This window comes from Dioscorea cayenensis, chromosome 18, assembly GCF_009730915.1.
Source record: "Dioscorea cayenensis subsp. rotundata cultivar TDr96_F1 chromosome 18, TDr96_F1_v2_PseudoChromosome.rev07_lg8_w22 25.fasta, whole genome shotgun sequence".
NCBI classification, from domain to species: domain Eukaryota; kingdom Viridiplantae; phylum Streptophyta; class Magnoliopsida; order Dioscoreales; family Dioscoreaceae; genus Dioscorea; species Dioscorea cayenensis.
This window is the reverse complement of record NC_052488.1, coordinates 12,450,300-12,522,388: the sequence shown is the minus strand read 5'-3', so window position 1 is coordinate 12,522,388 and position 72,089 is coordinate 12,450,300. Positions and strand designations below refer to the sequence as shown.

The 72,089-nt window shown below is 39.9% G+C and overlaps 1 protein-coding gene and 2 non-coding genes across 3 annotated transcripts; 1 reads left to right on the top strand and 2 right to left on the bottom strand.

The window, feature by feature from the left end:
* Window positions 1–42,780: 42,780 nt before the first annotated feature.
* LOC120283154 lies at window positions 42,781–42,887 on the bottom strand. Its single transcript, XR_005543154.1, has one exon. It is a non-coding gene; the product is annotated as a small nucleolar RNA R71 (small nucleolar RNA).
* Window positions 42,888–43,348: 461 nt separating this feature from the next.
* Window positions 43,349–44,371, top strand: LOC120282792. Its single transcript, XM_039289638.1, has 2 exons — window positions 43,349–43,876; window positions 43,961–44,371. The coding sequence occupies exons 1-2, from the start codon at window positions 43,349–43,351 to the stop codon at window positions 44,369–44,371; spliced, it is 939 nt and encodes a 312-aa protein (XP_039145572.1).
* Window positions 44,372–69,551: 25,180 nt separating this feature from the next.
* LOC120283240 lies at window positions 69,552–69,658 on the bottom strand. Its single transcript, XR_005543234.1, has one exon. It is a non-coding gene; the product is annotated as a small nucleolar RNA R71 (small nucleolar RNA).
* Window positions 69,659–72,089: the final 2,431 nt, after the last annotated feature.

The following is a 72,089-nucleotide window of genomic DNA, read 5'->3' as shown; positions in this document are numbered from 1 at the left end:
AAAAGACTAGCAAGAAAGCTCACACACCAAAGATAAACACAAAGAATGAGTCAAAAACAAAGCAAGGAAGTAGGAAAAAGTCGAACTACCACATCCTAAGCCCCTTAAAGAAAATTTAGACCCCGAAATTTCATCCCAAGAACAAGCGAAAGATGCAGCAAGACCATTAAGCAAAACCTAAGAAGGTAACAAAACCTCAATTCTCTAAAGAAAATAACTCTTCCTCTAACACCACTCCTCTTCTAGAATAAGATAACTCAGAACACTGAGCTGTCGAACAAGGTAAGCAACACAAGAGCAACAAGCAAGGGAAATGAAATTATACCTGTAAACACGTCTGGTCCGGCTCTTCATAAGTCAGGGAAAAAATCCTCATATGAGATCACGTCTGTGGACATACTCCTCCTTGCTATGGAATGTTGCTAGCAGCTACAAATTTGGCAGTAGTGGCCTGTGCCTGAGCTATAGCATGGCTATCCTTGATCTAATCCAAATGGCCTGGAACAAGCACTAGAGTAGGATCACCATGGTCTAACCTTGGGCACACTGACTTGATGTGACTTGTCTAACCACACTTGTAGCATCTTTGCGGCTTTATACAATGCCCATTGTGGAATCTATGGTAATTCTAACACTGTCTCTTAGATCCTACTGATCCTATACCTAGCACACTACCTGAAGAAATAGAACTCTACTGTCCACTAAACTAGTTCGGTGGGACCTTGAAGAAACCAACTGAAGATGCACCCGTAGATAAACTCTTGACTCTGCTCTTCTTCAAAGGTTGACTCATCTCTGCAATTTTTCTCTTACTCATACTCTCTCGGATTCGTCTGCCTTCCAGAACCAACTTTTCGGCTCTAAAGGCTAACTGCACTACCTGCTTATAGCTTTGGTTTCCTGAGACTACCATCCTCTCCTTGACATTGAGGTTCAACCCTGCCTCAAACTTTGAACAAAAAACCCCATCATAACCCACTAGCTCAGGTACGAAGTTTGCTAAGTCCTTTAGCTCTGTCTCATAATCAGTCGCAGATTTGCCACCATGGCTTAGCTGCATGAACTCCTATCTCTTTTGGTCTATGTGGAAACAGGTGTAGTACTCCTCGTTAAACTCCCTCTGAAAATCTAACCAACTCAAAGCAGCACCGGAACGACCTTTCACACTCTCCTACTAAACTCTGGCTGTACCCTCAAGCAACCTCGTAGCGACCTTAAGCCTCAGCTCATATTCTGGAACCATGTTGTCAAAAGTGACTATCACTCTCTTCAACCACTCTTTGGCCAACATGGCATCGCTCGCGCCATCAAATGACCTATGACTCAACTGTCTTGCTTCCTTCAGGAGCTTGAATAGGAACAAGCTTTGATTAGCCTGCTGTCCTCTGTAGAGACTCGGGGAACTGACTACATCTGAGCCAGTACTGAAGTAGGAGGCTGGGCAGTTAGTACATATCCTCCATACCAAAAGCTCATAAAGCAGTCTCTGAACTCCTGATAGGTTGATTGCTTATCTTGACTATTCCAATAGGCTCTGAAGGCTTGCATCCCCTTTAGGGATGGAGCTAACTCTGGTGCTAGGTCTGGGGCACTAGCTCAGGTGCACTTAGAGTGTGCATTAATGCTAAAACTGTAGGTGCATGCCTCGACGGTGGTGCACCTAGAGTGTGTACTAACTCTGGAGACATAGGCAGTGAGAGTAAGGACCAAGATCTATCGGTGAACAATAGCATTTGATACCTGAATGGCCATCTGGGGTGGTTTTCCTATTCAGAAGGATGAAAGGAGGTCTTCAGCATCGAGGTTGCACCATCATCCAACTATCAGGACCACTATCACGGGAGTTTGAATGTTGGGGCGGAGAGTGAGCAGCCATGGCAAAGGATGTACCCGGTCGAACTGCACCTCTGTTCTATACTAGGAAAGGTTGCTTCCGGGTCCTAAGAACAGGAAAAGATCCTCCAATGGGATTGACCGGGGACGGGAGAGGGGGAGGAGGGGTTGTTCAGTCTTCGAAGTCACCAGCATCCGCAGCGCCGAGCACTTGTTGGTAACCACCTAGTGAACGGGACTCTCAACCATGAGGACCAATCGCGCCGCTCAGGAGTGATTCGTTATCCATTTTGGAAACAAATATTTCATTAAAATTGAATAGTATCAAAAAACTATTATTTTATCCTAGTTCTATACTTTTCTTGCAAGCTTTTCAATAACGAAGGTGTTGTACGACGTGGCTTGGCACAATATGTACTAAGCCCACACACATGAACACTGTCTCACATGTCCAGTATTGGTCCTGGAGGGGCTGGCTTACTTGGATAATGTATGATATACTAGGAGGCTTGGCCTACTGATGAGTGTAATTCATATAATGTTTTCTTACCCTCAATTCATGCTTTTCCTTGTCTTTTAGTACATCTTTGTGTATATTCGGTGCTATTTTGGGTATGTTTGTGAATGATGCAGGAATTGAGGAGCTCGATTTAACTTGGAGTAAATGAGGTCATCGAATGAGAGGAAATGGAAGAAATGCTAAGTGTTCAAGCTCAACACGGGCAGAGTACAATTGTGCTCTGTCCCCCTGAATCTCCCTGCTTGGTGCAACCAAGTGAAGAAGCTTGTAGGGGAGTGACACCAGGGCGAACATGGTCGAAGCACGACTGTGTCCCTCTCCCTGAAACTCTCAGGTTGGAATTATTGTTCTTCTCAATGGGAGAAGCACATGTCGGGGCTCCTAACATGATCATGCTTCCGGAAACACGTGCCAAGCATGGCCGTGCTTCCTCTCACTAAAAATCATAGACGAACACTTAGCCAATTCACTCAGAAGCTACCCATGGAAACACGGGTTAAGCATGATCGTGCTTAGACCATGTTGAGCTCGAAGACATCCCTTTTTAACTGCAGTTTTTAGAGTTTTGCCATGATCTTTGTTCGGGGATTCATTTCTCCACCTGGAGGACACTGAAGAGGGTGAAGATTAGGCTTCATCGCACATCCTAAGGAGATCAAGGAGGAGTTAGAGGCACAAGATAAGGATTGGTTGAACATATGGAGCTCAGCGAGGAAGGTCGGCTTGAGTAGAAGGGAGTCATGTCTTCTTTCTCTTTTTCTTCATCTATATCTTTTTCATTGTACCCATCCATGAGGGGCTAACCACCCACGGTTCATCGGGATGTTGAACTATGTGGTCTTGTATGCTTTGACTGCTTGATCTGTAATGATTACAGAGTTCTTAGGATTTCTTCTGTTTAATCTTGTGATTGCATTACTTGATGGTTTGATTTGCACAGCTACTTGATGGTTTGATTTGAACCCTAGAATGTACCAAGTAATCATCAAAAGCAAGTCAGCATGCTATGACCCATAGGAATCATCCCGGGTCATTACTCTCTTGTAGTTGAAAACATACTTCTAATTTGCCGATTACTACCACCATTCACATTACACTCTTAGTTCCTAATTAAATCTTATCTCAATCTTTGCTTACCTAAACATCAGAAGATAGATAAATACTTTAAGTCCAATACCTGAGGTTCGACAACCGTACCTGTCTCGGGGTACGACTATATTACTTGTGTGCGACCCGTTCACTTGCGGAGAACACATCAAGTTTTTGGTGCAATTGCCGAGGACTGGAAACATTTAGGAAAATTTGGATTTTGGTGATTTAGTTTGTTTATATTGTCTTTTTTGTGAATATTTGCTTTCTTGTTTGTTTTCCTTTTATTATTTTAGTCTTCTTTTCTCTTTCATTCTTTTTCTTTTCTTTGAGGTCATTGTGATTTATCTTATAGGACATTGGGAAAAGTGTATGACCCGTGGGAGTACCTATTCTCCATTGGTGAATCCTAATCCATAGATTGAGAGAAATCTTCAAAGAAAGATCAGGCCGATCAACTTGAGTGAAACAGGGTCAGTGGAGATAAGCGTGGAGCATCTAAGATTATGCCCAACTGAACTTGGAGGGAATAAGGTATAGTATTGTTCGGCCTCTAGTTGCCGCAAACAATTTCTAACTGAAGTCAAATTATATTATTGTATAAACTTATAATTATATATGATAGAATGAATATTTTTAAAAGGCTAAAACTAATTTTATTTGCCTTTAAATAAAATTTGTGAGAATATTTGTCATACATATATATATACGTGAAAGTAGCTCTTAAAAGAAATACAACCAGTATACATATCTACAAACTCTCTATTCGAATATGCGTAATAGAATCCATGTCACACCCTAAACTAGGCTTGCCAGACCCGCTGCGCCGACAAAAGACCACACACCCATGGTGCATAATAGCACAATAGACATGTAAGCCTCAGAACCTACTACAAAATAAAACATATAATCTAACAGAACTGTAAATTCCAAAAGTCAAAATCAGAAATTTACAAAAAATTACTAAATACAAACTCATAGTTTACAATACAAACAAAATTATAGCTTAACCTACACGACGGATAAGCTTGTTACTTGTTCACTCTTGGTGAGCTATTATACTCCTGATCTGAAAAAAAAATTTAACAACCATATTATGAGCTTGATAGCCTAGTAAACAACCACTACAAATGTTGGAATCATAAAAGGTCTGAAAAATTCTGTATAAAAATCAGTAATATTATATAGCAGAACATTTGCAAAAATACAATTTAGAGACAAAACAAAAACATCCAACATAGCTTAATTTTTAGATAAATATTGTATATGTCTCCCAATAACTATCGTCAAAACAAAAAAATATCAGAGTTCACTTGTTTACTCTCGGAGTTATGATAGCCGGACTTGGTGCATTGACAATCCAAAACATATTTTTTAAAATAATAGTTTCACCAAACACAAAATCTTTCAAATAACATATATTAGACAATAAATTAAAAGTCTAGTAACTCATAAAGATCTCAGGTCTTGATAGGGATGCAAGTGTACGCGCCGATCGCCAATAATAGTGTGCATAAAATAGTGTGTCGATCCACAGGGAAAAAAGTGAATACTAGTAATAGCCCTAATTCCGAAAAATATCTTAAGTGATAAAGTGATATATGTGTAAACAAAAGAAAGTAAGAACAAGAAATATTGTAAATAGCAGGAGTGAAATCAAAGGAAGAAACGATATACGGGCATAGCATCCCTCTAGGGTTATGAAGTATAGGACATAGGTTATCTATGTTTACAATCCTAATTGAACTGAGAGGTTTCCAGAATTATACAAAACCCTGATTTCTCAGGTGAAGAGTAACTGAATAGGTGTAGAGATAATAAAAACATCAACACAATCGCATGAACACTCTATGAAACCTCATTGCGAGCCAATGATAATCTCTTAAGTAGATAATCTCCATCAAAAAGAGATATTACCCCTAAACCAAATACAGAGTAGAGATGCAATCTCTCCTAAAATCTACTCCACATGATTGCAAAGAGCATAAAGATTATCATTAACTCACTCGAGAGAATTGAAGAAGACGAAGTCTCCAAAATACCCTATACCCAGGCTTACTCACAATTCCCTCTAATCATGGCATGGCTATACTAGGTGGGTATTTCTACTCTTCACAAAGCACATCAAGTATGATAGCTAGGGCATTTACCTTGTTAGAAACCAAGCATTCAAGCATGCAATTAGATTCACATAGAAATGATTGCAATTAAGAAAACAATTAAAGCATAAAAAATCTAATAACAATTCTCAATGAAATAAACACTAGATTTTAACTACATCCAAGCATCTAGCAAATTAGCCATCCATTAATGGAGGCCAGCATTCACGAGAGAAGATGTGGGACCAAACATGGGAAACATGAAAACCCTTTCTCAATCGTATAGTAGGAGAATCACCGGAGAAGCCCTAGGAAAGCTTCCACATACGCCCCAAGGTGAGCTTGCAGTCTACGATCTCCAATCCCCTTGAATGTCGATCCAAATTTCCCTTGGAATAGCCCCTTGACTGCTGGAGATTTGTCCTATTTCTTTCCTCACTTTGCATCCAAGAATCACCAAAAAGAAAAGCCAAGAATGCCCTAAAAATCCTCATAAGTTCTATTTTATACCCTTCTACTTACAAGCTGCTTACGGGCTTAAGGACGTGGCCGCAAGGGAGCTAGAGAAGATGGTCGCGAGCCTTACGGGAATACTTACGGCCGTAAATCACATCCGTAAGGTTTTTTGTTTCTGTTATGGTCCAGCTTATGGCCGTAAGTGCTGAACCGTAAGTTCCACTATTTTGCTTTCTATGACAACCCTTATGGGCATAAGCTGTAGTCATAAGCTCCTCTAGATGGTCCTTGCAGCCATCTTTATGGGTGTAAGCCTTGCCTGTAAGGTCCTTTGATTTGACTCTGAATCCTCCTTACGGGAATAAGTATGCATGCAAAGTTTTCTGGAAAGTACTTAGTCCGTAAGATAGACTGTAAGCTATCTGTAAGCCACCCAGTTTGTCTTGTCCTTAATTAAATGATGCAGAGAGAGAGAGAGAGAGAGAGAGAGAGAGAGAGAGAGAGAGCTCCAACTTCTTTGTTTAGTGTCTGGAATGCTTCTTTTCGCTCTCTCGCGTCTTGAAGGGCTGCCCTAAGCCTGATAATGTGAAACACACTAAATTTAGCATCGAATTCCACAATATAATTCTAATACAAGCCAAATGAGTGTACAAAATGATATAAAATACGTGAATGTTGTACACTCATCAAGTTTATAAATTGGTATGAAGATAAAAAATAATCTACATCTATAAACCAAAATAATAAAGGGTGAGAGGACTTTTGTCTTGAATATATTTGAAGAAGACGCATAAAATAGGAATTGTTATTCAATTCTCACATTCTCACTAATCTAGTGCTAAATTGAGAAAATAATGTGATATAAGTAAGAACATATAAATTTTGCTAAAATAATCTCAAATTTTAGATCATTATAGAAAACATGAAATAATTTATAAATTTTATATATTTGATAACATGCATCTTATTAGTTATGTTAAATTTTGGATTAGTTATTACAAATAGAATTAATTAAATAAAAATTAAGAATTAATATATAAATATATTTTAAAAGTAATTGAGAGAAATATATCTAAAAATTCATAATTAATAATTTATCATTAAAATGAACAATTGTCTAGTTTTCATATTCATGGTTTTCCAAAGGTGAGTATATAAAAACATAAGAAACAAGAAACTAGAGATCATAGTTCAGAGTTTTCAAATGGTAAGTACAAAAAAACATCAGGTGAGAAACCCATCTATTAACAATAATTAGTTTTTTTTATTAATCATGGTTTATCTATTATATTAAAAAAATAATAGTTAGTTTGCCTAGTTAACTATGAATAAGTTGAGAGTCAATCTAAGAGGATATTAATGTTTTTTTTATTCTAAAATTATTTTTATATCAGTTAATATCTTGTCTAAACATAGAGTCTTTAAAAAAAAAGGAAAAAAAAACACACACACACCACGACACGATGGTGGCGTCTCTGGTGATGCCCCTCTTGGATTGGGCGATTTTTTTTGGTTTTACGCCGTGGCCTACTCGTCTCTATTGCTTTCTTTTTCACTAGTCTCTATTTTAACCATCATATGTATTCCGATATTATTATTATTATTATTTTATTTATTTTATTTTGTAAGAGGATGATGATGTTATTAAACCTTTGAACCACACGTGATGGTATAATTTTCAAGAGCAACTGAACGCATATCATGATATACATAATAGTAGGAAAATAAAGGCAAAAGAAGTACGTAGAATTAAGACGCATGCAATATGACTGCTGCGCTTATTATTATAATTATTAAAAGTAAGAAGACGGATATGATCTTCGCTTCTCGTTAGTGACCATGTCGATGCGTTTGTTGGAGGTGGGCTTTTTGTTAACAAAGAGAGAAAAAGGACTAGTACCAATGTTCAATTTCTTCTCACCATATATCACCACATTATGATCTGGTTGTAAGACCAGGATGTATTCACCCGGAAGGAATTTTCCATCATTGCTCTTCTAGACAGTGATGGGCAAAAGGATGTCTTCATTGTAGATGGATAGGTACCCATTTCTCTTAAGTTTGGTGTAGCAATTGGAGCCCTTGCCGGACATTCCCAATAGCCACACCGAGGAGCCATCTTCGTACAGGATTAAGTTGCACACGGCCGTGTGGAGCCCTTGCCGGACATTCCCAATAGCACACTGTAGCAGCACTGTTCACAGCCGGCCGAGAAATCAGAGAAACAGAGAATCCACACGGCCGTGTGGAAATTATCCACGCCCGTGTGGAAATTCCGCACGGGCACGTGTAGTGTCCACGCCCGTGGAGTTGCCCGATTCCAGCCTTATTTAAAGCCGATTCAGCCCCAATTTTGGTATTCTTTTCTCCATCTTTTCCCCAAATTGAGAGAGGGCTTCGGCTATGGTTTTGAGGGGTATTAGCCAAGATTTTAGAGAGGTTATATGGCTCCGACATCGTCATTCCTGAGGAAGAAGGTTGGTAGGGGAGCTTTCGTCGAGGCGTATCCTATACTGGACGAGGGAATCCTTGGACGACGAGTAGAGGACTCTCCGCAAGACCATCGACACGACCATCGAGGGGGTTTCTTTATGGATTCATTGCTTTTACATTCAATTTTTTTGATTGTACTTAGCTCCATGGAGAGCTAAACCCCTAGTGGGTACTTGGGTGATTGTGAACCTTAGGATGTATTCTTTTCATTGAACTTCTTTATTATGCTTTCAATAAATTGATGTTTATTGTGAGTTCCAACCTTAAATGCTTGATTGTATGAACATTTCCCCTAGAGTGACACTAGGGTTGAGAGTTCTTGTTGGTAACCTTGTGAGTGAGTGACACACCACGAGCGTTAGACAAAGCTAGGTTGGAGAGGGTTGAGAGGGTGAGTCGAGAGGTACAGGAGTGTCCCCTTTCCCCTCCGGCGTGATAGATTCTACATCCATTCCTCGAGTTCTTTGCGGTCATAATAGAGTGAATGATCTAAGGGATGAACTTCTGCTTGGGCTTAGTTGCGCGTGCAACGGAGTGAAGCGTTGAGGGGATCTTAGTATCTAGGGCTTAATTGTGGCTAGGGACCTTCCGCCTAGACCAAAGGGTTAGGTCTATAATTAGGAAGCGATTTATCACTTGGAATCCCTAGAGCTCATTGCAACTTTATTCGAGTGTGAGGTTGAGAGGTTATTTAATCTCTCCTTCGGGACATGAATAGAGTTAGGCATAGTTGACCTTAGATTTGGGACTATGTATGTAAGGATTTCCACGACTCACCATTGCATTGATTAGGAAGCATAATAGAGAGTTCTTGCACTTGAAGCGATTATCCTAGGTGAAGCATCATCCGAGTACCCCATCTTTATCGATTGCCTTACCTCCTCCTTACTTTTGCTCTCTTACTTGTTGCTTTTAATTGTTGAGAATTGAATCATTATCACACCTATCATTGTTGATACTCCACATAGCTAAGAATCGAATTAAGTGTCTTTACTCCCTACTCCCTGTGGAATCAACCCCGCTCACCAGGGATTATTACTTCGACAAACCCGTGCACTTGCGGGATATACGCAAGGGGAGCTCGTCAAACCCCTTAATAGGCCTGTAACGGCTGTGATCTTGCCGTTGTCAAGGCCGTTATGAGGGTGATATATATAGGGCCGCCGACGGGCGACCATTGGTTTTTTTCACTCAAAACTTCATCTTCTCTCTTTCACCTCACCGGAGAACACTCCCTTGCACTTAGCGTCTTGGCCTGAGGATACTCCCGATCTTCCTAGAGAGCTCCAAACCTTGATTCTCCTTTCCCCCACCATGGATTTTCATTCCTCTCTCATCCAATTTTCTAAGAAACATCTTAAACCTTCTAAATCATGATTTTATGATGAATAAATGGTATGAAATAGTCGAGAGATGCTTGGTGAATGCTTTTACATGAATTTCAATAAAAACAAATTAATGCAGTAAAAATTTTCACCATAGTTGGGCTTTACAACAGCCGTTTCATGATGTACAACGACCGTTGTGATGACCATTGTGTTCAAATATTAAACTAGGGGTAGATGAGCCACAACGGGTGTTGTGCACCTGTTGTGAGGCTGTTATGAACATCTTCCCGTTCATTTTGTACTAGCAACATCTAGCAATAGGGACAGCGTATTGTGAGCAGGTTATTACCCTAATCTAATACACAACAGACTTACCACGGGTATTGTGCACCCGTGGTGGCCATAGAACATTATACACTAAAGCAGCTGAGTCATCACGGCCATGGTCACAGGCTTATTGAGACCGTTATGATCATATAACAGTTGTGGTGTACCTATTATGCACTCGTTGTCCATTCTTGCATTGTATTTTTTATATTCTATTTATTAATTTTTCGTATTCTTTTTGTATTGTAGGTTATGGGTTAGAAGAGAACTACCAGTGGTCTATAGGAAGAGACCGAGAAAAAAAAGAAGCCTAAAGAGTTTTATCTGCTAGCAATTCCACAGTTAGGCGATCCAGAGCACTAGGTCCGTTATAGGAGGCTCGTGGATCAGAGGTTCGTTGAGGGTCGGGTCAATGACTGGCCGACGCTGGAGAGGATAAGTCTGGCCGATGAGGTATGAGACCTGATTTTTGTATAGGGATGGCAGTAGTTCTTTAGCATCCGAGAGCTGATATATTGGGAGCTAACATTAGAGGTGATGAGCTCGTTCGAGCTAGACAGGACGGTCATCAGCCTTAGCCATCACGAGACCATCAGCTTCAAGATGTCCGAGGTGGAATACCTGATGTTGTACACAAATTTCTCTATAGGGATGGTGCTCGTTAATGTGGAGTACACTTGTACCAAGTCATAATCCTAGCTATACGTTGACTTGCCGGTCCACCTGAGTGCCGATCAGGTTTGGACCCAGTCCCTTCGAGGCTGCGAGACTTATGTATGTGGTACCTCAAATTCATTTACCCTTAGACGCACCGTGTTCAAGTACCTCAGTGGTTGTGAACCTCCGTAACTTGTACTTCCTCTAGAGCATGGTAGCTCGCGAGCTGATTCACATCAGACATAGGACCCTTGCCTGGTGACCATATTTCTTGGTCCTTACATTACCAAGCTTGCAAGGGCCTGGGTCTTATTGAATGCTATTCAAGCATGTTGCGAGTTGGAGGTATGCAACTACTCAAAGTTACAACGCTTAGGGCCATATGCATGATAGGGTGGCGGGACACACCCTATGGGGTGTAGTTCCGTGTGGTCCATAGGTCTACATCTGAGTCTTCGAATGATGAGGGGTCTCTCTCTTGGAGACCACTGCTAATGTCGATCCTCTCCAGACTACCGCTCTAATTACTACTAGTGCTCCTCATCCTCCACAGACTGCGACACCGACCCATCTATTCCACCAGCTCTTCAAAAGTGCATGGCCAGCCTTGAGGAAGGTCAGGTGAGGATTGAGGGTCTACTTCAACAGATCCTAGCGCATTTGCACCGCCAGGACTCCTCAACCACTTTGATGCCTACTTCACCAACACCATCAGCTCTAGTGGCGCCGGAGTCTCCTCCTACTTCATCTACACTACCAATCCTCTACCGATCCTACATAGAGCAAGACTTCCCATGCCAACTTTCACCATTTTGATCTTTTCATTTACCATTTTTGTACTTTCATTTTCAGTCATACATTGTACATTTTATTACAGTAAGGGACATTTACCCTGCTAATTTTGTACACATTTTGATTATTATGGAGTTTGTTTTATACTATTTTACTTTATTCTTATATTTAATTACTTCATTTATATCTCTACTAGGGTTTAAGGTGATCTGGTGTTGTTTTGGCCAGCATAATTCAGAGACTGGACAAGGGTAACTTTATCACCCTCGTCAGCCCAACTAAGAAATGAGGGTAGTAATAGTGACCATACACTCTTTTATTCTCTTTTACTATTATATTTCACTACACTTGTGCATGCATGTGTACATTAGGGACAATGTACATCTTTAAGTGTCAGGAGGGAGTGTATGATTGCTTTGCTTTGAGCTATATTATGCTATATTGTGAAAAGTTTTTCAAAAATAGTGCTTGTACATTATATATACATGCTAGTGCTAATCTTTGAAGGCATTGCACTTACTTGTTGGAGTTTCTTTGGTCTAGGGACATGATATATGTTAGACTAGCATTTTTTTTTTGCTTCTCAAGAGTTTGGGTGCTTATCTTATGTCCCTCTTAAGTACGTCTTGCACCTTATGTCTTTCTCAAAAGTGATGTTTAATAGTAAGGGTAGTGTTAGTGTTAGTTATTTTCTTGTTTTAGTTAAAATGTGTTAACAACAGAAAGAGTTATCTTCATTGTAGTGCATTGTTGCTTCCAACAAGTCAGATATAAAAAGTATGCCCTAGTGGGAGAGAGAGCTGCCTCCTGGGAAGTGTAAAATCTACTGACTATAGGAAAAAAGAAAAATAGAGAGAAAAAGAAAAAGAGAGAAAAAGAAAAAGAAGAAGGAAAGGTATTCGTGCATAAAGAGTTGTGTAAAGTATATAGTTAGATTGAACAAAACCCAAAAAGATTTTTCGACATGATCTAGACTATAAGTTAGTGGAAAAGGAGACCAACACTTGGGAAAGTATTTTTCGCCATAGAGTAGACTCTTTCTAGAAGCATGTTCATGCTACCTAGCATTTGCTTGTTCCCTTGTATTACTGAAACTCCATATTTAGTTAGCTAATGTCAAGCACTTATTATGTCTTCTATTTTTATCTTTTCTATTTGCTTAAGGACAAGCAAACGCTTAACTGATATTCTTTTTAATGTGGATGAGGAGGATATACCCCTACATTGAGAACACACATATCACGTTAGATCTATGCATGCGCTAAGAGTTAGGCATAGCTAGGTTTCTAGATTAGTGATTGATTGCCTGTTAGGCTTAGTATTTGATTTGTCCCTTCTAAAGGAGTTCTTGTACTTAAGGTAAATAAAGGACGTTGGGATAGAAAGAGATTCCACCTTAAGTTCCTAGTGATTTAGACCTAGTTGGCAAGAGATTGGGACTAGTAGGCCTTTGAATTCTCCCGGTCTAATTCTAGAATATGATTGTCACACTCAACGCCAATCATAAGTAATAATCAAGATAACTAGCATACAACCTCCCCAACTCCTTCTAATTGTGCTTAATGATTCTCTAATTGTATTGTGTAATAGTTGTAGAAGTAGGTTAAAGAAAGAACTTAAATGTTAGGCTATTGATTAACTAAAAAGGAAGTAATGGGAGCCTTTCGCTGTTCCTAAGGAAATACGACCCTCGTGCTCACCCACGTGGTATTACTTGATGACCCATACACTTGTGGTATTTACAGACTAATTTTGATATTATTTGCATACTTTCATATTTATATATTCATAATTCATACCCACCTCATTAAAGGTCTATCAGTGACCCAAGCATTTTTCATATTTTTTTCTTAGTTTGTATGTTAGTTGTAGTTGTTTGCTTTTGTTTGAGTTAGCAATAAAATGCTTGGTGTGTCTTGTGTTTTTTATGGTTTGGATAATTGTTTGATGTCTTAGACACTCATTTTATGCTTTGCAAATCATATTTGTATTTGAGCTTAACTGTAAGAATAGGGGAAACTTTGCTCAAATTTTCAGTATTGCTTACGGGCTACTTACGGCCGTAAGCCCAGCCGTAATGCCTTAGCAGAGAGTTTTATGGGCATCTTTACACCCATAACCCATCCCATAAGTGGTTTCTCGAGAGTCTTATGAGTGCACTTATGGCATATAAGTCCTGAAGAGTACAGTACAAAGGTTCCTTATAGCTACTTACGCTCGTAAGTGAGCTTGTAAGGGTTGTCCAGAGCACTTAATGGGCATGACCTAGGTTTCTTGTGGGGCCACTTACGGTCTTAAGTCCTACCATAAGAGCTATTTAGAAAACTTTATGGGGTACAATGTAAAGGCTCTTACAGCCATAACCTAGATTGTAAAAGAGATGCACGCTTATGAGGCAGGGCTTGCAGCTGTAAGCACCGTGTAAATGCTCTATACATGTCCCGGAGGAGAAATCGAACAATCTCAACACCTCGCACTCGCATAGAGTTGCAAAGAGCTCCAGGGATTCCAAGTGATAAATCTCTTCCTAATTCTAGACCTAACCCTATGGTCCAGGTGGAAGGTTCCTAACCACAATTGAACCCTAGATACTAAGATCACCTCAACGCTTCACTCCGTTGCACGCGCAACTAAGCCCCAGTGAAAGTTCATCCCTTAGATCATTCACTCTATTATGACAGCAAAGAACTCGAGGAACGGAGGTAGAATCTATCACGCCGGAGGGGAAAGGGGACGCTCCTGTACCTCTCGACTCACCCTCTCAACCTTCTCCAACCTAGCTTTGTCTAACGCTCGTGGTGTGTCACTCACTCACAATATTACCAACAAGAACTTTCAACCCTAGTGTCACTCTAGGGGAAATGTTCATACAATCAAGCATTCAAGGTTGGAACTCACAATAAACATCAATTTATTGAAAGCATAATAAAGAGGTTCAAAGAAACAAATACATCGTAGGGTTCACAATATCCGAGTACCCACTAGGGGTTTAGCTCTCCATGGAGCTAAGTACAATCAAAGAAATAGAATGTAAAAGCAATGAATCCATAAAGAAACCCCCTCGATGGTCGTGTCGATGGTCTTGCGGAGAGTCCTCTACTCATCGTCCAAGGATCACTTGCTTCTTCAATGGTGTACACATTGGTGGAGCTCTTGTTCTATGTGCATAAGTCAGAATGCTCGAATGTGACTGCCTTTGTGCCCCTCCAAATGGATGTGCCCACTCGAATACGAGGAGGTTGGCACACACTCTAGCATCTCACACCTGACCTATGTCTTCGCGTTTGAACCTTAGCAAGATTTCTTCCAAAATGGGTGCATTATGATCCACATTGGCCTATTTGCTTCATACTCGGCCTCACAACCCTACCTACATAAAAGTAACATAAAAACACACATATTAGTGTAAAAACCCGAGAAAAGTAATGCTCAACATAAGGAATGAAAGCTTCGCATTCGTATCGCACAAACACTTATCAAGAAGCGACCTGAGGTACTATCTCGAGACTAGTGCTCGAGGAAGAGATCTCTACACCTACTGTCCCTTCAGCCCCAACATTCTCGCAGCCTCTATTGAGTTCATTTCATATCATATTTTCTTTACCTCCAATTTATGTTTTTATTGTCTTTGAGTAATATTTGTATATTTTTTGGTATTATTCTGGGTATTATGTTATTTTTGTACTGAATGATAAGTTTTAGAATAATTGAAGAAGTTTTGAAGCAAAAAAAAGGTAAAAGAACATCAAATTCTAAGTGTTTAGGCTAAGCACAGTCGTTCTTATTGGCCGTGCTTATTGCTGGTTTCGAAAGGTCTGATCAATAATGCAAGCATGGGTGTGTTCCAGGGGAAGCACGAGCTAGGCATGACCATGCTCTCTTCCCGTGCATTTCAATGAATTTCAGAGATTTTTCCAAATAGCTGAAGTTCAGTTTCTTTACTCTTTTTAAGGACATGCTTCTGGGGAGCACGGGTAGAGTACCTCGATGAGTGCATGTGTGTACTGCAAGTGCATGGGTTGTCAAAGTAATAAAGTACCTCGGTGAGTGGGTAGTCATATCTACAGTGAATAGTGCTTGGAAACAAAAGAATTGCTATTTAACTATAGTGAAAATGATTGAGAAGTTGTGTGAACAATATTAATGCAAATAAAAATAAAAAAAGAAAAGAGAGCGCAATAGGAATAAAGAGAGGCAATAGATAGAAAGATGGAGCACTTGGACATTTCTCACCAAAGGACTATTGGTTCAAGTGCAAGACTAATCATTATATTTCCTACTTGACGTTTAATGAGTCGTGGAAATCCAAAGACACATGATCCCAAACCTAAGGTCAACCGTGACTAACCCTACACTATGCCCCAACGAAAAGGGATACTCTCGATGCCTCATACTGTGTGGGGTTGCATGAAGCTCTACGGTCTCCAAGTGGTAAGACCCCTAGTCACGATTAAGCCCCAGCACTAAGGATTACTTCAACACTTCACTCTGTTACTTGCACAACTAAGCCCTATGGAGTTTGTCTTTTAGCACTTCTCTCTATCATGACCGCAAAGAACTCTTGGAATGTGGAGGTAGGATAAACCACCTCAGAAGGGAAAGGGGATATTCCGCTACCTCTCGACTCACCCTCTCGACCCTCTCCAACCTTGCTTTGTCTAATCCTAATGGAGTGTCACTCATCCACAAGGATTACCAAGATGGATTCTCAACCCTAGTGTCACTCTAAGGGAAAATTAATACAACAAGCATTCAAGGATGGAACTCAATTAAAACATCAATTAAAAAACCATAGTAAAGGTCAATGAAACAAAATCATCCTAGGGTTTACAAGTCCAAGCACCCACTAGGGGTTTAGCTCTCCATGGAGCAATACATAATCAACAATGAAATCAATAGTGAAAACATGCAATCCATAGATAAAACCCCCTTTTAGTCCATATCGATGGTCTTATGGAGCCGCCTCATCTCCTCCAAAGGTTTTCTTGTCAAGTCTAGGGCACACCTCGCTGAATCGATGCCGATGAAAGCTCCCCAATAACTCTCTTCCAAAGGAACTCAATGTCGAAGGCCGTAGAACCGCTCCAAAGACCTAACCAAAGCCTCTCCAAAGGTGGGCAAAAGATGGGAAAAAGATTGGGGAAAGATCTCAAGTCGCGGTATTTATAGGGGCTGGAATCAAGCATCCACACGGGCGTGTGAAATTTCCACACGGCTGTGTGTATTTCCAGAAATTGGTTTCTTGCGAGCTGTGAACAGTAATTGCTATAGTGATTTTTCTACATTGATTGCTACAGTAAACTGCTATAGTACTTCACCAAAATGCTCCCGAATCCACTCTTTTCATCGAGGCCACATGAATGGGCACACATTCATGCGGTAGATTGCATCGCGTCTTCACTAAAATCATATTGACAAAGATCTTGCTAGTATGGCACAAGTCAAAACACATGAGTGTGACTGCCTTTGTGCCCCTCCACTTTGTGTATTCGCTTGAGCACAATGGAGGTTGGCACACACCCACATGTCTTTGACCTCAACTTATGTCTTCACGTTTGTTCCATCCAAGAACTTAATCAACAAATGCATCCACGATCTACTTTTGATTCATTTCTTCCACAATTGTCTCAACAACGCTACATGCACAAAAGAACACATATACACACGAACAAGCAATAAAATCTGAGAAAAGTAATGCTCAATGTAAGAAAAGAATACTTCGTATTACTTATACACAAGCACTTATCAAACTCCCCCACACTTAAGCTTTTGCTTGTCCTCAAGCAAAAATAAAACATTAAGCCTCTAAGAAGGAAAATTGAAAGTGCTTGGCCTTAGGTTCACCAAAAGCATGCAAAGGAAGCATTCTACAAGTAAGAAAAAATTCCAACACCGAATAAGAAAAATCCATGCTCTAGGTAAAAACTTGAATAAAAAAGGACAACAACCCGATATCGTGTAAGTATGGGTAAACTCACTCAAGTCAACCCAACATATACTCCTCAAAGCTCTAAGTGAGAGGAAGTTATTTATGTACAAAAACAAAAGAGAATGTAGTAGTCTCACACATGCTCTAAGGTAGCTTTTTCCTAAGCGGCCGCTAAGGTGGCTTTCACACTTTTGATGTGGCAGCTCTTTCTATCGGGGTATTAGCTTTCACTTATTCCATGAGATAGCTCTTTCTCTCATTAGGGCATAACTAGTATCTGACTTATGAGAGTAGCTTCATACTTCATAGGTAGTAGCTCTTTCCACCCCCAATGCACTAACAAACAAATAAATTTTTTTTCAAAGAAATTAAAACAAGAAACAAACTAAAACAGTCCCTTTAACGTAGAACTTGAGTTCTGCTTGGCCAGGATCTTCTTATCCACTTTGACGTAACCGACGGAGGTCATGAGCAATCTTCACCACACTTTCTAGTTAGATTAAGGTAAAGTTGAAGGCACATTGAGCAGTGAAGTTTAGCTAATCAAAGAAGTTCTTCGAGCACATTTGAGACAATTTTGCTTGAAAGAGGGAGTCATGCACTTTTGTTGCTTTGTATCTCTTTCCCTTCTCATTTGTATGAACTTATGAGAGGCTAATCATTCCATAGTGCCCGGGATTATGAACCATATTGCTTAGTGTACTTTGATTTATTTGTTTTCGATGACTATGGAGTTTTATTGTGTTCTTATGTTAAATCTTATTTCATATAACTTGATGTGCTTGATTTACGTAGTTACAGTTATAAAACATGACGTGTGTTAATTGTCATAATTTTAATTGCCTTGTGTGATTGCAAAACTTGATGTGTACGAGACTCATAGTTATAATTGCAAAACTTGACGTATTTGAGAGCCATAGATATGACATTGCTTGTGAGCATAGGTAAGAACTTTAAAATGTACCTGATAATGAAAGCAAGTCAGTACACTAATACACTTGGGAATTAGTATGGGCTATTACTTCTCATTGATTGTATCAACTCCACCTTTATCCACCTATCATTTCATCTTTCTCCTTTTTTTCTACTCCAGTTAAATCACTTCCAAACCATTATTGACTAGCTGGAGATTAGAAGAGTAATTATTACTAGGAATCCTAGTCCATGTGGTTCGATAACCCTATCACTCACGGGATACTACTTTATTACTTGTTACTATCTGTGCACTTGTGGAGAAGATACATCAGCCTCTCTTTTGAGAGTGGTTTACTAGTTTGTGGATGAAGTAGTTTGGACAGTTCTATACGATGGACTAGTCGGTCCTCACACAGTTAGGGCTTGAGGATAAGGTTCAGATGATGCTGTGAGCCATCAACTAAAGACGGATATTCTTTTATGAGTAATAGGTCTATCGTGACACCATCCTCAAAGTCCTTTGCACGTTTGAGCTGGAATGAGAGTTGGTAGGCTTCGATAACGAGGGCTCCATCTAATTTCAGTTATTCGAGAGTAGTGGTAGATGACCTATATAGGGTTTGCTCTGCTGTCGGGGTTATATGACATGGACTTTACTAGCACCACATAGTATGAGCACCACCTAAGGGAGTGTGGCAACACTTGATCTATGGGAAGAGATATAAGCCAGGCCTCAGAAAGGCCTCATTCTTATCATACTTGGTTGTAAGGTATGTACACGCTGTCATTGTTAGGTCTTTTGCAAGTAGAGCTGACAACACTAGAGTACTGTCCCATCCAGCTGGGGTATATGTTGCACACTTTATTACATACTAGTGCCAGCATGTACCTTTGAGTGTGATCTTCACCGGGCCATATATTGTAAGATTTATAAGAGGGATTGGGCTAGCCAATTGGCTTTAGGTCCAGGAGGTTGTGGGCGGCACTGCTTCCCTAGGGATGAAAATCCTATGCTTTATGGGGATAGTAGTGTGCCTGACAAGATCCCCTTGCTTATATCCCGCAAGTGCACGGGTTTGTCAAAGTAATAATCATGGGTGAGCGGGGTCGAATCCACAGGGAGTAGGGAGTAAAGACACTTAATTAGATTCTTAGCTATGTGGAGTATCAACAATGATAAGTGTGGTAATGATTCAATTCTCATAAATTAAAAGCAACAAGTAGAAGAGCAAAAGTAAGGAGGAGGCAAGGCAATCGATAAAGATGGGATACTCGGATGATGCTTCACCTAGGATAATCGCTTCAAGTGCAATAACTCTCTATTATGCTTCCTAATCAATGCAATGGTGAGTCGAGGAAATCCTTACATACGTAGTCCCAAATCTAAGGTCAACTATGCCTAACTCTATACATGTCCCGGAGGAGAAATCGAACAATCTCAACACCTCGCACTCGCATAGAGTTGCTATGAGCTCTAGGGGTTCCAAGTGATAAATCTCTTCCTAGATTTAGACCTAATCATTTGGTCAAGGTGGAAGGCCCATAGCCACAATTAAGCACTAGATACTAAGATCACCTCAATGCTTCACTCCATTGCACGCACAACTAGGCCACATCGGAGGTTCATCCCTTAGACCATTCACTCTATTATGGCCGCAAAGAACTCGAGGAACGGACGTAGAATCTATCACGTCGGAGGGGAAAGGGGACGCTCCTGTACCTCTCGACTCACCCTCTCAATCCTCTCCAACCTAGCTTTGTCTAACGCTCGTGGTGTGTCACTCACTCACAAGGTTACCAACAAGAACTCTCAACCCTAGTGTCACTCTAGGGGAAATGTTCATACAATCAAGCATTCAAGGTTGGAACTCACAATAAACATCAATTTATTGAAAGCATAATAAAGAAGTTCAAAGAAACGAATACATCCTCGGGTTCACAATCACCCAAGTACCCACTAGGGGTTTAGCTCTCCATGGAGCTAAGTACAATCAAAGAAATTGAATGTAAAATCAATGAATCCATAAAGAAACCCCCTCGATGGTCATGTCGATGGTCTTGTGGAAAGTCCTCTACTCGTCGTCCAAGGATTCCCTCGTCCGGTATAGGATACGCCTCGATCGAAGCTCCCCTACCAACCTTCTTCCTAATGGAATCACGATGTCGGAGCCATAGAACCTCTCCAAAACCTTGGCCAATACCCCTCAAAACCCCAGCCGAAGCCCTCTCGCAAGTTGGGGAAAAGATGGAGAAAAGAACACCAAAATCGGGGCTGAATCGGCTTTAAATAGGGCTGGAATCGGGCAACTCCACGGGCGTGGATGCTACACGCGCCCGTGCGGAATTTCCACACGCCCGTGTGGATTCTTTGTTTATCTAATTTCTCGGCCGGGTGTAAACAGTGCTGCTACAGTAATTGCTGCATCGTTGCTATAGTGCTCTGCTACAGTCTTCGACCTGAATAACTTCCCAATTCCATACTTTCATCGGGATAACGCAAACGGGCACACGTTCACGTCGTGAATCACTGCTTCTTCAATGATATATATGTTGGTGGAGCTCCTGTTCTTGTATGCATAAGACGGAATGCTCGAGTGTGACTGCCTTTGTGCCCCTCCAAATGGATGTGCTCACTCGAATGCGAAGAGGTTGGCACACACTCTAGCATCTCACACCTGTCCTATGTCTTCGCGTTTGAACCTTAGCAAGATCTCCTCCAAAATAGGTGCATTATGATCCACATTGGCCTGTTTCCTTCATACTCAGCCTCACAACCATACCTGCATAAAAGTAACATAAAAACACACATATTAATGTAAAAACCTGAGAAAAGTAATGCTCAACATAAGGAATGAATGTTTCGCATTCATATCGCACAAGCACTTATCAGCGCCGCTGCTCCAGATAGATTTTCACCTTAACAACTACTAAGCAGCTACCAGAGATGGTAAGGATAAGGATGAGAAGTCAAATGACGAGACTAATAGTTAGTTATCCTTTAAATTGGCACAACTTAAGGCTGATCTAGGCCGTGCCTTTGATATTCTCTCCTAACTAGACCCTCCTTTAGCTCCAGCACCTCCGACATCAACATCTTCCCTGACATCTCATCCACTATCAGACTCCGCGCCTTCCAACACCACCGAGCATTAGACTTTTTTCATTTTATTTGTATTCAACATTTATGGAAAAGGTTGGCCATGCCTAGTTTGTACTTATTTTGAGACATTTAGTGGATTTCAGTTTCAGTTTTTGTTATTTTGATTTTATTAAGCTTAAATATCTTTCCTTGAACCTGCAGGACTTAATTGCAACACCCATCATCCACAATTGTAAAGGGAATACTCACTCTGTCATTTCTTGACCTTGAGTGACCCCCACTGCTTTGGCACATTAACGGATACACTAGACCAGATTCAAGGATCAATATACTTTCAAATTTGAACCTGGGAAGTCATCATTTTCCTACTACCCTCCTATTCTTGTTTACATTGTCTGACATTTTTCTTTTTTTACACATTGAGGATAATGTATGATTTATGTATGGAGGATGGGTTTAAGATTCATTATTAACTCTTTTACTTGCCAGGTTTGCCTTATAATAGTGCATTTGAAATGTAATGGGAGTTTCCTAGTATTCGAATGGACTCATGCTAGTTGTTCCTTTTTGAATTTTAATTTTTTAGTTCGCACTCTATTCTTGGCTATTCATCTAATTAGAGTACACAACTTCTCTATTATAATAACTTAGACCATGTTGAACTTTGTATAGTTTAGTTTACTTTACTTCAATTGGTTTAAATTGAAAAATTTTTACAAATATGAAAAATTTGTTTGAAAATGAGAAAATGTGGGAAACAGAAAGAGCTACCTCTAGTGTCTATGTGAAGCTACTCTCTATAGGTCAGATACCTTGAATGCCCTAATGAGAGAAAGAGCTACCTATTTAGGAGAGTGAAAACTACCATATCCTAGTAAAAGATGTGGAAAGAACTACCTCTATTAAGAGTGAAAGCCATTTGACGAGGTCTCATGAGAAAAGGCTACCTTAGGAGTCATGTGAAGCTACCATCTTGTACATAAGAAGTTATTTGTGAAATTTTGCTATCAAATTCTTGCAAGTCAAAAGAAGTGAAGTAGAGAGTTGTAACACACACACATTCAATAACCTTGAATAGAGTGTTTACTATTGTTGGAACTCTAGATTTTTAGCATTCTTGTATCGTTGAAACCCAATTACTTTTAAAACTCCCCAATTCTTGAGTACTTGAGATCTTGCACTTTCTCCACTTGGTTTGTAATGTTTTATTTTTGCTTGAGGACACGCAAAAGCTTAAGTGTTGGGGAATTTGATGAGTGTAAAATGTTCTATTATTTATGGAATTTGGTGCTAAACTTTGTATATCTTGTATTCCTAGGCTTCAGGAAGCACTCAACGATGAGAGAGAACCATAAGAAGCATTTTAGACCCTAAATGAAGAAGCTGGAGCTCTCTCAGCATCAACTGAATAAGGACAAGGCAAATTGGATGGCTTACGGCAATAAGGCACTTCCAGAGAACCTTGCACATGCTTATACCTGTAAGTTGGAGTTCATAACCAAATCAGAGGACCTTACGTGCAGGACTTATGCCCATAAGGACCATTCAGAGGAGCATAGAGCCAGAACTTATGCCTGTAAGGGCAATCGAAAGGGCAATATAGTAAAGCTTACGGTGTAACATAGACTGCAACATAGACAAATGTCTTTATGGACAAGACTTATGGTCATAAGTGTTCTAGTAAGGCTCGTGACTTATCTTTCCTAGCTCCTTAGGGCCATGTCTTTACGCCCGTAAGCAGCCGAGTATAAATAGATTTGATGGGGATTTTTAGGGTATTTGATGAGTGTACAATGTTCATATATTTTATATCTATTTGTGCACTTATTTGGCATGCATTAGAACCATAATGTGGAATTTGATACTAAATTTCATATGTTTTGTATTAACATGGTTAGGGCAGTGTTTAAAGATGTGGGAGAGCTAAATGAAGCATTCTAAGCTCAAAATGATGAGTATGGAGCTCTTTCGACATCATTGTATTAAGGACAAGGAAAACTGGGTTGCTTACGGCCAGCTTATGATCGTCCTTACGGCCATAAGTCTATTCCAGAAGATCTTACTAGCATGCTTATGCCCCTAATAAGGATTCAGAGCCAAGATAGAGGACATTATGGGTAATGCTCACAGCCGTAAGGATACGCGTAAAGACCATCCAGAGGAGCTTATGACTGTAGTGTGCGCCTGTAAGGGCAATGGTAAGAAGTAGAACATTGAAGCTTATGGTTTAGTGCTTACGGACGTAAGCTGGACAGTAATAAAATCAGAAGACCTTATGGATGGGGCTTACAACATTAAGCATTCGTGTAAGGCTCATGACAATCTTCTCCAGCTCCTATACGGCCTTGTGCTTACACCCGTAAGCAACCTGTAGGCAGTCAGGTATAAATAGAACTTATGATGATTTCGAGGGCATTCTTCTATCAATCTCTCTATTCTTTGGGGTGATTCTTAGAGGCGAGATTGAGGAATAAAAGGGCCGAATCTCTAGCACCTTAGGTAAGATTTGGAGAGGGATTTGGCCCAACATTGAAGGGAATTGGAGATCATAGCTGTCAAGCCCATCTTGGCGGCGTACATGGAATCTACCTCAACAATTCTTCATCCTAAGGATTGACAAGGGGGTTTCCATGGATCCTATGCTACCTTTATCCTTTGTATCTTGAATGCTTGCCCTTAATGGAGGGCTAATTTGTGGATGTTTGGGCATAGTTAAACTCTAGGGTTAATATTTTATGATTTTGGTTGTTGGATCTCTTATGCTTTAATTGATTTCCCCTTTGCAATCATATCTATTTAAGTCTAATTGTGTGAATGGATGCTTGATGGCCATCGAGGCAAAAGCCCTAGCTCTCATATCTTGTATTGGTACGTGATGAGAAAAAATTCCCACCAAACATAGACTTACCGCAATTTGAGAGGATAGTGGGTGTCCTATGGTTAAGGTATCTAGGAGACTTTATCTCCCACAATATTCCCTAGTGGGTTGATGATAATCTCCATTCTCTTTGCAATCATGTTGAGTAGATTTTAGGAGAAATCGCATTTTTACTCTATATTCAGATTAGGGACAATCTCTGTTAAAGGGGAGACAGTCTACTTAAGAGATTGTCATTAGCCTGTAATAAGGTTTCAAGAGTGTTAATGCAATTATGTGGATGTCTGTATCTGCTCTACACCAATTCAGTTACACTTCACCTGAGAAATCGAGGTTTTGAATGCTTATGGAAATCTTTCGGTTCAAATAGGATTGCATGAGTAGATAACCATTGTCTTATACTTCATAACCTTAGAGGAATGCTATGCCCGGACATCATTCTCGTCCTTGAATTTCCTCCTGTGATTTTCTCATATTTCCTAGCTTTCTTTTGGTTTTGTTTTCACACACTTCACGTATTTCATTAGGGTAATTTTTGGATTTAGAGTTTTTACTAGTATTCACCTCCTTCCCCGTGGATAGACACTCTACACTTCATGTATAGTTTATTACGTAATCGACACATACACTTGCTTGCGTCCCTATCAAGTTTTTGGCACTATTACTGGAAAAAGATTATGATATCAGGAACACTTGTTTTTCTGTCACTTTAGCCATTTATCCTATATTTGACTTTACTTTCTATTTCCTTATACTTTGTAATACTCACTTACTGTCCTATGTTTGCCAATCATTTTTAGGCTACTCTCATAGGGAAAAATGATGATTCGTGCATTGATTCACCAGTTGGTTGTTATGAATGGCAGGATGGATACTGCCGTACAATAAGATCACTAGTTGCAGAATGATTATGTAGGATAAGGTAATGAGGAGGACACAATGAGAAAGTTATGTGACCAGCTATTTTAGTTTAAATTAAAACAATTTCAGAATACCGACCAACCTACTTTAGAAGAAGCCCTGGATCATTGTTTGGAATCTTTGGGGAACAACAAAAAGGAGAGGTCAAAGTTGCCCCAGTTTTATAAATTCAGAGTATGATGTTTGTTCAAATAAACAATGAAGAGGAGCACAAAAGAGATGATAGTGTGATGTCTTCACTTCGCCTTAATAAATAAGAAGTCGAAGAGGAACTGGGTATTCGAAATGAGAAGTTAAAAAATTCAGTTTAAGAAGCTACTAGAGCACTGGGAGTATTCCTTTTTGGCCAAGAATTCTAAACTCCCGGCCATCATCTCCGCATCTATAACTGCTAATCAAAAGAAGAGGTTAGTTAAAGTTATTCAAGAACATCGAGGTGCAATTGCCTGGAAAATTTCTAACATAAAGGGTATAAATCCTTCATTCTGCACTCATAAGATTTTAATGGAGGACGATTACAAACCGGTTGTTCAACCTCAGAGGAGATTGAATCCGAACATGAAGGAAGTGGTAAAAGCTAAGGTGATCAAACTATTGGATACAGGAGTGTCCTAGGTTCCTTATGAATGACTTATACCTGTAAGCTAGATTGTAAGCACAATTTAGAGAGTTTTTTAACCCACAGTGTTAAGTCTATTACGGTCGTAACCTAGGTTGTAAACGAGATAAAACCCTTACAGGAATGGCTTTACGAGTATAAGTACCCGGTAAAGAGGAGACAAAGAGCTTCATAGTTACGTCTTATGCCTGTAAGCCGGCTGTAAATAAATAGGGTATAAGTGCCACGGGTGACCGTTTGGTGCTCACTTTGAAATTTTCTTCACCATTTCTCATTGCTGGCGACTCAATCTTCATCCATTATTCTCCCTTTATTCTCTTTTTTCATCCTTGAGCACTTCAGAACAGGTTTGGACCCTCTTAGGAGCTTTTCATCATGCCAGATTTTTTATTTTCATCTCTTGCTTAAGGATATATCATTTTTCTTGATTATTCATGGTCAAACTTCAATATGATCTATAGAAATGTTTATATGTATGTGCTATACATTATTCCTATAGTTTAAAATCAATTTTTATATGATTTTTCGGCTTTAATGTATAGGAGGGGTTCTTACAGTTTGAGCTCGAGGCGCTTGTAGCCATAAGGCCTCCGTAAAGGCAGGTTTCCTCAAGGCGTACAACTGTAAGTATGCCCGCAAGCAGGCCATGAGCACTATTGTTTTATTCTTCAAGTTGACTCGAGTAAAGAGGACCACTTCTGGCCTAGACAAAAGGGCAAGGACAGAGGTTTTAACTTTACGTCAGGAGACCGCTGGACCTTCTACCCTCGCGGTACCCTCTTCACCCACTTTCTCAGCTCCTTACTTTCTAGAGTGGTACACCTTCTTGAGAATGAAGTGGTTTGGCTAGTTTCATACAATTGACTAGCAATTCCTCTCAAAGTTAGGGGTGGGGGAAGAGGTGCGAGGGATTATCCAGACAGGTGGATGGAGTCGTCTATTTTCCTTTAAGGAGCTTGTGTACCATGATAGCACCCTAGAGGTCCTTAGATCATTTGAGGTGGACTACGGTTGCTAGGGTTTGACCGAGTTGGTATAGTATAATTCTAGTTATTCGGTGAGTAGCGGACTCAGAGCTACACCAAGTTCTCTCTACTCATGGGGATGTATGACATAGAGTACACCAATACCCCATAGTATGAGTAAAGAGTGTATAATTATTCATTATTTAATATATTTTGTACACTCATTGTATTAGAGTAATATTATGGAATTCGATGGTAAACATGGTGTATTTTGTATTCTTAGCCTTCGAGCAGTGCTTAAAGATGAGAAAGAGAGAGAGAGAGACAAAAAGTCTATTTGATAGTGAGCCTTATGGAATGAAATAAGGCAGACGTCTAGGGCTTTAGAGGCGAATCATGAGGGAGATTCAACCCACCTAGCTTGGATTGAGAAGATCCTTGGGCATTCTACGGTAATCATCTCTTGGAGCAATTGAGAAGGTGGCTTTCATGTCTTATTTGTTTCTTGTTGTGTCTTTTTATTTGGATGATTGCTGACAAGATCCCCTTGCGTATATCCCGCAAGTGCACGGGTTTGTCGAAGTAATAATCCCGGGTGATCGGGTATCGAATCCACAGGGAGTAGGGAATAAAAAATACTTAATTCGATTCTTAGCTATGTAAAAGATCAATGATAATGAGTGTGACAATGATTCAATTCTCAACAGTAAAAACAACAAGTAAGAGAGCAAAAGTAAAGAAGGGGGTAAGGCAATCGATAAAGATGGGGTACCCGGATAATGCTCCACCTAGGATAATTGTTTCAAGTGCAAGAACCCTCTATTATGCTTCCTAATCAATGCAGTGGTGAGTCGTGGAAATCCTTAATTAAATAGTCCCAAATCTAAGGTCAACTATGCCTAACTCTATACATGTCCCGGAGGAGAAATCAAACAATCTCAACACCTCGCACTCGCATAGAGTTGCAATGAACTCTAGGGATTCCAAGTGATAAATCTCTTCCTAATTATAGACCTAACCCTTTGGTCCAGGTGAAAGGTCCCTAACCACAATTGAGCCCTAGATACTAAGATCACCTCAACGCTTCACTCCGTTGCACGCGCAACTAAGCCCCAGCGGAAGTTCATCCCTTAGATCATTCACTCTATTATGGCCGTAAAAAACTCGAGGAACGGAGGTAGAATCTATCACGCTGGAGGGGAAAGGGGACACTCCTGTACCTCTCGACTCACCCTCTCAACCTTCTCCAACCTAGCTTTGTCTAATGCTCGTGGTGTGTCACTCACTCACAAGGTTACCAACAAGAACTCTCAACCCTAGTGTCACTCTAGGGGAAATGTTCATACAATCAAGCATTCAAGGTTGGAACTCACAATAAACATCAATTTATTGAAAGCATAATAAAGAGGTTCAAAGAAACAAATACATCTTAGGGTTCACAATACCCGAGTACCCACTAGGGGTTTAGCTCTCCATGGAGCTAAGTACAATCAAAGAAATAGAATGTAAAAGCAATGAATCCATAAAGAAACCCCCTCGATAGTCATGTCGATGGTCGTGTGGAAAGTCCTCTACTCGTCGTCCACGGATTCCCTCGTCCGCTATAGGATACGCCTCGACGGAAGCTCCCCTACCAACCTTCTTCCTAAGGAATGACGATGTCGGAGCCGTAGAACCTATCCAAAACCTTGGCCAATACCCCTCAAAACCCTAGCTGAAGCCCTCTCTCAAGTTGGGGAAAAGATGGAGAAAAGAATACCAAAATCGGGGCTAAATCGGCTTTAAATAGGGATGGAATCGGGCGACTACATGGGCGTGGATGCTCCACGCGCCCGTGCGGAATTTCCACACGGCCGTGGATAATTTCCACACGCCCGTGTGGATTCTCTGTTTCTCTGGTTTCTCGGCTGGCTGTGAGCAGTGCTGCTACAATATATGCTACATTGTTGCTACAGTGTTCTACTACAATATTCGACCTGAATAGCTTCCTCATTCCATACTTTCATCGGTGTAACGCAACGGGCACACGTTCACGTCGTGGATCACTTGCTTCTTCAAATGTTGGTGGAGCTCTTGTTCTATGTGCATAAGTCGGAATGCTCGAATGTGGCTGCTTTTGTGCCCCTCCAAATGGATGTGCCCACTCGAATACGAGGAGGTTGGCACACATTCTAGCATCTCACACCTGACCTATGTCTTCGCGTTTGAACCTTAGCAAGATTTCCTCCAAAATTGGTGCATTATGATCCACATTGGTCTATTTCCTTCATACTCGGCCTCAGAACCATACCTGCATAAAAGTAACATAAAGACACACATATTAGTGTAAAAACTCGAGAAAAGTAATGCTCAACATAAGGAATGAACGCTTTGCATTCGTATCGCACAAGCACTTATCAATTGCTCTCCATTAATGGAGAGATAATTTTGTAGATGCTTGTGTGTACATGAACTTTAGTGTTTGATTTATTTTGATATTGGTTGTGGATCTTCATGCTTTAATTGTTTCTAATTTACAATCTGTACCATTTGATTCTAATTGCAAGTTTTTCAATGTCTTTTTTGCTAATGAAGCAAAAGCCCTAGTTTTATGTATGATGTGCTTTGTGCAGAGTCAAAAGACCTACCTAGCATAATCATACCGTGATTGAAGGAGATTGTGAGTAAGCCTAGCAATGGGGTACTTTGGAGTTAAGAGTTCTTTTCCCACAATTCTCCTGTGTGAATTAGCAAGTAATTCCTTGCTCCTTGCAATCGCATTTCTATTCTTTATGGGATTTGGAGAAATTGCTTCACACGAAGGATTAGCGACTTTTAGGATTCTGGTCAAATCGCATTGAGATTTCATAGAGTGCAATACACTCAATGGGTGTCTATATCAAGATTGTATTGGATTAGTTACTATTCACCCTTGCAAGAGGGGTTTACTATATTTTAGGATTTCATTCGATTCAAATAGGATTGCTAGATGATAAGTGTCTAAATGTATGTATTTTCTTATATGTATTTTATACACTTAATTAGCACACATTTTGTTAAGAATTGATGCCCGTTTTGTGCTTAATCATATGTTATTTGCTTTCTAGGGTAATGAGAAGCCATGAAGAACACCAGGGCATGATTAGTATTGCAGCACCTAGAGATTTTTTGAGACAGAGATTTTGGCCTAAGTCATACGGCCTCCATGCGGCCCATATACAGCCCGTATGGACCCCCGTATTGACCCCGTTATGCTACAAATTCTCAACATTTTGGGTTTCATACTGTGTCCATACTACCCCCATACGACCATATGACTCAGGGGTATAAAAAAAACATTCTAGGGCTAGAAGAGAGAGCCTTTTGCCACCATTTTGGAAAGAAGAGAACCTAGAAATGAAGGAATCTTTGAAGGAGAAGTTCAAGGGCTTGAGAGGCTTCAAGGCATCATCACTCAAGGCAGATATCCAGCACCAAGGAAGAAAGAAGTCTTAGGACCGGGAAGCGGCCTTCGGCTAGGGGAAATGCCATTCGGCAATCTTTGGACTGTTAAGCATTATTCGGCCCAATCTCATTCGTCTTCATCATTTCACCCAAAGAGTGTCATCTATGAACTTTTATTGTGTTTTGATTTACATTTTTGTTTATATTTGTTTGATGGCACACTAGACACCCAAGGCCACCAGATGTCGGTAAACCTTGCGGGGTTCATCATGTATTTTGGATGATTGATACTTAATTCTATTGCTTGGGTTGATTTGTGATTAATCCATTGTGTTTTATACTAAGAATTACTTAAGGAGAGATCTGTAATTCTTTTATGAGTTGTACACGTCGATGTTACCTACTCATGTGTATTAGACCTTGAATGGATTAAAAGGGATTGCCTGTATCTATATGCTGAGAGATTGGATATTGGTAGTCCTCCGCTCGTTAAGGGTAAACTTAGGTTAGGTTTACTCCTATCTTGGGATTTCCTTATTCTTAATGCAATCATAGGAGTATTGATTTGGAAGAAAGTTTGATCAACACTCGTATGGGTTTAGGGTTTAATTACCAAGAAATTGGGGTTGATCTTATCTAGAAACCTCTCTGTCCAAATCACCCTTGTATCTTTTGTTCTCCATCCTTGTACCATGATGATCCTTCAAGTGGATCCACATCCATAGGCCTTTGCATTTTATTGTTGTTTTTGTAATCTCTTGCTTAAATATTCAATTTATGTGGTAATCTCTTATTTATTTCCGTGCATCTAGTAGAGTAAATTTTCTTACTTAAGATGTTGGGCTAGAAAGTTAGCGGCGAAGGAGTAATAGTAGATCCTTAACCCCGAGGAATAAGATCCTTGCGTTTATACACGAAGTATTACTTGGTGATCCCATACACTTGCGGGGAAGCAATCACTAGACTTATACAACATTTGTCCTGGACTTAATAAACCCTAAAAGGATTCTATGCCTGAGCATCCCTTTTTCCTCAATTCTCGATCGATTTTATTTCCGTATTCTTGCTTACTATTCTCTTTCTTCTTAGTTTATTTGCACACATCACAACTATTTGTTAGGCTAGGTTTTAGAGTTAGGATTTGTACTAGTACTCTCAATTTTCCATATGGACCGATACCTTGCCCTTGTGCACACTTTACAACTTGAGTAACCTGTACGCTTGCATCCCCTATTAAGTTTTTGGCGCCGTTGCTGGGAAAAGGAACAATTCTTGTATTCTGTCACATTAGCCATTTATTTTTCTTTTATTTTCTTATTTCTTTTCTTTATTTTGTTTGTGATTTGGGTTTCTTTTGTTTGAATGGAGTGCATGCCACTAAAGGGCATGTCAGCACAACCATTGGAGAGTGATAGAAATATTGAGAGAGTAATTAGTATACGGTTGAGGACATCATTATTGATTGAAACAGGTTTACTCATAGTGTGTGTTGAAGCAGTAAACTCAAGAAACTTAGCGAATCAATGAGATCAATAGAGAACCCTATCTGACTACACTCATCCCACCTTGAATGGTTCCCAATCCACCATTGTTCGACCACCGGTGGTCATGAACAATTTTGAGCTGAAGGCGGCCTTTGTGTACATGGTTTAACAATTTGTGTAGTTCCATGGTCTAACGGATGAGCACCTAAAAAATAACATCAGAGGATTTCTAGATGTATGTGTTATGCTGAAGATAATGCAATATACGATGATGAGATTAGACTGTGATTATTCCCATTTCCTTTGAAGGGTAGAGCCAAGCAATGGCTACAGTCCTTTCCCTGTGCTTCCATCATGACATGGGAACAACTTGTGGAACTTTTTCTAACTAGATACTTTTCACCCAGATAGGATGACCAAGATACGACTGGATTGGTATTTCAGCCCTGGAAGTGGTTCAAAGATAGGATATGTTTAGTCAGATTCTGAATTGCTATTTGAGGCCTAGAAGTGGTTTAAAGATCTCTTGAGAAGGTATCCATACCACAACCTCATAGAGTGGATGGAGGTCCAGATCATCCACCAGGGGTCAACTAGAACACTCGTCAGCTCATAGACTCTACAGTAGGAAGATCATTTAGTATAAGATCCTAGAGGAGATTGCCATGAACTACTATGAGTGGAACTCTCAGGGAAAGTTAGTTTGCAAGCCTGTTGCGAAGTGAGGTTACAGAACTGACCATCTAGGTTGAGACTTTGAGCAGAAAGATTCATAGCTTATCACTCTCGAAGGCCGATGTAATTATAGCATGTGATATGTGCAGGGGAGGACACACATCTACAAATTGCTTGATAGTAGGAGCGGCGTATGGACCCACTAAACAAGGTTGACTTTGTAGTGCTCTTCAACTTTAGGGGAACCCCTGCGGTAACACATACAATCCAAGTAGAGGAATCACTCTAACCTCTCTTGATGCAATAGAGGCAACAGTAGAAGCCTCTACCCGGATTTCCCTCTCATCCTCAGTCAGACTGGAAATACACAGTTGAGGATGTCTTGACTGGGTTTATAAAGGCTATGGACAAAAAATTTTAGCAGTCAGATGTTAGGTTCCAGAGTATAGATCCACTACGAGGAACTATTTGGCATTTCTCCGGAGCTTGGAGAACCACGTTGCCTAGGTTATGAAGTTGTTGTCCAAAAGACCACATGGTAGTTTACAGAGCAACACCAAGGCAAACCATCGAGAGCACCTCAGGGCTATCACTCTTGGAGTGGTAAGAAAATGGAGATGAGGAAAGAGATAGTAATGAAAAGGAAAGGGAGCCAATAGTTGAAGTCTATGACGAATTGGCAAAGGAGAGAGGAGTTACTCTAAATATGGAGAAGAGTGTACCATAAACGGTGAAGGAGTATGTTCCATGACTTCCATATGCCCCTAAACTAAAGAGTGATTGCATTGACAAGTAATTCAAGAGATTTTTGGAATTGCTCATGAAGTTACATATCAATATGCCATTGGTTGAGGCTTTGTCCCAAACGCTGAAGTATGTGATGTTCTTTAGTGGGCTACTTATGAACAAGCAAAAATTGGAGAAAACCTCTATGTTAACATTGGGTGAGGAGAGCTCAGCACTCTTCTAGAACTGGATGCTAAAGAAAATGAAGGATCCAAGAAGTTTTACTATTCCTTATAACATTAGTGAATTGGTGGATAGAAAGCCCTAGCTGACCTAAGAGCTAGCATTAATGTCATGCCATTTACTATGTTTAAAAAAAATGGGGCTTAGTGATCTCAAGCCTACTAGGATGACCCTACAATTAGCTGATAGGTCCATTATTCATCTTAGGGGTATCACAAAGGACGTCTTGGTAAAAGTTGACAAATTAATCTTCCCCATAGATTTCATGATTTTAGACGTCAATGAGGATGTTGATGCACCACTCTTCTTAGGCCGACCATTTGTAGCCACCTTCCAAGCCCTTATTGATGTGAGTATTGGTAGAATGACTCCTAGGGTTTGGGACAAGGAAGTTGTTTTTGCTTTATTTGATGCCATGAAACATTCTCTTGCTTCTAATGATACTTGTTATTTTATGGATTTGACTAACCCTATTGTTGGTGATTTTCTACAGGGCATAGTGTACAAGGAGCCTTTTGATAAGTGCTTGAGTAGACATATTTTTATATATGTTTTACATGCATGGAGCATCATTTTTACCATGGTTTATGTCTCATATTGTGTATTTGGTGTTCTTTTATGCATATAGGTTGTGAATGCCTTGAAGAGTAAAAAGGAAGCAAAGATAGGCTATAAAGACACAATGTTTGGAGTTCTTGTTCAATTCAAGGACCAAGACACGAGAGGAGTTCATAAACATGGAGATGTGTGTCAACTTCCAAGAAGATTCAAGTCAATTCACTAGTTGGAAGGGCACAAAGGCAGCCACATCTTCATGTTCCTTCTCTTTGTGAAGATTGCAAGAACTCTCAAAGATATGTCGATGGAGAAAAGTTTTATAGCCTACCACATGGACGTGTGCCCGGACATGTGGCCTCAAGAGAAGAGTGTTTGGATCGCATTTTGTGAAAAGTATTGTAGCAATAAAACTGTAGTAATTTCACTGTAGCAATAGTACTGTAGCACCGTGGAAATTCCTGCAGCCCACTCGGCCGCGTGGAAAATCAGCACGGGCGCGTGAGGGCACGTGATAGGCGCGGTTTTGGGCTTTAAATAGGCCGTTTGCCCTATTTTGGGGAGACTTTTGGCGAGGTTTTCGCGAGCACGTTGAAGGCAAGGCGGCTAGGGTTTTGGATGAGGTCTTTGGCGATATTGGGTGGCGTCCATCACTAACTTTGATCGATCTTCTCTCCGTCATAGCATAGAGGGAGCCTTCGGCGACTTAGTTTCGGAGAAGGATTCTTCAAGACGTTTGGCGACCCATCAAGGACATCATCACAAATTTAAGGGGGTTTTACTTCATGGTTTTCATTGCTTTTCATTGTAATAATCATTGTTTTGTAACTTGCTCCATGTTGGGCTAAACCTTAGTAGGTATTTGGGCATGTGAACCCTAGGATCTATGTTTTTGTAATGATTTGCTTTATGTTTCTATTCAATCCGAGTTGATTTGAGCTTTAATCTTGTATTCCCATTGCTTGCTTGTTTAATTAATCCTTGTGGTTGATTGGATTCGCATGATTTGTTACTTTGATGTGAGAGAGGTCTCCATTAGAGTTAGAACTTCAAGGTTAAAGAGGGTTGAGAGGGTGAGTCATGAGATAGTGGAGTGTCCCCTTTCCCTTCCGATTGAGTGTTTCCTATCTCCGTATTCCCTAAACTCTATGCAACCATATTTGGTGTGAGGCGTGAGATTGAGAGATTTCTCCACTGGGACCTTGTAGGAGGTTAGAGGTCCTTAACCGGAATTAGGGTTGGATCTATCTTTAGCAATCAGTTTCACTCTTAGGTGTCCCTAGAGCGTATTGCGATCATATGGGGTGTGAGGTATTGAGATTGAGTGATTTCTCCACCGGGACCTTGTAGGGGACTAGTACCTGTGGCTTGGAGGCAAGGGCCGGTTGTTCTTGGATTACCTTGAATCATTAGACTCGGTTTAGAAACATTTAGTGAATTATGAGCTTCATGTTAGATCCTAAGGGGAGCATTGCCCGGGTACCTCATCTTTATTGATTGAGATCTCCTTTACTTGTTTTCTTGCTCGTTTACTTGCTTATTAATTCTCTTGCAATTAGTTCATTTCATCACATCCATTGATTTCGACTAGATAACTAAGAATTGGTTAATACTAATACTTCCGTTCCCTGTGGATTCGACTACCCACTCACCAGGGTAATTATTACTTCGACACCCGTACACTTGCGGTTTACACACATATTTGGACGTGTCACCTTTCTAGGAGTTATTAATGACCCTTATGATGAGGAGATACTTCTTTTGCTTCCAAAAAGTAACGTTTAGGAATGAATGTGGCAAAACATTGGAAGGTGGTCACTCAACCATAGAAAGGCAAGGATAAACCTTTGCTCAAGGAGGTAATACCTGAGTTAGTTCATGCAATCAGTAAGTTCCCAATTTTCTCCAACTTCACACTTGAGCAATATTTCAGAGATACTCATGTTAGGGTCAAGGAGTATTCCTATTTGGAGCCTCCTTAACATGTACACATCATGTTTGTTAAGCTAGAGACGTAAAACAAGCACTTCTTCCAAGGAAAGTCAAGAGATTTCAGTATTTTTTTCTTATCTTGCTTTTTAGTTATTAGTTTTGTGTTTTTTGTGAGTTAATAAAATGCTTGGTTTGTCATTGTTTTTCATGAGTTGGTTAGTTGGTTGTAGTGCTAGACACTCATTTTTGTGCTCACCAGGTCATATTTGTATTTGGGCATACTTGTTAGATCAGGAGAAACTCTGCTCAAATTTTAACACTATTTACGGTCTACTTACACTCGTATGCCCTATAGTAATGCCTCAATCAAAATGTTTATGGGTGCTCTTACACTTGTAAGTTAGCCTGTAAGGGGGACCAGAGAGCTTTACGAGTGTATTTACGGTCCGTAAGTCTTGAGTAGCACAGTTCAGAGGTATCTTACGAGCGACTTACACCCGCATGGATCATCCAAGATGCTTTATGGGTAAACCAAGAACCCTTACAACCCTTAACCTCGATGGAAAATCCATAGAGCCTTATGGCCTAATTCATTTGTCACTTATAGTGCATAACCCAGTATTTATGACCTAGGTTCCTTACAGGGTCTGACTGTAAGATCAATTCAGTAAACTTTAAGGGCTACAATGTAAAGTCTTTTATGACCATGAACTATATTGTAAAGGAGATACAACCCTTACAGGGCAAGTCTCATGGCCGTAAGCATCCCGTAAAGAACAGACAGAGACTCTTATAGTCACGGCTTACGCCCATAAACAACTAGAGTTTAAGTTCCACTAATGACCTTTGATCTCCATTTCTAACTGTTTCTCACCGATCCATCATTGTCGGCACCTCTTTCTCATCCATTTCTACTCCTTTGTTCATCTCTATGAGTTTTGACTGTCTTATAATGGGGTTTTATACATATATTTATTATAAATCAATGCTACTTTGGGTATGCATATTTCATTGTATAGGAAAATAGGTCTTGGAATGAAATGAAAGAATTTGGATAAACTTTGGAGCTAAACGGTATTCAAATTCACTTTTCAAGGAAAGCACGATCGGGAAACATGTCCATGCTTCCGACCTTGCAGTTTTCATGACTTAGAGAATTTCAACCCAATTGAGAAAGCTACCAGTGCTTGAAAGCACGGGCGTGCTTATGCCCGTACACTTTACTTGAATCTGTTCAAACTAAAGAGCACAATTTCACTGTCCTAGCACTATCTTGCTCTTAAAGAAGGGGTAGTAAGCACTGCTAGACTTTTTAGAAAGAGAAAAGCAAGGCTTCCTTACTCCTAGCACTAGTGTGCACTTTAAGTACGGTCAGTAATCATGGGCATGCTTATGCCCGAGCACTTTACAAGTTGGGCTACAATCATGTTGATAACAAGTTCCAAGATATTCCAAGAAGAGCACGATTGTACTTTCATTGGGAATTGTGTTTTTAAGCCCAAAGTTAGGTTTTTTAAGAGGATCTTCTTCCTTTTTCTTTTAGACAAGATCTAGGACAAACTTGGGTACCATTTAGGGCTGGATCTATATGAATAGATCATCATGGGAATTATAGAATGCCAGCGAGATCATCATTGGTCTCTCTCAGATGAAGATTGTGAAGTAACAGATGGTATGTGTGTGTGTGTGTGTGTGTGTGTGTGTATGTAAGTAAGTTTAAGTTTGTGAGTACTGTAAGTGCACGGGTCATCAAGTAATACTTCATGGGTGAGCACAAGGGCCATATTCCTAAGGAAATGAGAAGAGGCTCCTATTACTTGCTTTTCTCTTAATCAATAGCCTAAATGTGTACAGTGTTTCTTAAGTTTACTTTTATAATTCAATTAATAAATTACAATTGAGGATCATTAAGTGTAATTGGAAGGAGTGGGTGATTGCATGAGAATTTATTTAACAATTACTTATGATCTGAGTTGATTTATGATGATTATGTTCTAGTATTGGACCTAGGGAATTCAAAGGCATACTGGTCCCAATCTCTTAGCAATCAAGTCTGAAACACTAAGAACTAAAGATTAAATCTCTTCTTATCCTAGCCTCCTATATTCGCCTTAAGATTGAGAATTCCTCTAAAAGGGCTAAATCAAATCCTAATCAAGAGATTTAGCAATACCTAATCTCTTAGTACATGCATAGGTCTAACAAAGCATGTGTGTTCTACTATATAAGAATATCTTCCTCACATATCATCAAAATATAATTAACTAACATACAATGAATCACAATTAACTAGAAAGAGTTATCTATTGCCAAAGAAAGTTCACAAGTAATGTTGAAGTACATAGACATATAATTCCCCTCGAATTGGGATCCTGTGGATCGAGAATAAAGATATAAATAGTGATAAATCCACAAGAACAAAGAATAAAGAATTCCTAAAATAATTCCCTCCAATAGATCTCTAATGGTTTAGGTTGAGAGGGATTGTCAAGATGGTGCCAAATCTCTTCACGCGTCCTCCACTATTGATGCATGTTGGCTTCCCCTTGATAAACTCACTGGAATCAGTTGAAATCTTGATGGAACTCATCTCCAGCCGCACTGGTCTCTGGAAATCTGGCCGCTCTCCCAAATTCAGAAAAAGAATGTCCTCTAGGTTGAAAACCCTAGGGTATTTATAATATCGAGTCCCCCACGGCCTCACCACGGTTGTTGTGGAAGCCGTGGTGAGAGTTTGTTGCTTGGGCCCCAAGTCACGTCCTGGAACGGTCTATCTGGGTGTTGTGTGGATTGGTCACGACTGTTATGATTCACAATGGTCGTTGTTGAGGCTATTATGACTTTTGTATTATCCTCTGTGATTCCACACTGCCATGGCTTGATAATGACTGTGATAGAAGTGGACAATTGTCATGTTAAGACATTACCAAGGCCGTTGTGAACCGTGATGTTGCTCTGGTTCCGCAAGTTGACTTGTATTGCTTCTAAAACCTCCGTTATTTGCTTCTTTGGCCCTAGGACAGAATAAAAGCTCTTGATGAAGAAAAGACTAAAATTATATACTAGTTTTGTGTAAACAAGTAAAATTTCATTCTAAATGCAATATTAGTGATATATAAAATATGAACTTTCAACTACTTATCATGAAGCAAGAAGGGAGTTTTATGGATCGTATTTCATTCTTTTGTTGCTTTACTATTGTGGGTTGTGGAACGATGAGGGGAAACAGACCTTCGGTGCCCCGGGTTATGAACCTTGATACTTATGTATAGACTTTGATGCTTGATTATTGAGTTCTCTTGAGATTTCCTTTTATTTATCTTTTTAAGTAAAACTCTTGTGTTAATTGCCTTGATATGTATGTTGCAAAACTTGACTTGGGAATTATTGCTTATTGCATGAGCAAAACTTGGTGGGCATGTTCCCTGTAGTTGTAATTGTAGTCAAGAAACATGTTAACCATAGTTGCACATTAGCACTCTAGATGATGATTGAGAAATCTATTTAGCTAGGGAATATATTAGGGAAGCGGTTGAGTCCACACCGAACCTAGAGTGAGGTCATATGTTACCAAACCCTCTATAGGGATTGACCACAATCCAAGGGGATGTACCATTTAATCATAGCTCAAGTCAGTATATTCATCGAGGGTAGTAACCCGGGGCACTATCCTTCTCATTGATCTTTTCCCAACGAAACCCTGTCTCTCTCTTTCTCTCTCTCTAATTATTTTCTTATCTTTTATTTTTCTTTAGAATATAACTTCATCTAAATCTTTGATCTGGCTAGATATTAATGATTCAACGAGTATTAAAAGCTACACCAATCCTTGTGGATTCAACTACTCATTCCTTTTGTGTACACTTTACTACTTCTACGACCCGTGCACTTGTGGATATGCAAGGGGTGTATCATGAGTTTGGCACCATTACCGTGGACTAGCAACTTTCAAGAAAGTTTTTTCTTTAGTATTCTAGCCATTTTCTTTATTTTTGTATATATTTTATTTTCTTATTTTTGTTTTGGTTTTAATTTGGTTGATTTGTTTTCTTAAGCATTCTTGTATGACCTGAGGAAGCTCATCTTCATTTTCAAGCCCCAATCCAGACATTAAAAGAGCTTTAAATAGAAGATTAAGACAAGTGAACCTTAGAGACACGGGGTCAGTAGAGATAAGTATTGAGGTTGATCAAGAAGAACAAGTCATGGCCTCAAATCAGCATAGTATTTCTATCTATACAAGGCCAAACCTCTAGTGAACAGGGTCTAGTATTGGTCGCACTCCAGTGATAGTGAACAATTTTGAATTGAAACCCAACTTCACAGAGACAGTGCAACAGATATGTCAATTTGATGGGTTTCAAACTGAAGATCCTTATGAACGTTTAACGAATTTCTAAGAAATCTGTTGTACTTTGAAGGTGAACAACGTGTCTGAGGATGCAATTTGCCTATAACTTTTTCCACTCCCAGTGAGGAAGGGCCAAGTAATCGCTAAGTTCCTTGCCATGAGGGTTGATCACTACCTGGGGATAGTGGCCGAGAAATTTCTTGCACGCTACTTTCAACCAGCAAAAATCACAAAGTTGAGAAGTGATAAACGCCTAAATGTATGTATTTTATATGTATTAATCTTGTATTACTTGTGTATATTTTAATGAATTGATGCCCGTTTAAGTCTAAATTGCTTATTTCGGTGTTGCAGATCTTAAAAGAGCTGAACGAAGCTCAAAAATGCAAATTAGATGAATTCGACACCAAAAACGGCATTTTTGGGGTTCCAGCACTGTAGCAGGCACCGTAGCGGTAATGTAGTGGAGTCACTATTCATGCTGCGGGGCATTCGGCTGTGAGCTTCACGGGGTCCATGCGCCCGCATGAGTGCCCGTGAGGTTTGCTAGAAATTCACAACTCCCAGTAATGTAGCAAACACACTGTAGCTGAGTACTGTAGCACCGACACCTTTTATGGACAAAATGGCAGTGAGCTTCACGGGCTCCATGCGCCCGCATGGAGCCCGTATGGATCTGACGCGGTATATATTGGACTGAATTTCTAGGGCAAAGAGAGGACGTTTTTGGAGTAAGCTTTTGGGGAAGTTCTTGGAGCCGACTTCCACCAGTTCAGAGGAGGCAAGATCACACGTTTTGGAGAAGGGGAATCAAAGGGAGAAGCTTGGTTTGGCTAAATCTTCATCGATCTCTTCTTTGGAAGGTTGTAGACGACAAGGGAAGTAGCCCCAATCACGGCGTCCGTGGAAGCCTTCCACCTCACTTGGCTTGTCATCTCACTTCTATTGTTTGAGGTAGTTTTCTTATGCCATTTGTAGTTGTTTTCATGGACCTATTGTTTGTATTTTTTTGCATGGACGAGTAGACCCCAAGGTCACCGGATGCCGGTGAACCTTGGGGTGAACTTGTGTATTTGGATGACCTAATTTTGTCTATTGTAATTGTTGTGTGTTTGTAATTCATTCTTGGTGCATTTGATGTGTTGCTTACATGAGAACTCTGTAAACCAACTCCTTGTTTATACTTGGTAGTGTGACCATCGCCCTTGTACTAGACACACCAAGTTTGGAAGGGATTCATGTACGAATGCGCCGTGATTATCGGGTATTTTGTACCCCTCCAATATTAGGGCTAGACCAAGTTGTGTTCCGACTCTAATTAGGGATTTCCCCCTTTGTTAATACAATCGTATGAGGATTTGATCGGAAGAAATTCTGTATCAATACTTATACCGGATTAGGGATCAATTGCCGTGACCATTGGGTTGATCTAATTTAGGAAATCTCTAGGTCCAAACCCTCAATTGCATGACATTCTTAGCATCCTTTACACTTTAGTAGCACCTAGGGAATCCGCATCCGTGACCATTTCTTTCCCCTGATTTTATACCCTTGCCTTGTTTTAGACTCCACTTGTAGTTCTTTCATTTTAATTAATAGATTAGAGAAACCCTTCGAATCTTTTGGCTAGACAATACGCGAAGAGGAAGTAAGGGTAGATCTTTGGGCTCAGGGAATAAGACCCTCTCGTGCTCGCACGAGAGGTATTACTTGACGACTTCGTACGCTTGCGGATCGTGCATCAAGTTTTTGGTGCCGTTGCCAGGGACCCACAAGGAATACTCGGAAAACTTAGATCTTATTGATTTAGCCATTGTTTCTTTTATTCTATGCATTTGCTTCTTTTTATTCCTTTTTGCACATATTTTTCCATTTACTTGCCTTTATTTTTTTTTTACTATCTTCCCCTTATATCCTGATCATTAACTCTCAATATTGTATAAGGTACCATCTTATGACACGCGCCAATTAAACAAATCTGGTAGAACCTGTCAACGAAATCGAGAGAACCTTGCATCAAAGGTTGAGAGAGGTGGCTGAGAGTTCAGAACATCAATGAACGCGAGTTGAGATTAGTGAACCTTCAGTCATGGCAGAACCTAGGAGAACCTTGTCTGATTATGAAAGGCCTCAGTTTACTGGTGAGGAATTCAGTGTGCATGCTCCCACTGTACCGGCTAATAATTTTGAAATCAAAGCAAGCACAATTGGGATGGTCCAAAATTCCATACAATTTGATGGGCTAGCTGATGAAGGCCCACATGCTCATTTGTCTCGCTTCCTCCAAATTTGTTCCACCTTCAAGATTAACTCAGTGTCCGATGATGCGATAAGATTGAGATTATTCCCTTTCAGTCTAAGGGGAGCAACATATAGATGGCTCACTTCATTGGCTCCGGGATCGATCACCACTTGGAAGGAAATGATGGACAAATTTCTTTCTAGGTATTTCCCACCAAGCAAAGCCGCTAGATTAAGGCAAGAGATTTCTGCATTCCGGCAAGGGGACTCCGAGACACTTTTCGAAGCACATGAGAGATTCAAGGATCTCCTGCGCAAGTGCCCCCATCATGGTTTCTCCTCCTGGATGAGGATCCAAATGCTTTGCAATGGCCTGAATTATGCAACTAGACAACTCATCAATGCTGCAGTAGGGGGGTCATTGAGTAATAAAACCCCTGAAGATGCTGAAATTTTGATTAAAAACATGGCAAGTAATGAGTGCCATTGGTCTACTAGACAGAAACCCCCAGAGCAGCTGGAATTTATGAGATAAGTGACAGCACTACGCTAGCCGCCAAGGTTGAGGCCCTAACAAAAAGATTTGATCAGTTTGTGTTGGGTACAAGCTCAAATTCTGGAGCAGTTTTGTCTTGCGAGACTTGTGGGGCGGGGCATGCTACTATTCAGTGTCCAATTTCAATAGCCTCAGATTCCCCAGTCGAGATAGTTGATTATGTTGGGGGAGGCCCCAGAGGCCCAGGGAATCCCTATGGAAACACATATAATCAAGGGTGGAGAAATCATCCAAATTTTTCATGGGGTCAACAACAGCAACATTGGCCCTACAGCCACAAGGATGTCCACATCAATCTCTTCAGCAGCCCAAGAAGAAGTTCACCACTGAAGATGTGTTAGCGAGATTTATGATCAGTACTGAAGCAAAATTTGTGAACATCAACAATCAATTCGCTGAAGTGAAAACTGTTTTGAGGAATGTTCAGGCCTCCATTCAATCATTGGAAAACTATGTTGGGCAACTTGCTAGGGCAAATTCGGAGCGCTCACCGGGTAGTTTATCTAGTAACACTGAAAATTATCCGTGGAAGCATTTGAAAGCCGTCACTCTCAGGAGTGGAAAACAGGTTGAAGCACGCGCCGAGGAGGGCTCAAGCACTAAAAATGATGGGGTAGTCATACAGGAAGACCCTAAGCCATCTGAGAGTGTAGTTGAAGGAAGAAAGGAGAAGCAAGATGAAGAAACCCTTCAACTACCAACACCAAGGGTACCCGAGTATAAGCCGACCATTCTCTATCCAGCTAGGTTGAAGCAAGATAAAAAGGAGGTTCAATTCAAGAAATTCCTCAATATATTCAAGAAATTACACATAAATATCCCTCTTGTTGAAGTTTTGACTCAAATGCCCAAGTATGCAAAATTTATGAAAGACCTGCTGACTAACAAGAGAAAACTGGAGGAAGTAGAAACAGTTGCATTACCACGGAACTGCTCTGCTATGATTCAGAGGAAGCTCCCTAAGAAGTTGACTGACCCCGGGAGTTTCATTATTCCATGTGTGATTGGGGAAGGCATGCAAGAAAAGGCCTTGGCAAATTTTGGGGCAAGTATCAATGTAATGCCCTACAAGCTATTTTTGAAACTAGGTTTGGAAGACATGAGGCCTACAAGGATGACAATACAACTTGCAGACTGGTCCATAAAGAAGCCCCGAGGTGTTGTTGAGGATGTGCTAGTTAGAGTAGACAAGCTCATTATCCCGGTGGATTTTGTTATTCTTGATATGGATGATGATGTTGAAGTTCCATTGATCCTCGGGTGACCGTTTCTTAACACCGCCGGTGCCCTCATTGATGTAAAGGGGGGAAGAATGACATTGCGAGTGGGGGATGAGGAAGTCATTCTTACACTCCCCGCGGCTATGAAACACACCTTCGGCCATGATGATCCCCTCTACTTTACTGATGAAACTGATATGATTATTACTGATTGTGTGCAGGAGGTCTTGGCGATTAACCCCTTGGATGAATTCTTGGAAGGAATGGATAGCGATGAGTACAAGGAGAATAACCCACCTCCCACACAAGTAAAGCATGTAGGCTATGTGGGGACATTTCCGTGGCTGAACAATAAGAAGAAATCAACCACAAGGAAAATTTGAGGTAAGAGGGACAAGAAACAAAAATTGGGGATGGATTGCACACTATCACCACCATGGGAGATCGATCGACTATTCTTCGAGGGGAAAGGTAAATTCCGTGTCTTTTCATGCCTCTCAATGAGTTTCCCATCTTGGAGCACTTCTCCTGGACTTGGAGGTAAGTCCCCACCATTTGATCCACCATGAGGTAAGAAAAAGGTACGCCGAGCTAATGACATTAAACAAGCGCTTCTTGGGAGGCAACCCAAGTTTCAAATCCTTTGTTTTTATTTTTTCGTTTTCTAGCTGCTTTATGAGTTTAATTTGTTGTGTTTATTGTTGTGTAATGTTCGTTTGTTTGTTTGTTTGAATGATCCATGCTTATCTTATATTTGTGAATCTTATCTAGTGGGTTGCCGTTGTTTGATTGTGTTTTAATGCATATTTCGGTGTTATAGATGTTGTAAATTAGTTTTGTTCTAAGTTTCATGGGAGCCCATGCCAAAATTTTGCTTTTCCAGGTCTTTACGGGCTGCATACAGCCTTTATGGACCATTTTTGTGCTCCCCAAGGGCCTCAGGGGTGCGATGCACCCGTGAGGCAGCTCGTGAGGCTTATAGCCTCAGGGGCTAGAGAAGGACAGAAACTTTCACGGGCTTCATGCGCCTGCATGGAGCCCGTATAGGTTGCGGGCTGGAATTTCCAGCCTTAAGTAGCCACCTTTCTCTCCCTTGTTCTCACTAGTTTTTCATCCGTTTTCTTTCATTCTTTCACCATTTTTCTTCATTTTTCTTCCTCTTCACTCCTCTTCTACCTATTCTAACTTAGATCTTGTGGTTTAATTGAGGTTTTACCATCTATTTCACCGATCTTCATCGATTTAAGCTCTGAAGCCCTAGTTTTTGTTTTGGAGAAACCTTGTCTCTTCTTCTTGATTGTGATATGTTAGCCACTGATTACATATTTGGTTACAAAGAGTTGCTACCATTATTTTCTATCGCAGACACTATAAATTGGTAGCTAACCAATACATGGTGCAACTTATTTTAGTTACTATGTTTTTGCCACCAATCAGTGTCATTAGCATATAAGTCGCTAGTACAATGTATTTTACCAACTTTATGTTGGTAGCTATTTGGTTGCTACATTTATAACAGTTTCTAGTTGTTAAATCGGTAGCTATTTTATAACAATTTTTTAGTATCTAACTTTTAGTTGCTAACACAATTCTTAATTAAGTTGCTAATCCCATAACTTCTTGTTGCAGAATTGGCCATTGTTTAATAATTGCTCTTCAGTTGCTAATTATCATTCAACAAAATGGTTTCAAATTAATGTGCTAACATTTGTTGCCAACTTTACAACTAAATGCAATTTCTAACATCAAAATTGAAAATAGTAATTGCATTAAAATGCTACTTTAGGGAAAATATTCATTACACTTGTAGCAATCTTATAAAATAATCCATAATAGTTCTTAACAATGTTAAGCATGTTAAACATCCAATAATCCAAAATTTTAAATATCCAACAAATAAAAAAACAAATAATGCCTCACTACTAAATACTAGACATAGTTGTCTTGGTTCTGCGGTGAGTTTCAAGCAAAGATTTTAGTATATCTTTTACCTCTTTTAGTTCATTTTATAGTAAATCATTCTTTGACTCCATCTCATTTAAGAGCTGCTATTGTTCTTCTATCTTCTCTTGCCGCTTTTCTATCTTCTCTTGCAATTCATGTTCTTGTTGGACTTTCTTTTAATTCATAGATTGAGAGGGTAATCTACAAAACTTTAGCAATGAGACATCCCCAACACCATATAGTCGTCCTTTGCTTGGTCCACCATATGCTTCTAACCACACAAGTTCAAAATTATATTCTTCATTATTTATGTAGTCCACATAGTACTTTTATTTGGCAATCTCATCAAAATTTTCTTATTTAAATTTAAACATTATGAAATGAAGCAAAACATCGAACTATTTAGAGCTAAAAGATGGAAACTTACGTAAATAAATCTTGATTTTTTATCAACAAAAGGATTGTTACCCTTGTCTTTTCAATGGGTGTGATTATACACCTTAGCATATGAAACTTCACGATTGTATTTCTTTCCCTTTAAAAAGGTTAAAACAAATGAGGTTTATTCACAAAAAAGTATATTAGTGTAGTAACCTTAAACATATAAAAGTAGAAAAAAAAAAAACTTATTAGTGCTTTCTTTATATATTCAAATCCTCTTGATCCCCCACAATGATTTGCTAATGACCCTTCTCTTCCTGATTTTCAATTGTCAGATGCTTTTTTTTTTGTTCCCATTTCTCCGTACCCTAGAAATTATCTATCAACTTGTTCCAAATGTCGTGTGTTATCCAAAATGGGTTTTTATTATGACAAGCTATAATGGATCTTCCATCTCTCATTGCAAGTGCTCTTGCCTTACTGAAACCATCTCTGTAGTGGTTTGCAACAAGGTTATTCTAGATTTTTCTCATAAAATGTTTGATGAGTGTATAATTATATAATATTTAATATCATTTGTACACTCATTAGGCTTGTATTAGAGTAACATTATGGAATTCGATGTTAAACATGATGCATTTTGCATTCTCATGCTTTAGGCAGTGCTTACAGATGAGGGAGAGCCAATAAAAAAGCATTCTAGAGGCAAAACGATGAAGATGGACCTCTCTCGGCATTGATCAGTGAAGAATCATCCCAGTAGAGGCCACCTTATACCCGTGCTTACGACAGTAAGCCTCTTCTAGAAAACCTTATGGGCATGCTTATTCATGTGAGGAGAAACATATGGACAACCAAAAGGACTTACAGGAAGTACTTACGCCCGTAGGTCATATTGTAAGAACTATTCAAAGGAGCTTATAAGCACAACATATGCTCATAAGGGTGGTTCCAAGGACTTTCGAGAGGAGCTCTTACAATCCAACACTTACAGCCATAAGATGGATAGTAACACAAGACAGAATACCTTATGGACGGGACTTATAGACGTAAGTGATCCCATAAGGCTTGCAACGCATCATCCCCATCCCTTTGTGGTTATATTCTTATGCTCATAGCATCTCGTAAGTTGCTAGGTATAAATATATCTAAATAGGGTTTGTAGAGTATCTTTTTGTTCTATTCAATGGTGAGATTTGGGGAAGAAAGACTGCAGATTTCCAATGCTTTGAAGATGAATTAGGAGAGAGATTCAACCCACTTATTGGAGATTAGAGGGATTGGAGCCATCAAGGATCATCTTGGCGATGTTCGTGGAAGTTCCTTAGGCGTTTTATCGCAATCACCTTTCGGTGCAATTAATAAGGGAGTTTTAATGTTTTCCTTAATTCTTGTTGTGTCTTATTGTTTGGATGTTTGCTCTCCACTAATGGAGAACTAATTTTGGAGATGTTTGGGTGTAGACAAACTCTAGGGTTTATTCTATTTTGACATTGGTTGTAAATCTTTATGCTTTAATTGTTTCTTAATTGCAATCTATTTCTATTTGAATTTAACTGTGTGGTTTCAATGTCTTGAATGTTATCAAGGCAAAAGCCCTAGTTTTATTGTTGATGTGCTTTGTGACGAGTAGAAATACTGACCTAGCATAGACAAACCACGATTGGAGGAGATTGTAAGTATGCCTAGTAATGGGGTGTCCATATCAGCACTGTACTGAACCAATTACTGTTCACCATTGCAAGAGGGATTTAGTATACTCTAGGATTTCTCTCTGTTCAAATAGGATTTCTATACTTATTCAACCTTTGCCCTGGGCTTATAAAACCCAAGAAGGACTCTACGTCCTAGCATCCCATCTCCCCTTAAGTCTCAATTGATTTAATTTTCGTATTCCTGCTTTTCATTCTCTTTCTTCGTATTTTGCTTGCTGATAAGTGATTGTGTATTAGTAATATGAAGTATTATTTTCTTACAAAGAGCATTACTTTTCTCAGATTTTATCGCTTACACATGTGTATTCGTGTTCTTTTGTGCATGTAGGGTTGTGGAGATAAGTATGGAAGAAAGAAACCAAAGTAGATCGTGAATGCACTTTGTTGATAAAATCTTGGAGTGAACAAACATGAAGACACAAGTTGTGCTCAAAGACATATGAGTGTGTGCCAACATCAGTTATGCTCGAGTAAACATGCAAATTGGAGGGGCACAAAGGCAGTCACACTCATGTGTTCCGACTTGTGCAATGCTAGCAAGATTGTCATTGAATGTGATTTTGTTGAAGACGCAACGTGATCTACCGCATGGATGTCTGCCCATTCATGTGGTCTTGATGAAAGTGCAGATTTGGTAGTATTTTGGCGGAATACTGCAGCAGCTACTGTAGCAAATCACTGTAGTAGTTCCAGTTCACAGACTGCTGAAAAATCGATTCCTGCAGATTTACACAGGCGTGTGGAAATTCCAAATGCCTGTGTGGATGCCCGATTCCATCCTATTTAAGTTACAACTTCACACCGTTTGGAGAATTGTTTACCCATCTTTTGCCCATCTCTTCACCATATGCGGAGCGCTCACGGCTATGGTTTGGAAAGGCATTGGCTAGGTTTTTGGAGTGGTCCTATAAATCTTAACCTCGGCTCGCCTCATTAATGAGCTCGGCTCAAGCTCGAGTTCTAGCTCGAAAAGGTCAATGAATCTTAACCTCGGATCGAGTTCAAGCTCGTTAAACCTATAAAGTTTATAAAACTCAACTCGTTGATTATGTCACTTGTAATTTTAAAACTCCACTTAAAATAAAATGATGATGATTATTATTAATAAATTATTTTTTTAATACATTGTCCATTTAAATGAAGCAAAAAAATGCATGTTCACTAGGTTCCTTTAGCAAACTTGTGAGCACTCTCATTTAGTAGATTTGTGAGAAGCTCGTGAACAAGCTCGTGAGCAAGCTCATATAGTAGATTTGTGAGTGAGCATGTGAGCAAGCTTGTTAGTAGGCTCATGAAAAAGCTCATTTGTGGCTCGAGCTCGGCTCAATTAACTATTCAAGCTTAAAAGTTAAGCTCGAGCTCGGCTCATTTACTTATCGAACGAGCTTTTGTAGAGCCAAGCTTCAAGTAGCTCTTAAGTGGCTTGGTTCATTTGCAACCTAGGTGGGCATATGCTAGATTATTTCTATTTTTGTTCTATTTTTTTATGTTTTTGCTCTACTAGTGGTTATTTATTCCAACTAAAGCACACAACTTCTCTATTGTAGCAACATAGACCTTTGATGACTTTATATAGTTTGAGCTGTCATTGAACTTCAAGTGGAATAAATGTGGAAAAATTTTTGAAGTATGAAAGAATTTGTTTGGCAAAGGAAATATTAGTGACGGAAAGAGCTACTCTCAACAAGTTGGATTAATAGGGACGCAAGTGTACATGCCGATCTAGTAAGAAAGGGTGCTGAAGAGCACAGTATTGATCTGATGAGTGTATATTTATTCATTATTTAATATTATTTTGTATACTCATTGGTCATGTATTAGAGTATTATTGTGGAATTCGATGCTAAACATGGTGAATATTGTATCTTCTGGCTTTGAGCAGTGCTTAAGTATAAGAGACAGTCAAAAGAAGCATTTTAGAATCAAAATGAGAAAGATGGAGCTCTCTCGACATCAACTAATAAAGAACAGGCCAGATATACCCTTTAATAGGAGAGGGACTTACATGCAAGACATACGCCTATAAGTTAAACCGTAGGGGCTATCCAGAGGAGTTTACGAGGAGAACATATGTCGTAAGGGTGGTCGCTAGAGTTGTCTAGAGAAGTTTACGGTCTAGCGCTTGCAGCAGTAAGCTGGATCATAACCCCAGACAGAAGAACTTACGGATAAGACTTACGGCCGCAAGTGATCCCGTAAGCCTTACGACCCATCTTCTCCAGCTCCTTATGGCTGCATTCTAACGCCCGTAATTGGCTAGGTATAAATATTCTTGAATAGAGTTTTGAGTAAAATCTTTTGTTCTATGGATGACGAGGCTTGTGTAAAGAGGTGGCGATTCTCAAGTGCTTTAGAGGTGATTCAAGAGGAAGAAATAACCCACCTACCTTGACAATAGAGATTGAGGCTGTCTAGGAGTGTCTTCATTAATGGATAAGATTCAACGACAATCACAGTGGTGTAATTGAGAATAGGATTTCTATGTTTTAATTCATACTCATTTTGTTTTGTGAATTGTATTGTTTTTATCCATTAATGGAGAACTAATTTTGTAGATGCTTAGTTGTAGATAAACTCTATGGTTTGACCTATTTGACATTCATTGTAAATTCTTATGCTTTAATTGTTTTCTAATTACAATTCATATTTTTTAATTAAATCACGTGTTACAATGACTTAAATGCTATCATGAATAAGAATTTGGAGTACGATTCTATCATGAATACCTATGATTGCAAGCCCTAGCTCCATGTACGATTTGCTTCTGTGATGAGTCAAAAGACCCACCTAGCATAGGTATTCTGTAATTGGAGGGGATTGTGAGTAAGCCTAGAAATAGGGTACTTTGGTGTCTAGAGTTCTCCTTTGACAATCCTTTCGTGTGAATTAGCAAGTAATTTCATGCATTTGCAATCATAGGGAATATATTTTAGGAGAAATCACATTTCTACTCTATATGGGATTAGTGGCAATCGCTTTGCAAGAAAGGTTGTCTACTTATTGAATTCTTGTTAATTTGCATTGAGATTTCATAGAGTGCAATGCAATCATGGGGTGCCTGTATCAACACTGTACTGGATTAGTTACTACTCTCACTTACAAAAGGGGGCCGCTAGTATATTTTAGGATTTCTCTCAGTTCAAATAGGATTGGTAACTATAAAACCTAAGAGGGATTCTATGCCCGAGCATCCCGTTTCCCCATGCTTACTCGACCGATTTTACTTTCATATTTTTTTTTTTATTTTTTTCGTTCTTTGTTCATATTCACATATCACAACTTTTGGTAGGCTAGTTTTCAGAATTTGGACTAGTCCTAGTACTCTCTATTTTTCCCTGTGGATCGATACCCTACTCTTGAATACACTTTATTACTTGATTTGCACGTGTGCTTGTGTCACCTATCATGATCCTCTATGAAAATACAGTCTACAAGTACTAGTAATTAATACAAAAACTAGCCTACTAGAAAATTTATGATGTGAAAAAATAAATAATAAAATGTAAGAAGAAATAAAATTACTAATAGTAAATATGGTCAAACAAGCAAAGGAAATGGGGTGCTCGGGCATAGACTTCCTCTAGTCTTTTGTAAGTCTAGGAAAAAGGTTGTAAGTTATACGAACCAAGAGAAATTCTAAATTATACTCTCCCATTTCTCAAGTTAAATAGTAACTGATCCGATACAGTGCTGATTTAGACAACCCAACAACCACATTGTACTCTATGATATCTTAAAAATAATCAACAAGAATTCAAAGTGTAGGCAACCCTTTTCTTGAAGTGCTAATCCTATACAAAATACAAATGAGATCTCTCTCTAGATCTACTCCCTATGATTGCATAGAGTACAGAATTGCTTGCCAATTTGCTCAGGGGGGAGTATGGGGAGGTGAAATCTTGACTACAAACTACTCTATCTCTAGGCTTACTAACAAATCCCCCAATTACAGCTTGTCTATGCTAGGTGAGTCTCTTGACTCATCACACAAGCACATCAAACATGAAACTAGTGCTTTTGCCTCGATAGCATTCAAGACATTAAGAACATGTAATTGAATTCAAAAGTAAAGGACTGCAATTAATAATCAAAATAAAGCATGAAAGTTCCACAACCAATGTTAATAAAATCTAACCTTAGAGTTCATCTGTACCCAAACACCTACAAAATTAGTTCTCTATCAAGGGATAACAATCATATAATTCACAAGAGATAAGAAGAATCATTGAAAGCATTAAAACCGCTTTTGCGATTGTGCCTCTTGAGTTTGCGAAAGAACTTTCCCCTTATCTTCCACAAACACCACCAAGGTGATTGTTGACGGCTCCAATCTCCTTCCTCTAAGGTGGGTAAGCCTTTTCTCCCTAATGATTTTCCTTAAAAGATTTAGAGAAAATTCCCCCTTCTTTTCCAAATATTGGCCATCAAAAGATACATTCAAAGCCTTCTGATATGGACACAAGTGTACGCGATGATCAAATAGTAATAGTATGCACAAACGCAAGGTATCTATCCACGAGAAAGAATGAGACTACTAGTTTTAGCCCTAATCCCGAAAACTAGCTTAAACAAAAGTTGTGATGTGTGTGAATAAGCTAAGAAACAAGAGAAAACAAAACAAGTATGGGAAATAAAATCAGTCGAGAAATAAATGGAGAAAGGGATATCTGAGTATAGTATCCCTCTAGGGTTTGTTAAGTAATTAATGACAAAGGTTTTATAAATATGAAATCCTATTTGAACCGAGAGAAATCCTAAATTATAATAAACCCTTCTTGCAAGGGTGAATAAAATTAATTCAATACAGTGCTGATACAGACACCCCACAATCGCATTACACTCTATGAAATCTCAATGTGAACTAACAAGAATATTTTGAAATAGATAATCCTTCTCATGAAGAGACTAACCCTAATCCCATATAGAATAGAAATGTGATTTCTCCTAAAATCTATTCCCTATGATTGCAAAGAGAATGGAAATCACTTGTTAATTCACTTGGGAGGATTGAGGGAGAAGAACTCTTGACTCCAAAATATCCCATTACTATGAATACTCACAATCCCCTCTGATCATGACATGTCTATGCTAGGTGAGTATTTCTACTCATCACAAAGCACATCCTACATGAGAACTAGGGCTTTTGCCTCATTACCAATCAAGCCCTACAAAACATGCAATTGGATTCAAATAATATAGATTGCAATAAAGAAAAAACTAAAGCATTAAGATCCACAACCAATGTGAAAATAAAATAAAATCCACCCTATAGTTCAATTATGCCCAAGCATCTACAAAATTAGATGTCCATTAATGGAGAATAAGCATCCAAACAACATGACACAATGAGAATCAATAAAGACACGAAAACCCTTTGTCAATTGTGTCGAGAGATGATTGCCAAAGAGCACCCAAGGACCTTCCACGAACGTGGACAAGATAATCTTGATGGCTATAATCCTTTTTCTCTCTAATAGGTAGGTTGAATCTCCCTTTTGAATCACCTCCCAAGCCCTAGAAATTAACCCACTTTCTTCCCTTAAGCCTTATCTTCAAAAAGAACCAAAGATGCACTTGAAATATTCATTATGAATATTTAAATTATGCCACTTATGGGCTACTTAAGGACATAAGGACATGACCGTAAGGAGCTGGGGATGATGGGTCACGATCGTTACTGGACCACTTATGGTTGTAAGTCCCATCCGTAAAGTCTTCTGTATGGCATTGTGGTTCAGCTTATGGCTGCAAAGTTCCTGCTCGTAAGCCCTTATAAATGTCTATATGCTCCTTCTTACAGGAATAAGAATGCCCATAAGGTTCTCTACAAGAGGTTTACGGCCGTAAGTGGCCTGTAAGTGAATCTGTTTGGCTTGTCCTTAATTGATTGATGTGGAGAGAGCTCCATCTTCATCATTTTAGCTCAAGAATATTTCATTTGGCTCTCCCTCCTCTTTAAGTATTGCCCGAAGCCAGAGAATGTAAAATACACCATTTTAGCATAAAATTTCAAAATACAACTTTAATGCATACCTAATGATGACTGTATAATATTCTAATATTTCATATCATTTTATACACTCATTAGGCATGAATTAGAAACATATTGTGAAATTTGACACTAAACATAGTGTGTTTTGCATTCTAAGGCTTCGGGAAGCACTCAAAGTTGAGAGAGAACCGAAAGAAACATTCTAGACCAAAAACGAACGAGATGGAGCTCTCTCAGCATCAATTGAATAAGGACTAGGCAAACAAAATAGCTTATGATAGCTTCCGGCTGTAAGCCTCTTCCAGAGAACCTTGTGGGCTTTCTTATACCCGTAAGGGGGAGTTCAGAGACAAACTAGAAGACCTTACGAGCAGGACTTACATCCGTGAGGACCATCCAGAGGAGTTTACTACCAGAGCTTACGCCCATAAGAGCAGTTGCAAGAGCAATACAGTGAAGCTTATGGTCCAGCGCTTGCCGCCGTAAGTTGGACTGTAACATAAACATAAGGCCATATGGATGGGACTTATAACCGTAAGTGTTCCTGTAAGGCTCGCAACCCATCTTCTCCAGCTCCTTATAGCCACGCCCTTACGCCTATAAGTAGCCCATAAGTAGCTAAGTATTAATAACTGATGAGGACTTTAGGGCAACTTTTGTTCAATCTTTGATTATTTTTTTGGAGGTGCAGCTAGGAAGAAAATGAGGTGAATCTCTAGGTCTCCATATGTGATTTGAGGAGGAGATTTGGATCGACATTCTAGATGAAGGAGATCGTTGCCATCAAGCTTACCTTGGTAGTGTTCGTGGAGGACGCCTTGGAATTTTTTGGTGATCTATCTCCGGCGCGATTGAGAAGGGGGTTTTTATGTTCTCATTTATTCTCATCATGTTTTTTAACTTGGATTATTTCCCTTCATTAATGGAGGGCTAATTTCTTAGATGTTTGTGGTGTAGTTGAACTCTAGGGTTTATCTCTTGACATTGGTTGTGGATTTATATGATTTATTTGTTTTCCATATTGCAATCTATTCTATTTGAATATAATTGCGTATTTGAATACTTGATTACTAATATGGTGAAAGCCCTAGTTATCATACTCAATGTGCTTTGTGACAAGTAGAAATACCCACATAGCATAGAAATATCGTGATTGGATGGAATTGTAAGTAATCTTGGAAATATGGTACTTTGGAGACCTCGTCTCCCTTAATTCTCCTGAGTGTGTTAATGAGAATTGGTCCAGCTTATGGCCGCAAGGTTGCTGCTCATAAGTCTTTAAAAATGTCTTTATGCTCCTCCTTACATGCATAAGCATGCGCGCAAGTTCTCTGGAATAGGATTATATTCGTAAGGCCGTAAGGTGCCTGTAAGTAAATCTGTTTGGCTTGTCCTTAGTTGATTAATGATGAGAGAGCTCCATCTTCATCATTTTCATTCTAAAATGCTTCTTTTGGCTCTCCCTCATCTTTAAGTACTACCCGAAACCTGAGAATGTAAAATACACCATGTTTAGCATTAAATTCCAAAATATAACTTTAATGCATACCTAATGATGAGTGTACAATATTGTAATAGAAATATATTGTCAAATTTGACATTAAACGTAGTGTGTTTTGCATTCTGAGGTTTCGGACGAAAGTTAAAGATTAGATAGAACCAAAAGAAGCACTCCTGATCGAAAATAAAGAAGATAGAGCTCTCTCGGCATCAATTAAATAAGGACAAGGCAAACAGGATGACTTACGAGCAGCTTATGGCCTGCTTTACCGCCATTAGGCTCTTCTAAAGAACCTTGTGGACATGTTTATACTTGCAAGGGGGAGTTCAGAGAAAAATTAGAGGACCTAAAGGACAGGACTTACACCATAAGGATGCTCATAAGGACCATCTAGAGGAGTTTATGACCAGAGTGTATGCCCATAAGAGTGGTCGCAAGGGCAGCATAGAAGCTTACGGGCCATCGCTTGTGGTTGTAAGTTGGCTTATAACATAAACATGAGCCCTAATTTGTTCCTATAAGGCTTGTAATTCATTTTCTCGAGCTCCTGACGGCTACGTCCTTATGCCCGTAACCAGCTCGTAAGCAACCGAGTACAAATAGATGATAAGTACCTGAGTAGAGATATTTTCTATATGTTTTACATGCATTGAGCATCATTTTTACCATAGTTTATGTCTCATATTGAGTATTTGGTGTTCTTTTGTGCATCTAGGTTATGAATGCCTTGAAAAGTCAAAAGGAAGCAAAGATAGGCTATAAAAAACAATGTTGGGAGTTTTTGTCCAATTCAAAGACCAAGACATGAGAGGAGTTCATGAAGGTGGAGATGTGTGCCAACTTCCAAGGCGATTCAAGCCAATTTATTAGTTAGAAGGGCATAAAGGCAATCACATCTTCATGTTCCTTCTCTTTATGAAGATTACAAGACCATTCAAAGATGTGTCGATGAAGAAAAGTCTTATAGCCTACCACATGGGCGTGTGCCCAGCCATGTGGCCTCAAGAGAAGAGTGTTTGTGAAAGTACTATAGCATTTTACTGTAGGAGTACTTTAGCAAAAACACTGTTCACACGACCGTGTGGAAATTCCATCAGCCCACGCGGGTGCATGGAAAATCCACATAGGCATATGGGGACACGTGACAGGCGCAGTTTTGGGCTATAAATAGGTCATTTGCCCTATTCTTTGGAGACTTTTTGTAGGGCTTTTTGCGAGAACTTAGAGGGCAAGGAGCTAGGGTTCTAGAGAAGGTCTTTGGCAATATTGGGCGGAGTTCATCACTATTTTGATCAATCTTCTCCCCGTTATGGCATAGAGGGGGCCTTCGGCAACCTAGCTTCAGAGGAGGATTTTTGAAGACGTTGAGAGACCCATCAAGGCCACCATCATGAATTCAATGGGGGTTTTCTCTATGGGTTTCATTGCTATTCATTGTATTCATCATTATTTTGTAACTTGCCCGTGGAGGGCCAAACCCTAGTAGGTATTTGGGCATGTGAACCCTAGAATCTATTCTTTTGTGTTGATGTACTTTATGTTTCTATTAAATCCAAGTTGATTTGAGTTTTAACCTTATGTTTCCATGTCTTGCATGCTTTATTGATCTTTGTGATTGATTTATTATGCATGATTTGTTACTTTGATGAGAGAGGTCTCCATTTGAGTTAGAACTTCAAGGTTAAAGAGGGTAGAGAGGGTGAGTCATGAGATAATGGAGTGTCCCCTTTCCCCTCCGATGAGTGTTTCCTATCTCCATATTCCCTAGACTCCATGCAACCATATTTGGTGTGAGGCATAAGATTGAGTGATTTCTCCACCGAGACCTTGTAGGGGGTTAGGGATACTTTGCCAGGAATTAGGGTTGGATCTATCTTTAGGAATCGCTTTCACTCTTAGGTATCCCTAGAGCTTATTGCAGTCATATGGGGTGTGAGGTGTTGAGATTGAGCGATTTCTCCACCGGGACCTTGTACAGGACTAGTGCCGGTTGCTTGGAGACAAGGACCGGTTGTTCTTGGATTTTCTTGACTTATTACACTCAGTTTAGAAGCAATTAGAGAATCTTGAGTTTCATGTTAGATCCTTGGGGGAGCATCACCAGGATACCTCATCTTTATTGATTGAGATCTCCTTTTACTTTCTATCTTGCCCGTTTGATTGCTTATTAATATTCTTGCAATTAGTTCATTTCATCACATCCATTGATTTCGACTAGATAACTAAGAATTTGTTGCTACTAATACTTCCATTCCCTGTGGATTCGACTACCCACTCACCGGGGTAATTATTCCTTCGACACCCATGCACTTGCGGTTCACATGCAATTCAGATACGTGTCAATAGACCTAATGAGAACTTTAGGGAATCTTTTATCGATCTTTGATTATTTTCTTGGAGGCAAAGCTAGGGAAGAAATGACGCAAATCTCTAGGGTTTCATAGGTGATTTGAGGAGGAGATTTTGATCGATATTCTAGGGAAAGGAGATCATAGCCGTCAAGCTTACCTTGCCGTTGTTTGCGGAGGGTTCCTTGGAGTTTTCTGGTGATCTATCTCTAGAGTAATTAAGAAAGGGGTTTCTATGTTCTCAATTATTCTCATCGTGTTTTGTAACTTAGCTGATTGCCCTCCATTAATGGAGGTCTAATTTCTTAGATGTTTGGGTATAGTTAAACTCTAAGGTTTATCTCTTGACATTGGTTGTGGATTTATTTTATTTACTTATTTTTTCTTATTGTAATCAATTCTATTTAAATCTTATTGCATGTTTGAATACTTGATTGCTAATGTGGTGAATGCCTAGTTATCATGCTCAATGTGCTTTGTAAAGAGTAGAAATACCCACATAGCATAGAAATACCATGATTAGAGGGAATTGTGAGTAAGCCTGGAAATATGGTACTTTGGAGACCTCGTCTCCCTCAATTGTCCCTAGTGTGTTAATGAGAATTTCCATACTCCTTGCAATCATGTGAAATAGATTTTATGAGAAATTACATTTCTATTCTATATTCGGATTAGGAGTAATTTCCCTTCATTAGGGAAACTACCTAATTACAAAATTCTTATTTACTCATATTGGGGTTTGACGAAGTGTTAATGCAATTGTGTGGTGACTGCATTAGCACTGTATCGATTTAGTTACTCTTCACCCTTGAAAGAGGGATTTAGTATGATTTAGGAAACCTCTCAGTTAAAATAGGATTGCATGCTTAGATAACGTTTGCGTGTGTACCGCAAGTGCACGGGTTTGTCGAAGTAATATTACCCCAGTGAGTGGGTAGTTGAATCCATAGGGAATAGTGATTAGAAACACAAAGATTGCTATTTAATTAGGATGAAAATGAATCAATAGTGATGTGAATAGGAATTAATGGAAATAGAAATAAGAAAAGAAGGAGGAGGCGTAAATAAAAGATAGGAGAGGCAATCGACAATAAAAGGGGCACATGGACATTGCTAACCCTAGGACTATTGTTTCAAGTGCAAGACCACTCATTATGTTTCCTAACTAATGTCTAATAAGTCATAGAGATCCTTAAACACATGGTCCCAAAACTTAAGGTCAACCGTGACTAACCCTACACCATGCCCAGCTAGAGAAATCTCTCAGTCTCAACTCCTCACACTGTGCTAGGTAGCTTTAGGCTCTAGGGATTCCAAGTGATAAACCCTACTCCCTAAAATAGATCTAACCCTTTGGTCCAGGCGAAAGATCCCTAATCACAATTAAGCCCCAAATACTAAGGATTACTTCAATACTTCACTCTGTTGCTTACGCAACTAGGCCCCAGCGGAGTTCGTCTTTTAGCACTTCACTCTATTATGACCACAAAGAACTCTTGGAATGTGGAGGTAGGATAAATCACACCAGAGGGTCAAGGGGACGTTCCGCTACCTTCGACTCACCCTCTCAACCCTTTCTAATCTAGCATTGTCTAACCCTTATGGTGTGTCACTCATCCACAACGATTACCAAAATGGATTCGCAACCTTAGTGTCACTCTAAGGAAAATTAACTCAACAAGCATTCAAGATTGGAACTCAATTAAAACACCAATTAATGAAAGGATAATAAGAGGTCAAAGAAACAATATCATCGTAGGGTTTATAAGCCCAAGTACCCACTAGGAGTTTAGCTCTCCATGGAGCAAAATACAATCAATAATGAAGTCAAAAGTAAAAATATGCAATCCATGAATAAAACCCACTTGGTGTTTGTGTTGATGGTCTTATTGAGTTGCCAAGTCTTCTCCAAAGGTCCCCTCATCAAGTCTAGGGCACACCTCACTGGATTGGTGTCGACGACAGCTCCCCCTATAACTCTCTTCTTAAGGAAAGTATGGTGTTAAAGGCCGTAAACCTCTCCGAAAGCCTAGCCAAAGCCTCTCCAAACCCTAGCTGTGGATGCCTCCAAAGATGAGAAAAGTTAGGGCAAAGGATGGAAAAAAGGATCCCCAAATCAGGCTGAAATCACAACTTATATAGGGCTAGAATCGGGCATCCACATGGGCGTGTGGTATTTCCACAAGCCCATGTGAATCTACAGAAATTTGTTTTTCAGCGCCCTATAAATAGTAACTACTACAGTGAATTGCTACAATAGTCCACCAAAATACTCCGGAATCCACACATTTCATCGAGGCAATATAAATGGGCACACGTCTATGTTGTAGATTGTGTTGCATCTTCTAATAAAAACACAATTGACGATAATTTTGCTAGCATTTCACAAGTCGAAACACATGAGTATGACTGCCTTTGTGCCACTCCAATTTACATATTCACTTGAGCACAACGCAAGTTGGCACACACTCACATGTCTTTCATCACAACTTGTGTCTTCACGTTTGTTCACTCCAAGATTCCATAAACAAAGTGCCTCCACGATCTACTTTGGCTAATTTCTTCATTTATTGTCTCCACAACCCTATATGCACAAAAGTAACACAAATACACATGTCTTAGCGATAAAATTTGAGAAAAGTAATGGTCATTATAAGAAAAGAATACTTCATATTACTAATACACAAGAACTTATCAGAGGGATACTATACTCGGATATCACTTCTTCCCTTAATTTCTCTATTCTTTTATTCCGCATTTCTTGATTTTTCTTTCTTTTGTTCACATATATCACTCATTTGGTTAGGCAAATTTTTGGAACTAGGGTTACTACTAGTAATCTTATTCTTTTGTGTGAACCGACATCTTGCTTTTTAGAACTATTATTACATGATCGGCATGTACACATGCGTCTCTATCATGTAAAGAGTGTACAAAATGCTCTTAAATGTTATATAATTGTATACTCATCACCGTCATCAGAATCTTTTATACCTAGCCACTTACGGCCTGCTTATGGGTATAGGAACAAAGCCATAAAGAGTTGGGGATGATGCGTCACGTGCCTTACGTGACACCTTACGATAGTAAGTCCTGTCCATAAGTTCTTCTATCTTGGTGTTATGGCCCAACATACGACCATAAGCGCTGGGTCATAATCTTTTCTGGATCATGCTTACGATCACACATACGAGCGTATGTTGCTCCAGTAAGCTCTTTTGGACAATCCTTATAGTCTGACTTACGGGTGTAAGTCCTATCCCTACGTCCCTCTATTGATCCTTATGCTTCCTCCTATGGGCATAAACATGAGCGCAAGGCTCTCTGCCTTAGACGTCTCTCTAAGTGGTTCCGTCTGGCCTGTTCTTTAGTTGTTGATGCCGAGAGAGTACCATCTTCCACTACAAGAAATATATAAAAAGGCAACAGAATAACTGCTATAGAAATATTCTGTTGATATTTTCATATATTAGAGATAGAATTCTCATCGGATAACTGACATAATAACACTTCATATACTCAACTTGTTTTTATTACATCACCAACGGAATTTTAAAGATTAGCAATGGAATATAGATGAATAGCAACGAAAATTTAGCATCAAAACAATTCTGTTGCTATACCGTTGATCAGAGCCTAAATGAATGTATTTATAAGTAGGTTTTATACATGCTAGCATGTGTTTTTGAATGAATCGATGCTCGTTTTAGGCCTAAATTAGTTATATTTGTGTTACAGGCCTCAGGGAAGCCGAAAAGAGCTCAAGAATGTAATTGGGAAGAAATCAGCACCAAAAATTGTGTTTTTGGAGCAATAACCCTATAGCAGGCACTATAGCGTGGGGGAATCGGGTGTTGCAGGAAATCGGCTATAAACCTCATGGCCATGCGGCTGCATGAAGCCCATGAGCCTCACTGAAAATTTTGGGACCAGCACTGTAGATGAATATTGTGGCAAAAACAATGTAACAAAAGCACTGTAGTTCATTACTACAGTAAAGTACTGTAGCACCAACCCGGTTTCGCCAGAAGAAAAGATTATGAGCCTCACGGGCTCCATGCACCCGTATGGAGCCCGTAAGGCTTAGGCGGAACTCTTTAAAGAAAAAGTTAGGGCTCAAAGTGGGGGACTCTTCTCTTAACACTCAAAAACCCCTAGGAGGAGGCGACTTCACCAGGGAATTTAGAGGCCAAATCTAGTGATTTAGAGAGGGGGAATCGAAGGGAGAAGTGTTATAGCGGCGTCTGTGGAAGTCTTCCGCGCCGTTCCTTCTCCTCTTCTTATTTCCATCGTTTGAGGGAGTTTTATCATGCATTTTATAGTTGTTTCCATGAACCTATGTCTTGTATTTGCTTGTATAGACGGCTAGACCCCAAGGTTACCAGATATCGGTGAACCTTTGGGTGAACTTATTTAGTTGAATGCTTTGAGTTGTTTAATGCATTTACTTTGCTTCATTGTTTAAGCTTTGTGATCTTTGATATGTTGATTTGTATGAGAACTCTGTATTTCAACTTCTATGTTGTACTCAGTTGCATGATCAACGCTCTTGTACTAGACACACTTAGCTTAATTAGGATTCATTTAAGAATACTCCATGACCATTGGGTATTTCATACCCCTCCAATCATTAGGGTTGGACCTAGATTGAGTATCGGCCCTAATTAGATATTTCCTTAAGTGTATTGTAATCATAGGAGGATTTGGGGTTATCACCATGACCATCGAGGTAATTTATTTTTGGACTTTTCTTGGCCTGAACTACCGCTTGCTTAGCAACTCTAGCTTTCCTCTAACTTTAGTAACCCCATGGGGACCCACATCCGTGACCACCCTCATCCCTTGATTTTTCACCCTCTCACTTGGCATGTAGACACTGCTTCATTTAGTTTTAGTTCTCATAGTAGTTTTAGTGTTTAACGTGATTTGGTAAGGTTAGACAACGAGTAAAGAGGAAATAAGGGTAGCTCCTTGGGCCCAGGGAATATGACCCTCTCTAGCTTGTGCGAGACGTATTACTTGATGACCCCGTGCACTTACGGGAGGATCATCAGCCGTACTAGAACTCACATGCTCTAAATTTGCCCGATATTTCCATTGGAACTACATTGCTATGTGATAAGCACTTGAGTATTAGTAATATGAAGTATTCTTTTCTTACTATAAGCATTACTTTTCTCAGATTTTATCGTTTATACATGTGTATTTGTGTTCTTTTGTGTATTGACAAGATCCCCTTGCGTATATCCCGCAAGTGCACTGGTTTGTCGAAGTAATAATCCCGAGTGAGCGGGGTCGAATCCACAGGGAGTAGGGAGTAAAGACACTTAATTCGATTCTTAGCTATGTGGAGTATCAACAATGATAAGTGTGATAATGATTCAATTCTCAACAATTAAAAGCAACAAGTAAGAGAGCAAAAGTAAGGAGGAGGCAAGGCAATCGATAAAGATGGGGTACTCGGATGATGCTTCACCTAGGAAAATCGTTTCAAATGCAAGAACTCTCTATTATGCTTCCTAATCAATGCAATGGTGAGTCGTGGAAATCCTTACATACATAGTCCCAAATCTAAGGTCAACTATGCCTAACTCTATTCATGTCCCGGAGGAGAGATTAAATGACCTCTCAACCTCGCACTCGAATAAAGTTGCAATAAGCTCTAGGGATTCCAAGTGATAAATCGCTTCCTAATTATAGACCTAACCCTTTGGTCCATGCGGAAGGTCCCTAGCCACAATTAAGCCCTAGATACTAAGATCCCCTCAACGCTTCACTCCATTGCACGCGCAACTAGGCCCCAGCGGAGGTTCATCCCTTAGACCATTCACTCTATTATGGCCGCAAAGAACTCAAGGAATGGAGGTAGAATCTATTACGTCGGAGGGGAAAGGAGACGCTCCTGTACCTCTCGACTCACCCTCTCAACCCTCTCCAACCTAGCTTTGTCTAACGCTCGTGGTGTGTCACTCACTCACAAGGTTACCAACAAGAACTCTCAACCCTAGTGTCACTCTAGGGGAAATGTTCATACAATCAAGCATTCAAGGTTGGAACTCACAATAAACATCAATTTATTGAAAGCATAATAAAGAAGTTCAAAGAAACGAATACATCCTAGGGTTCACAATCACCCAAGTACCCACTAGGGGTTTAGCTCTCCATGGAGCTAAGTACAATCAAAGAAATTGAATGTAAAAGCAATGAATCCATAAAGAAACCCCCTCGATGGTCGTGTCGATGGTCTTGCGGAGAGTCCTCTACTCGTCATCCAGGGATTCCCTCGTCCGGTATAGGATACGCCTCGACGAAAGCTCCCCTACCAACCTTCTTCCTCAGGAATGACGATGTCGGAGCCGTAGAACCTCTCCAAAACCTTGGCCAATACCCCTCAAAACCCTAGCCGAAGCCCTCTCTCAAGTTGGGGAAAAGATGGAGAAAAGAATCCCAAAATCGAGGCTGAATCGGCTTTAAATAGGGCTGGAATCGGGCAACTCCACGGGCGTGAACGCTACACACGCCCGTGCGGAATTTCCACACGGGCGTGGATAATTTCCACACGCCTGTGTGGATTCTCTATTTCTCTGATTTCTCGGCTGGCTGTGAACAGTACTGCTGCAGTACTCGCTACAGTGCTCTGCTATAGTCTTCGACCTGAATAACTTCCCAATTCCATACTTTCAAACGGGCACACGTTCACGTCGTGAATCACTTGCTTCTTCAATGATATATATGTTGGTGGAGCTCCTGTTCTTATATGCATAAGACGGAATGTTCGAGTGTGACTGTCTTTGTGCCCCTCTAAATGGATGTGCTCACTCGAATGCGAGGAGGTTGGCACACACTCTAGCATCTCACACCTGTCCTATGTCTTCGCATTTGAACCTTAGCAAGATCTCCTCCAAAATAGGTGCATTATGATCCACATTGGCCTGTTTCCTTCATACTCAGCCTCACAACCATACCTGCATAAAAGTAACATAAAAACACACATATTAATGTAAAAACCTGAGAAAAGTAATGCTCAACATAAGGAAAGAATGCTTCGCATTCATATCACACAAGCACTTATCATGCATGTAGGGTTGTGGAGATAAGTTTGAAAGAAAGAAGCCAAAGTAGATTGCGAATATACTTTGTTGATGAAATTTTGAAGTGAACACACGTGAAGACACAAGTTGTGCTCAAAGACATGTGAGTGTGTACCGACCTCTGTTGTATTCAAGGGAATATGCAAATTGGAGAGGCACAAAGGCAATCACACTCATTATGTTGTGACTTGTGCAACGCTAGCAAGATTGTCATCAAATGTGTTTTTATTTGAAGATGCAACGTGATCTACCATATGGGCGTGTGCCTGTTCATGTTGGCTCGATGAAAAGTGTGGATTCAGGAGTATTTTGGCGGAGCACTATAGCATGTTACTGTAGTAAAATTACTATAGCCAATTACTGTAGCATTTGCTGTTCATAGGCCGGTGAAAAATCAATTCCTGCAGATTCACATAGGCTTGTAAAAATTCCACATGCCCGTGTGGACACCGATTCTAGCCTATTTAAAGCCTCGACTTCAGCCATTTTGAGATCTTTTGGCCCTATCTTTTTCTTTTCTTTTCTTCATCTTTGGAGGCACTCGTGGCTAGGGTTCAGAGAGACTTTGGCAAGGTTTTTGTAGTGGTTCTATGGCTTTCAACACCGAGTTCCTTCAGAAGATAGTTATTGGGGCAGCTTTCGTTGGCATCGATTTGGAGAGGCGTGTCCTAGGCTTGATGAGGGAACCCTTGCAGAGAATGAGGCTGCACTACAAGACCATCGATATGGACTACAAGGGGTTTTACTTATAGATTGCATGCTTTTACTTTCGATTTAATTATTAATTGTATCTTGCTCCATGGAGAGGTAAACCCCTAGTTTGTTCTTGGACTTGTAAACCCTAGAATGATTTTGTTTATTTGACCTTTCTATTATGTTTCTTTAATTGATGCCTTTAATTGAGTTCTAATCTTGAATGCTTGTTCAATTGATTTTCCCTTAGAGTGACACTAGGGTTACGAATCCATTTTGGTAATCCTTGTGGATGAGTGACACACCATGAGGATTAGACAATGCTAGATTGGAAACGGTTGAGAGGGTGAGTCGAGAGATAGCGGAATGTCCCTTTTCCCCTCCGGTGTGATTTATCCTGCCTCCATGTTCTAGGCTGTCTTTGCGGTCACAATAGAGTGAAGTGCTAAGAGATGAACTCCGTTGGGGCTTAGTTGCGCAAGCAACAGATTGAAGCATTGAAGTAATCCTTAGTATCTAGGACTTAATTGTAACTAGGGGTCTTTCACCTGGACCAAAGGGTTAGATCTATGTTAGGGAATTGGGTTTATAACTTTGAGTCCCTAGAGCTTTAAGCAACTTTGCATAGTGTGAGGTGTTGAGGCTGAGCTATTTCTCCGTCGGGTCATAGTGTAAAGTTAGTCACTGTTGACCTTAGTCTTGGGACCGTGTATTTTAGGATTTCCATGACTCATTAAGCATTAGTTAGGAGATATAATAGTTGATTTTGTACTTGAAGCAATAGTCCTAAGGGCAACATTGTCTGGGTGCCCCACTTTCTATCGATTGCCTTTCCTCTCATATTTTTATAGCGTCTTCCTTTCTTTTTCTTTTTATTTCTTTTCATATTGATATTATTCACACCACTATCGATTCATTTTCACTTTAGTTAAATAGCAAATCCTTATGTTTCTAATCACTATTCCCTGTGGATATGACTACCCACTCACCAAGGTATTATTACTTCAACAAACCCATGCACTTGCGGTACACACGCATTTGGCATTTGATAAGTGCATGTGTACCAAGAATACGAAGTATTCTTTTCTTATGATGAGCATTACTTTTATCAGGTTTTATCGCTAATACTTGTGTTTTTGTGTTCTTTTGTGCATATAGGATTGTGGAGCTAAATAGAGAAGAAAAGAGCCAAAGTAGATCGTGAATGCATTATGTTGATGGAATCTTGAAGTGGACACACTAGAAGACGCAAGTTGTGCTCGAAGACATATGGGTGTGTGCAAACCTCCAATATACTTGAGGGAATATGTAAATTGGAGGGGCACAAAGGTAGTCACACTCATGTGTTCCGACTTGTGAAAAGCTAGCAAGATTCTCATAAAATGTGCTTTTACTTGTAGATGTAATGCGATCTAAAGCATAGACGTGTGTCTGTTTTTGTCGCCTCGATGAAAAGTGTGGATTCAAGAGTATTTTGGCAGAGACTGTAGCAATTTACTGTAGCAATTATTGTTCACAGACCTGTGAAAACAAAGTTTCTGTAGATTCACACGAGCGTGTGGAAATTCCACACGGCCGTCTAGATTCCCGATTCCAGCCTTTTATAAAGCCGCGACTTGTACCGATTTGGGGATTCTCTTTTCCATCTTTTCTCCATCTTTTCTCCAACTTTGGAAAGGCCTAGGGCTAGGGTTTAGAGGGGTTTTGGCAAGGTTTCTGGAGTGATTCTACGGCCTTCGACACCACGGTCCATCGGAAGATAGTTATTGGGGGAGCTTTCGTCAACATCGATTTGGCAAGGTGTGCCCAAGGCTTGATGAGGAAACCTTTAAAGAGGCCGATGCTACTCTACAAGACCATCGACACGAATACCAAGGGGGTTTTATTAATGGATTTCATCTCTTTACTTTTGACTTCATTGTTGATTATATTTTGCTCTATGGAGAGCTAAACCCTTAGTGGGTGCTTGGACTTGTAAACCCTAGGATGATATTGTTTCTTTGACCTTTTATTATGCTTTCCTTAATTGATGTTTTTAATTGAGTTCCAATCTTGAATGCTTGTTGTGATGATTTTCTCATAGAGTGACACTGGTTTGAGAGTCCATCTTGGTAATCCTTGTGGATGAGTGACACACCATGAGGGTTAGACAATGCTAGATTAGAGAGGGTTGAGAGAGTGAGTCGAGAGGTAGTGGAGCGTCCCCTTTTCCCTCCAGTCTGATTTACCCTATCTCCACGTTCCAAGAGCTCTTTGCGGTCACAATAGAGTGAAGTGCTAAGAGATGAACTCCGTTGTGGCTTAGTTGCGCGAGCAATAGAGTGAAGCATTAAAGTAATCCTTAGTATCTGGGGCTTAATTGTGATTAGTAGCCTTTCGCCTGGACCAAAGGGTTAGATCTATATTAGGTAATAGGGTTTATCACTTGGAATCCCTAGAGCCTAAAGCAACCTAGCATAGTGTGAAGTGTCAAGACTCAGAGATTTCTCTACCGGGCCATAGTGTAGGGTTTGTCACGGTTGACCTTAATTTTTGGCACCGTGTGTTTAAGGATCTGCATGACTCATTAGATATCAGTTAGCAGGTATAATGATTGCCATTGTACTTGAAACCATGGTCCTAGGGGTAGTAATGTCTGAGTGCACCACTTTCTATCGATTACCTTTACTCTCATTGTATTGTGCCGCTTTTTCTTATTTTCTTTAGTTCTTTTCATATTGATTTTGTTCATACCAATGACGATTCATCCTCACTTTAGTTAAGTAGCAATCTTTGTGTTTCTGATCACTATTCCCTGTAGATTCGAGTACCCACTCACCGGGGTATTATTACTTCGACAAACCTATGCACTTGCGAGTCACACGCAAGGGGTGTGTCAGTGTTTGTCAAGTTTTTGGCGCCATTGCCCGAGAATAGGTGTTTTAGAAACACTTTGCACTTTGCTATTTTAGCTATTCACCATTTATTCTATTTCATATTTTCTTATTCTTCCATCGTTCTGATTTATTTTTTCTTTCTTTGGTTGCAGCTTCAGGTTATGACCTGAGGAAACCCTTCGACATTGGTTGAAGGAGATCCTAAACTTGAATGAACACTTCATAGAAGGGGAAAAGAACCTGTGCGAGAATAGCCAAATCAAGCTGAGATAGAAGATGAAGGGTCTGATAATACGGTATAACAGAATGAGCAGCAGAGGACACTATCAGATTATACCAGACCTGCAGTTTTGGGCATACAGTCTAGTATTGTGTGGCCACCAATTACGTTTCAGAATTTTGAGCTAAAGCTAGCATTCATCCAGATGATATAGTAGTTGTCACAGTTTAATGGTTTTGTCGATGAGGATCCGAACAACCACATCTAGAACATCTTGGAAGTGTGCGACATGCTTGATATTAGTGGAGTTGCGGATGATGTTATCAGATTGAGGTCCTTCCGATTTTCCTTCAAGGGGAGAGCAAAGCAGTGGCTACATTCATTACCTAAATCATTGATCACTACTTGGGAAAAGATGGTAGAAGCTTTTCTTGCCCAATATTTTCCTCCTGAAAAATCTCCAAAGCTCAGGAAGGAAATATCCTCCTTTGTGTAAACGGAATTGAAGTCTCTTTTTGAGACATGGGAGAGGTTCAAGGAGCTCCTGCGGAAATGTCCTCAACATGGGTTCCCCAAGTGGATGATCATTCAGACTTTCTATAATGGGATGAACTCAAGCACAAGACAGTTACTTGATGTTGCAGCAAGAGGTACCTTAGGAAGCAAGACCCCTTGAAGAAGCCCGACATCTCATCAAAGAAATGGCCATGAACAACTACTAGTGGAATACAAGAGATAGAAAAAGGTAGTCGGACTTCATGAGATCGATGCAGTTACTTCATTGGTAGCCCAGGTTGAGACATTGAGCAAGAAGTTAGATACTCTAACTTCTCCTAGAGTGGCGGCCATAACTAGCTGCACTGGGTGTGGGGGAGGTCATGCTTCATCCAATTGGCCAATTTCTATTGGTGGTACATCCTCGGTAGAACAAGTGGATTTTGTGGGTAATACAATGAGAAGCCAAGGCAATCCATATAGAAACACCTACAATCTTGGTTGGAGGAGCCACCCGAATCTTTTATGAAATAATCAAGGGCAACAAAACGCCATGGCACCACCGGATTTCCAACAACAACAACAAGCCCAAACATGGAGAATCGAGTTTCAGGCTTAGAGACCTGGATGACCAATCTAGGGAAAGCTTTGACCAAGTTCATCCGATCATCAGATACAAGATTTTAGTCGGTCGAAGCTACACTTCATAACCACACCGTGTCATTCCGCAATTTAGACAATCAAGTGGGGTAAATTGCGAAGTCGTTATCAGAGAGACCTTAAGGAAGCTTACCCAGTAACACCGAAACTAATTCGAGAGAACATGTGAAGGAGATCACTTTGAGAAGTGGTTGTGAGGTTGAGGGTAGGCTTCCGAGTAAAAAGACCAATATTGAAGTACCCGAGGTCATAGAGGTTTAGGAGAGAGCCAAAGAGAAGGAGGTGGTACCCCCACCTTACATGCCAAGAATCTCTTATTCTTCAAGATTGAAGAGTGACCAAAATGATGAGCAATACAAGAAGTTCTTGGGTCTAATCAAGCAGTTGCACATCAACATTCCTTTTGTGGAGGCGTTGTCTCAAATGCCTCGCTATGTAAAGTTTCTCAAGGACCTCTTAGCCAACAAGAGAAAGTTGGAGGAGAGTATGTCTGTGATCTTAGATACTTCATGTTTAATGATGTTGCAAAAGAATATGCCAAACAAGAAGAAAGACAACGGAAGCTTCATCACTCCATGCAACATTGGTAATTTAGGCGAAGAAAAGGCATTGGCGGATTCAGGGGCTAGCATCAACGTCATGCCTTACACATTCTTTCAAAAGCTAGGTCTAGGAGAGCCTAGGCCCACTTGAATGACAATTTAATTGGCGGACCGAATGGTGAGACATCCGAGGGGCATCATCTAAGACATACTTGTGAAGGTCGACAAGTATATATTTCATGTGGACTTTGTAGTGTTGGATGTTGACGAGGATGTTGATATTCTATTAATACTTGGGAGGTTGTTCTTGCGCACTTCCAACGCTCTTATCGACATGGACGGCGGGGAGTTGACTTTAAGAGTTGGGGATGACAAGCTTACATATCGCCTTGTCGAAGCCATGAGTCATTCTCTAGACTTTGATGATACTCTTTACTTTCTTGACATTACCAATGAACTAATAGATGAATATGTGCAGGAAATGATGTGTCCGGACCCGTACAAGGGGTTGCTAGACCAAGAGGTGGTGAATGAAGAAATCATGACACTTAGTCTAGAGGATAAGGTGCAACCTACCACGGGGATCATGAAGAAGATGATTCGAAAGATGAAGCGTGCAAAGAGATGTCACAAGAAATGCCCCAAGGCTAATGGGGATGTGCAAGAATGGAGTAAGGGTGAAGAACCCTTGCACGGTAAAAAACTCAATAACTACCCATCTACCTTCAAAAGATTATGTTCATCATGCTTTCAGGTTATGGGTAAGATGGAAACCTTCATCTATGAGCTCCCGTAAGGTAAGGTCAGGTATATCAAGCTTAGTGACATTAAACAAGTGCTTCTTGGGAGAAAACCCAAGTCTTTACTGTTTTCTAGGTTTTAGTTTAGTTCTTGCATGAATAAGAGCTTGAGTGTTGGTGTCTTAATCTTTTACATGCTTTTGTTGTGTTTTTCTCGTGGATCATTGGTGTTTTCGTGTGCTTAATTGTGATTGATGAAGTTCTTGGTCATTTGAGCATGTTATGCATGATTCTCTAGTCAGTTGTTCATAATGTAGGCAGCCTCTGAGTATGCATAAATGTGCAGAAATTTTCTATAGAGTCTGTAATTTTTTTCTAAGTCATCTAGTGAAGACACACGGCCGCGTGGAATTTCCACACGGACGTGTGTTTCTGTTTAGAGCTCGACTTCTCCATCCCGAGAAGGCACAGGGGCGTGTGAATGCCTCTGTGAACGACCTTATGATGGTCAAACACCCGTGGGTAATTTCCACACAGGCGTGTGTTTCTCTGCATAGTTCAGAG

What these genes read in the sequence shown, in the direction of transcription:
- LOC120282792 (XM_039289638.1), top strand. Translation starts at nt 43,349, where the DNA reads ATGGGGTCAACAACAGCAACATTGGCCCTACAGCCACAAGGATGTCCA. An exon ending in TGAAGCAAGATAAAAAGGAG is followed by an intron (nt 43,877 to 43,960) that starts GTTCAATTCAAG and finishes CAAATGCCCAAG; the next exon opens with TATGCAAAATTTATGAAAGA.